Source organism: Dendrobium catenatum, unplaced genomic scaffold, assembly GCF_001605985.2.
Source record: "Dendrobium catenatum unplaced genomic scaffold, ASM160598v2 fragScaff_scaffold_133, whole genome shotgun sequence".
In the NCBI taxonomy this organism is placed as follows: domain Eukaryota; kingdom Viridiplantae; phylum Streptophyta; class Magnoliopsida; order Asparagales; family Orchidaceae; genus Dendrobium; species Dendrobium catenatum.
The window spans coordinates 1,687,698-1,759,786 of record NW_021318595.1 but is presented as its reverse complement, the minus strand read 5'-3'; the positions used below and the strand labels follow the sequence as shown (position 1 = coordinate 1,759,786).

General features: G+C 33.4%; 2 protein-coding genes across 2 annotated transcripts; both read left to right on the top strand.

Annotated features, from left to right (window-relative positions):
• Nucleotides 1-22,118: 22,118 nt before the first annotated feature.
• LOC110116540 (mitogen-activated protein kinase kinase kinase 17-like) lies at nucleotides 22,119-26,441 on the top strand. The gene is made up of 2 exons (XM_020850152.2): nucleotides 22,119-23,333; nucleotides 26,098-26,441. Exons 1-2 carry the CDS (start codon nucleotides 22,262-22,264, stop codon nucleotides 26,439-26,441), a joined length of 1,416 nt encoding a protein of 471 aa, XP_020705811.2. The 5' UTR covers nucleotides 22,119-22,261.
• Nucleotides 26,442-52,051: 25,610 nt separating this feature from the next.
• On the top strand, nucleotides 52,052-54,140 carry LOC110116533 (heavy metal-associated isoprenylated plant protein 39-like). Its single transcript, XM_020850140.2, has 3 exons — nucleotides 52,052-52,094; nucleotides 52,205-52,286; nucleotides 53,794-54,140. Exons 1-3 carry the CDS (start codon nucleotides 52,086-52,088, stop codon nucleotides 54,006-54,008), a joined length of 306 nt encoding a protein of 101 aa, XP_020705799.1. The 5' UTR covers nucleotides 52,052-52,085; the 3' UTR covers nucleotides 54,009-54,140.
• Nucleotides 54,141-72,089: the final 17,949 nt, after the last annotated feature.

The window sequence follows — 72,089 nt, the reverse complement described above, 5'->3', positions numbered from 1 at the left end:
TGGCTTCCTAATCAGTTTCATTATAGTTATAGAAATAGGATAAAATCTCTTCATAAATTTCCTATACTATCATCCATTCTTAGAAAGCAACACACCTTAGATATTGTGGTAGGCCTCAAGAAATCAGCAATAGCTTGAACCTTCAAGAAATCTTTAGAAATAATGGCACTAATGATAACATGTCTAAAAAATTAGATACTTTTCAATCAAACTCACTTTTAGAAAATTTTGCATATAATCGATGTTGCCTCAATATCTCTAGAAGTATCCTTAGATGCATAGCATGGTCCTCCTTAAAAATAGAATAAATTAAAATGTCATCTTTAATGATAATCACAAACTGGTCCAAGTACTCCTTAAATAATTTTTTCATCAAATCCATTAAAATAGCTAGCACTTTAGCCATGAAAAAGGCATGACTAAGAACACATGATATCCATATATAATACAAAAAATAGTCTACATCATATCTGCTTCACTTACCTTTACCAGATAATATCCTGATCATGGATCAATCTTAAAAAATAGAAAAATTTCATCAAGTTGATCAAATAGATCACAATCTATGGAAGAGGATACTTGTTCTTGATAATGACTTTGTTTAACTCCCTATAATCAATACGTATGCACATCATAGTATCATTTTTCTTCACAAATAGAATAGGTACTCTCCATGAAAAAAAATACTAGGATGTATAAAAGCTTAATAAACTAAATCCTGAAGTTCCTTAGGTGCCTTTCTATATAAAGTTTAGATATAGATTCTGCACCTAAAAATATATTAATCTAGAACTCTCTATCTTTGACTGGAGAAAAACTAACTAACTCCTTAGAAAAAATATCAGGATACCCTTGCACTACTAATAAATAAAAAGAAAACCTGAAGCTATTCTCCTATCCCAAGCGAATGGCAAAAATATCACATTACCTGACCCTCTTCTTCGAACAATCAATCTGAGCCTCATACTGACTCAACTACTCCATACCCAAAATAACATTAAATTCAAAAATTAGTGATAAAATAATACAAGGCCTCTATTTTCTATTAGATATTTTAATATCATAAACTAAACTCTACTGGATATCATGTTATCTCGAATGAGTAAAGTAACAAATAAAAAAAGATAATAAAATTGAAGGGAATTGTATAAATCAAAATATTGCTTAAAAATAAATGAATGATTAGAAAAAAATATATATGATATGGCTAATCAAAAATGTAATTCATACTTGTCATAACATCTAGGGCATCCCAAACGTCTTCCTAAGTTAAACAATACAAATATGGTTGAAGTAGAGTTAGAGCAATGGAACAACTAGAATATTTAACTTGTAGACAGTTTACCTACTACTAATCCTGCCATAGAACCAGAACCCACTGCCTCTACCAGATGATCCCTCAAAAAACATACAAAGTGAAACTACTCTTGATCACCCTTGAAACTTCTCCTATTGTTGACCCATCCACCAATGCTCTGCTTCTCCATCTAAAAGAAAAACTACCAATGGTATATTTTCTATTAGGAGGATACTACATACCATAAAATGTCTTTTCTAATCTATACAACTAGTCCTCTGTTACTCTGGGCTCAATAAAGGCCTCAAATCTTAAAGGCTTCAATTTTTGAAATATCTACAAATGTCTATTAGTATCATCTTAATTAGTCGTAATAAAGATGCTTTTTTTATTGCCCATCATCTAGGATATCAAATTAGTAAATTAGAAAATTATCATAATTGGCTCTCAGACCAGTACTATATATAGGAGATGCCTAATTGGTACTCTATCCATTCGTCATATATGGGTATAGAAAATCAATAGTCACATAGAAAATACAACTAGTCACACATGCCCATGAAAATAAACAAAATGAATGTCCAAACACCCAAAAAATCAAATCACTTAACTAACAGATCAATTCATGTAACTCTTTTTATGATTAATTTCCAAAACAAGTGCTCTACCAAAAAACTTATCACAACCCATTCATGAAACAAGTCCTATCATGTTGAGCTATAACAAGAGAATATCAAGGTCTAAGCTTTAAAAAAAAATTTAAATTTTTTTTCCAAATTTACTTTAAAATAAAAATAAACACATAGCTGCTAATAATATATACTAAAAAATTAACTTATCATTAAGATTTAATTTTTATTTATAATCAAAATACATATACAATCACAATGCATGGCTTTATACAAAAGCTATAGTAATAAAAACTAGTCATGATTGTACAAAAAATTAAAATAAAATATACCTACATACTTAGATCTGATTCTTAAAAATTATATTCAATAGGATCCTTTTCTTTCTAAGACCTTGAAAATAGAACTCAAAACCACAATGAGGTAAAACAACTTAGTAGGCCACAAATATTGATATAGATTTCCAAATATTTTATTTATTAAACATCTTCTAAAAGTATCAAATATGATATAACAATTCATTGTGCTCACCAAATCATAATAGCATAATATTTATCTAAGTAATAATCATACTAAGAAACTAAATAAATTGAAATTTCTTATGAACTTTATTTCATAGAATATGATAAATAAATTTTTGCAGTCTCAAATATAATATAAAGATTCTAATACCTTATAACTCCCAACAGATAGATTTCCCCCTCGTTTAGATGGAATATAAGATTTTAACCCCCTTATGACTCCTAATACATAGAATTTGACCTCTGTAAGATAGAATTCAAGATTCTAGCCCTTATGACTCATAATAGATAAAATTTCAGAGACTTCCAGATTCCCTGCTTTATATAGAATCTAATAAATTATAGCCCCTTATTTCTCCTAACAATTTTTTTTTTACTTCAAAACTCATATAAATCAATCAATATAACATATAATTCATTATAATGTGACAATTAAAGTATAAAGAAACTCAATAAAAAATTTTCCAAATTGCTATAATAGTAGACAACATAAAACTCTATTGAGCATAAATTCATATTTTCAGAACATAACAAAATTACTAAAGATTATGCATAATATTATTATAAGACTTTAGTTGTATAAAAATATTATTTTTCAGAGTCTAGATTATTTTTTTTATTCAATAAGAATACTATAAATTTTAAAACCCATATTGTAAAAATTTTTAATAAAATATTAAATGTGTTTAGAATCTCAATCATTATAACATAAAAAAGTTCTAAGGTAAAAGTTTTACCAATGTAAAGTTATTCTTGTTTTAAAGAAATGAAAATATAAATTTAATAAAATTTTTTAAGAAATCTCTATATTTTTTAAAATTGAAATAAGCATAATATGACTATCTCAATCTAGATAACATTTAGAATGGGACAGATGGCTAAAAATGACCTATATATATATATATATATATATATATACTCTTTTATTCTCTTTTGAGTACAAAGAGAGAACATCTTAAGCTCTCTTGGGAGAGACCAAGGAAGTTGTGAAAAGCTTTTGAGAGATATTTTGAGAGAGACTTTATAATGCCCCAGAATCTAATTTAAAAGAATTAATCTTTTAATCCTTTAATAAACAACAGACAGAACTATCTAGTATCATTTATTAGTAATAAACAATAAATTCTTTAATCGAAAACATTAATGTATACATCTATATTCATTCCCAAAAATTATATACACTACTCAAGATATATGCAATCATGCAACAACAACTCTATCATGAGTACAAAAGAATAGCTAAAATAAAAAGAAACAAAATGTGAGAAATCTTGATCAATCTCACACTTCTGCTTCCCTACCTTGACCTAAAATCATTTAACCATGTATAATGAGCTGAAAAGTCCAATAGGTCACCAAAACTATAACTGAATTCAAAGCACGGTAAAGGAGTAACATGCATTAAAAAAAGGGAACAATATGCATGTCAGGAATTAAATCATAACAGTAGTATTCATATAGTCAATGAATCAATATATAAATAGTAAACTTATATGAATTTACTCTTATTATATATACTTATTATTTTTGCATTATTCTACTGCACTTACCACTCGATTGTTATTATTATTGATTTAGATATTAATACTATTTAATACTACAAATTCACTGCATTAATACTAAGTATGTGATATAGTTAGTACATGATATAGAATACCCGAATAGTATGGGTATACTCCTACGAAGGAGAAATGTCTCTTTGCATTTTTGGTAGGAGTGGTTAGTGAAATTATCTGGGAGATGACTCCAGGTCAGGGAGTGGATGTATGTCAGGTTGATCAAAACAATTTTAAACTTCTATTTTGAACACTGTTGTTACCAGGTCCTAAGTCCTGGATTATAAAAGTGGAGGGTTGTATTAGATAGTCGACAACCAGCATAAAACTTATCGAATAACCAAGGCATGAATCATTTAGTAAATTGTGTTAATGTTGGGGCGTTCCCTAAAAGTGACACACTGTATGGCTTGAATACAGTGATAAGTATGCAAGGGCCACTACACTGGTGCCTGGGTGCAGTGTTAAATATGTAAGGGTTCCCACATCAAGGACACATGTGAGAAAAGAAGCTAGTCCATGATACTAAAATTAGAATAGGAACTCGGAATATTGGTTCCCTTTCAAGAAAATTAATGAAATTAATAGATATTATGATTCAAAAGAAGATAAATATTAAGTGCATTCATGAAACTAAATGGGTTGGAAGGAAGGCTAAAGAGATTGATATTTTAGGATTTAACTATGGTATTAAGGTAGGAGTCATACTAGAAATGGTGTAGGTGTGATTATATAAAAGATTTTAAAGGATAATATTTTAAATATTAATAGAATTGTAGATAGAATTATAGCTTTAAATATTATTGTTGATGCTAAGATTATTAATATTTTAAGTTCTTATGCTCCTCAAGTAGGTTTGGATATGTGTTCAAAATTAAAATTTTAGAATGACATAGAAGAATTAATACAAATGACACCTCTTAAAGAAAAAGTTTTTATTATAGGAGATTTAAATGGACATGTTAGTAAAGAGGTAGATGATTTTAAAAGCATTCAAGATGGACATGGGTTAGGAATGATTAATTAATGTGGTAAGACCATATTAGATTTTTTCTTTAGCTTATAATTTTTTAATTGCTAATACCTTATTTAAGAAAAGAGATAACACTATAGGAAAAGTACCTTTTAGCGACAGATGGAATCCACCGGTAACAAAGTAAATGGGCTGTAAATTCCATGTTTCTGCCATATTTCTAAATGAAAATGTTTCGATGGTAATTCACGCATCGGAAAAGTATTATCGTCGTATTTTTTTTTCGCTAAAAATATTTTTGGCAGAATTATCAGTGGAATGCCGACATAAAAATTGGATAAGAAGACGCCTTTCATGGTGTCGTGTTCCGACAAATTATCTGTCAGAATTATCGGCGGAAGTGTTCTGCCGTAAATACCGACGAATATTCCTTTGTAAAAAAATGATGGACTTGCACCGTCAGATATGACCATCAAAATATTAACCGAAAGTTTCAGCGCATATTTTCATCATAAACTTCATCGTATCGTCTTACTGACAGTGTTTTCGGTGGAAAATCTATCGAAAACCTATAGTATAAATAGAAAAAACCTTCTTCCTTTTGAAAAGTGATTTCCATAGTTAAACCTGTATATAAAAAAAAAACACAATATACATTGTTACTTTTAATTCTGATCTAGAACATCACCAATAATATTATTAAACATATCCAAATAATAAATAACTAAATATGTACACAATAAACATAAATAAGAAGGGTATCATCAATAAATATTTAAACATGTCCAAACAATAAAAATAGATAAACATGTCCAAGAACACATAAGTACAGATCTCCATATCAATAAAATAAATAAATAACAACTACTATGATTCTATTTCCTCCATAGTTGATTTTATACTCCTCCCACCACTCATCTACTCCCTCATCTTTCGCATTTCTTCTAACATTTGAGCTTGCTGCATTCGCATCTGCTGCTGCATCTCCGGCTACTGCTACTGCGTCAAAATCTGCCATTCAGCTTGTGCTTTCCATGCCTGTTCTAGCTCGACTCTAAGGGCAACTATATGTTGGGTATATAAAGACTCCTGGGTACTAGCTGAAAATTTTGAGCCACCAGATATCTGCCCCTCATATGCATAGGCTTGTGAGCCTAACTCGTATACTCTATCGTACTATATTCCTCCTACCACTTGCTACTAAGTGCAGTAGTCAGAATATTCTGCTGATCCACTAGAAGAACCTTCACCTGCTATAGCCTGACTCTCTCAAAGCCATGTGTACTCCTCCTATGAAAGTTAATAAAAATTTAAGCAATTTATACATAACATCATAGAAATTAAACTTATATACTTGCATAGGCTTTCCTTGCACGCTCGTCAACCCATTGTTGGTCCTCCTACCGCTTGTGGGTATAACTATGCAATTCAATATAAGTTGATTCTCTATCCAGCACTATTGACCTCATTTTTGTATGAGGTCACTTGGACTAATCTTGACTTTAAATCAATCCAAAATCCAGAATTTCAGATCAAAATCCAAGGTCCAAAGGTATTGTCCTAAAGGCCTTTTCCATTGAATTTTCAAACACTTTGAAACCCAATCAAGTTACCTCCGATTCAGAGTCTGTCAGTTGCATACTGATGGGACATGTCTCTGCAGGCAACCCTCCAAATTTGAGCTCATTCTGAGGTTCCTAACCTCAGAAACTTAAACAAAATCCATAGGCTGTAAAACCTTCAAATATTTACAGCCTATGCCACTAGACCTGTCACTTTGAAGATTCTGACCTTAGAGCCTTCACCAAAGCCTCTAGTCACTTCCAGACATTTAATCCTGATATGTTGAATATTAAACTACATTTTTTCTGGACCCACTTTGACCCCCAGTTGACTAGGGGTCAAAATGACCGAAATACCCCTATGGGGTTCAAATATTGATTTCAAACCAAATGAACTCCGAATTGAATGCAACCACCTCCAGCAAGTTTTGAGTGTCATTTCAATCTGTTGGACCCATTCCTGACCCTTGGGTCAACCTGGTTGACCAAGTCAACATGTTTGACCCAAAAGGCCCTTTAAGGGTCCAAACAGGTGTTTTGAACCAAATGACCTCCCTAGACCTTGAGATCATATCCAATAAACTCTAAATATCATTTTGAATCTATTGAACCCATTTCCAAACCCTGGACCTAACTGGTTGACCAAGTCAACCAATTTTGGCTTAAGGGTCCATTTAAGCCCTCTTGAACCATTTGACCCATTTGAACCATTCGAACTCTCAAACCATTTTCAAAGCGTGATTGAAACTCATTGAAATTTATTTGAAGTTGATCCACCTTGATTTGACTTGGTCAAACATTGACCTATGATCAAAACCATGTATTATATACATCATTTCATTCATTTGTTGAGTCTTATTGATTTAAGAACCCTTGAATCCATTTCATTTAACATCTTGAACATCTCTTAGCTCAACCCAAGTCAAATCATGGTCTAGTTGACCAAGTCAACTATAAGACTTGCTCAAATCATATCAAACCTCTCTCCAAAGTTCAAACATGTCATGTTGAAATCTTTCCAAACTTAATCCATCAGGTCAAGCAATCCCCCTTGCCACCTTGCATGCCACATCAGCTACCTTGACCCATTGACTGGTCAAACAGTCAATGGAGGGTCAAAGTAGCCTCCAAATGGCTTAAAACCTTGATTAAACTTCATTAGCTCAAATCCCATTAACTCCAGCAGCTCTAATCATGCTCTAGAAGCTTCCTAGGTCTCACTCCAGCCCTTTGATCTTGATCAAACAACCCTTATCACTCCATGTGTCTATGTGGGGACCAAATAGCTTTCCATGTAGGATGTCCTTGTGATGTCCTTACTCCCAGCTTTTCACCCACTCCCAGGACACTTGGCATTAATCCAGGAGTCCATCCAGTCGATCCCAGCCATTGATTCAACCTGGGGACATTTGAATAGTGAAAACCCTAGGAAATGGCTATGATTCTAACCCTAACCCTCTCTCACCCGTCTAGATTTCCTCCAGCCTAAATCTCTGTTCCATTGAGCTCCCCAGAGATTCCTCAACACTCTCCCACCAAAATCCCTCCGGTCAAAGGCCTTTTCCAGCGAGATCCCGGCGATCCTAGCCTAAATCCGTTCAAGAGGATCTAGCAATCGATCCAGGAGTTTTTGAGCCGAGAAGTCTTCTACAAAAAGGAGCGTGGACAGTCTATAAGTGCAACAAGATCATAAACGGTCTAATCCATCCATTATCGAGGTGAAAATCTTTAACCCTAGTTAATACACTTAGTATTAAATAGAATATTATTGAGTAATTTTAAAGAAAAACTAGTTAAATCCCAACATTTCTGTTCATTACGTTGATTTACATTTAAAATTTCAAGTCGTTTGGTTGACCGGGTTGAGAGAATGAGCTGATTAACTGATCCTAGGGCTCATTCGCAAAACTGCTCAGGTTTACGAAATATCGGCCGTTGATCTGACGATCAACGACTGAGATTTCGTCAAACCGCGTTTCAGTCCGGCGTGCATTAGCGGCTTGATATTGAAATCTCGGTATGACGGCATCATGGCCGTTCATCCCTTAAGGCGGAAGATCGGACGGCTGGCGATGCCGTCCGACGTGTTCTAGTGATGCCGCGTCTCACGACATCATTTGTCAATCATTTAACGGCGGCGCAATCATTGCGCCGCCACTAGATGATTGGCCCGTTTTGGATTCCTCCAATCCGAGCCGGCCACGTGTGCGGCCCGCCGCCGCGTTTTGACCTTGCTAACCGGGTGATACCACGTGTCGCCGGCGCTGGCCGATTGATTTAAAATAATGTAAAAAATTTTTTTAAATCCAGAAAACTTTAAAAAATTATATAAAAGTAAATATAAATAAAAAAATTCAATATAATATATCAAATTTTTCAGAAAATTAAGATCTTTAATTTAAAGTTAAATTTGATTTAAAATATTATATATATTTTAAATTATTTGAATTATTAAATATTTCTTCTTTTGAATTAATAATTACTTAAAATTTGATTAAAATATTTTAGAGAATTCAAAATTATATTTAAAATATATACATATTTTAAATTAATTTAATAAAATATTTAATATTTAATTAACTTTAATTTAGATAATTACCTTAATTATTGATTATCTTTAAACTATTTTAAATAAGTTTAATACCTTAAAAATTTAAAAAATTAAAAAGAAACTCATTTTAAAATCAGAAAATTTAAATATTGTAACTCAAATTTTATCTTAAAATTTTAAATTTAATTTGTTTTAATTTGAATTACTTATAGATTTTTTTTCTTAAGTTAATATTTAATTAATATTACTTTAGATATTTTCAAAATTCAAAATTCAATTTTAAATTATTTTCTTAACTATTCAGAGAATACACTTAAAATATTTAACCTAAATTAAAATTAATTTGATATATTATATATATGTTAAATAATTTCAATTACTTAAGATTTGAATATTTAATTAATATCTAATTATAATAATTTTCAAAAATTAAAAGAATCTATATTTTAAATCATCTTAAATTATTAAAATACTTTCAAATATGTTTTAAAACTATTTTAAAACTATTTGTGATATTTATCTAAAAACTATTTTAAATTACTTTAAATTTTCTATATTTTCTACAACTAATCTATTTTCTAGATATAAAATTAATTTTAAAACTATATATGTTAAATTTTGAGAGCACTTGAGAGATCCCTTTGAAATTTTAAATATAGATTAGATTTGATTGAATAGAAATGTTTTGGGAATGATTAGTGAGTGATTATTTTATAATCATTCACTAATCAAAACTTCGTTACCTCGATTATCGTCAATTTTTGCATGCTTAGGTTGCGCACACACCACATAGTGTAAGGTTCTCCTAGATTTAAGGACTTGTTTGATTGTTATTATGCATGCTTTATATGTTAAGTCAAGGGTTAGCAAGACCTTGATTCAAACCTATTGAACCTAGTGACACAATTAAGGACAAAAATTAAGGACTTTGATTAGAGAACTTAGAGAATTTATTGTGAATAGGATGTACTTCACTTGAACTTGAAATTTGAACCACTTGAACTTAGTGACATGTACAGCCACTAGAAAAATTTTCACTGGTTTTAGAGGTCATTAAGCCCTTATCGATTTCCAAGTATATAAGCACTTATTAACCCTCAACTTTTAAAAAAATGGCATAATCGCATTTTTAAATCCAAAAAATATGTATAACCCCTATAACTAACCAATTTGAATTATTAACAATGAAATTAAAAATTTTAAATTAGACAGAATTAACCTTATTGAATTTTAGTGTTAACTATTAATGAAATAATAATTAATAATTAATTAAAAATTCCCAAATTGTAATTTCAAAGACCACTTGGATTTCTACTTAGGTCATTTCCTGAAACCTTTGGAGTGATTTCAAGGGAGTTGAGAATCTGCATTTGGAGGCAAAATACAAAAGGGCCTTTAAATTGAAACATTTTAAAAATTCATAATAGTTCAAAACTTCTGAAAACCTTCATAACTATTCAAGAAAAATCCAAAAGTAACAAACTCACTTGCATTCACTCATATACATTCTATAATTTATTAGATAAATGTTAAAATTCCAGTAAAAGCATTAAATTCAAAAAAAGTCAAACTTGGTCAACCAAGGCAAAACTAAGTTCAAAACTTCAAACCTTCCTTAATAAAAATTAGTAGAAAGAAATTCCGATTTCAACGTGCTTACTGTCTAACTGATCGTAGTAAGGTCTTAGATATTTTAATAAAAATTTAATTTTTCATAACCTTCTTAATTAAAAGTCATAATTTTGAACCTTTAAATTAAATGATTAAATATTAAAAAATTCCATAAAACTAAATCGCTCTAAAACTCTAGAAAATGTTAGTTAAATATTAAAACACTCAACAAATCCCTTTTTAAAAATACAACAACCATCCTAAAGATGGAAGTTTATATTGGCTGGCTACTTCCGGGCTGCGGGCTAAGTGTCCTAGGAGGCTGGTTTGCTCGAACCTGGTGGCACAATGCCACGAGATGGATTCTAAGGGGTGTTAAACTTAAAATATATTAATCATTAATTATTTAACCTTTTAAAATCTTTAATTCAATTATAATTAATTTGGTTTTATCGGCTGGACTACTCCGGGCTGCGGGCTAAGTGTCCTAAGGAAGGCTGGTTCCTCGAGCCTGGTGGCAGCAACGCCACAGAATCAATTAATGGCAAACTTTAAATTAATCACTTAAAAAAATCAGAAATTTGAAAACCTTAATAAACTTTAATTAATGATCCTATTTAGGATATATCAAACCACATCAAGCCTACCTCACACACTTTAGATGGTTTGGCTGAGCAAACCAACTCTAAGTTTTTAAGGCTTAGGCCGGTGTTTACTTTTCTGCTGTGTTTTGCCGGGTTTTTCGAGTTTTCACTGCATGATGTTTGCTAGCTTAAGAATTGAATTGATTGTTTTTTTATTTAGCTACAATCTGCTCTGAGCATTTCAAATTTCAAATATATTAACTGCTTGAGTCAAAGATATTATAACTGCTTGGGAATATATACAACTGCTGATTATTAGGATAACACATTGGGCAGGATGTGTCTAGATTTTTTTTTTAAAAAAATTAATGTAAATTTGATCGAAATAAGGTTGTAATTTATTTGAATTGATTTGAGATTGGGATAGGTTTTTAATCCAATTTGGAAATTCTAAAGGAGGTGAAGACATCCTAAAGGGGAGGAAAGTCTTTTCCATTTCCGAAGTCCATTAGGATACTTTCAATATCCAACGAGGAAAGATAAACTGTCCGTTCAAGGGGGAGTTTCTTCGCATTTGATATCCCGGAACCGGTCGAATCAAGAAATGTTCGTTGAGAAAGACAAAGAAATGAACCCAGAGAAGAATCCAAAAAATCTCAAAATCATTTGCAGTCTTAAGACAAAATCCGGGTTGTAGTCGTAGTGGTTTGCCCGGCCACTTATAAATTTTTGTAAATTCTATGATGAAATAATAAGGGGCACTTGCCTACGGATATTCAATTTGTATATTTAATTTAATTGATTATTAAATTGATGTGCATTAGAGAATACCTGCTTTTCAGTCTTTCTTACCATGCAATGCCGACTTTGATTTGAACCTGGAAATCTGACTATAGGCTTCTAAAGAACTTAATAAAATTTTTCTACTTAAGTTCAAATTAAAAATTTAACTCATGTTAGAAACTCTAACGATTTAAAGTAAGCCCGGGACCACCGGAAGTTTTCATTTCATAGCATTCATGTCAATTTCCAATCTTTTGAATCCGAGTCGATTAGCATGCATCATATTAGCAACTAATTTAAAAAACCTGTTAAACCCCTTTAATTGCCATTTGTTAAGCATTAAACCCAACATAAGTTTAAAGACCATATAGAAATCCGCTCTAGAATGTCGGTTCACATTACTCAAATACCCTTCTTAAATACGTCCCAACCATCTACTAAATTGACCGACTCAATAATTTTAATCGTTTAGGTGAATAATTAGTTGCTCCCCAATCACCGGGGTACAGACCAGATTTGCATTGCCAGTTAGCTAGTTCGGTCAACTTTTAGTGCCCAATTAGAATATAGGTTCTGAAGGCTACTCGGCTATAAGACCTCAACCATCCGGAATTGAAACCCAACTTTCTAATCGAAATTTTGACCATTAAATTAATATATCCTTCCATCAAATTCTAAGCCCAACGCTTAGGACAGGCTGGAGTGTTTTCTGAATTGGTTTCAAATCTCAAAAACACTCCCTACTCCCTCTTCCTTTTGACTCTGAAAATAACTGCTCAAACTTGAAATCAAATACCACTTGAATTCCTACCATTTTTCCTTTCCTTTGATGTCAACTTTGAAAATCCAAAATGAAAACTTATGCGCTAATTTTAATCGAGAGTTTTCATAGGAAATTCTGATTTCCTACGATGTAATTAACTACGAGGGCTTGCGCTCGTAGGAGATTTAGAAACCCTGAATTAATTTTTAAAATTATTTTTTCAAAACCATTAATTAATTCTCTTTGGGAAAATTCAGATTTCAACGATCGTTATCTCTATTTTCAAACGATCAATAGTGATTGATAACTTTTTTCCTCGGAGAGATATATCAATTTCTATTGTGATTTTGATCATGAAATTAACGGTCTCTTATTCAGATTATTGTAGTTAAACAATTGATTGAACATAATTTTGATCTTTCGAGATCATATATTGTCTTTCATGAGTTCGACTACGATAATTTGGATAACTTTAAATCTTTGAAATTCGAACCAATTAGTGAATGATACTCTCTCTATTTGAGATAATATATCGTTCCTAATGTTGTATTCTATTTCAAAGCTAAAATTTAAAAATTTAATATATTCCCAAAGAAAATTGATAGATTTTCAAAACTATATATATTTAAATTATATTTTTTTAATCAAAACAAGCACCTCTTTTTGTAACAGACATATATTAGTATTCTTATTAAAGTAAATTATTAAAATAGATATTAGGATTACAACACTAAAAGTTATAAGGAGATCGGAAGAGGACAAGTGCCTCAATATATAATAAGGTCTGCTTATAGTGCCTTATTCGACATAGATCAACTAGAGACAAAGAGCCCTCTCCTAATTCCAATACAATATACTTATATCTCGTGGCCCCCTAATTCCAACACATTATAGTTATCCCATGAGCCCCTTAATTCCTACATATTATGCAATTCCCATATTTTACAAAATAAGGTCATGAGAAAAATTTTCCATATATATAGGCATTTTGGATCCTTTTAAATGACCATGAATAATGCATAATGTTTTAAGAGAAAGAGAGAAAGTTACCTACACAGCAAGCGAGCTCCCGTAAATGTCATAACTTTCGATCCAATAGGAAGGGAAGGTCGTCGAAGGAGTGAACCCGAACAACGTGAAAGGAGAAAGTTACCTACATAACAAGCAAGCACACATTCGTGCTTCCAAACAAAAATGTAATAACTTTCAATCCAGCAGGAAGGGAACTTCATTGAAGGAGCAAAGTCAAACAGTGATGGAGAAAGTTGCCTACATAGCAAATGAGATCCCATTGGATTTACAAGCAAAAAATGTCGCAACTTTCGATCTAGTAGCAACGGAATGTTGTCGAAGGAGCAAACTTGAATAGAGATGAAGGAACGAAGCCAGAAGCATGAAAGAAATGAGAAGCCAGGCAGGGATTAACCGATATAGGGCCATTATAGACATTTTTTTCTAATGGATAATCCGTCGATTAATTTACAAGTGCAAAATGCACCAGTAATTACGCCAGTATTATTTCTTTGGGTTTAAGTAAGCAGTGCAAAATGCACCAGTAATTACTGTCATAATATATATAATATCGGTACAAAATTGGTGGATTAGCCGTCGGTAATCTAGTAGCGGTAAATCTGTCGGAAATTCCACCGTAAAATTACTAGCGCATATTCCGCCGATAAATTCACCACATTTTTTGGCATATATATATCCGATAGAAAGTCTGACAATAATGAAGCATTTTTCTGTAATGTAAGCATCTCATCACTTATAAGAATGGTTATAATAAAACTCACATTGATCATTTTCCTATAAACAAAGTTGATCATTTAGATTGAAAAGATTGTAAAGTTATTCCAAGTGTAAATTTATGTACCCAACATCACTTATTAGTTTTGAACTTTAAGATAAAAGGACAAAAAATAAAAAAAAAATAAAGTAAAGCAATTTCCTCAAATTAGATGGGAGCATTTAAAGAATCTTAATAAAAATATTTTTGAGAGCAAGATTTTAGATTCTAAGATTTTATTTGTATATCTGAATGATAATATTATGTGAAAAAAAATAGATAGTGGTATTAAGAATATTACAAAAAATGTGCTTGGAGTATCAAAGGGAAAAGCCCTTAATAGTAAAAATTATTGCGGATCTATTTTCATGATTTATGATTTTGATGATAGCAAACACTTCCATTTCTCTACGACTATCTTATTTACTGACATTTCATGTCCACACGATCAGACTGCAATTTGGAATCAGCTCAAGATTGAGTAGATTAGGTCTGAGTCAGTTTGTACCATTTTTCCTTTCTTGAGTCTATTGTATTTGGGGTGGCTTCTGATGCTTTGTAACTTGGAAGATTTCTGACTATTCCCTAGAGTTTATTGTTTTTGGTAACATCGTCGAGGACGATTTTATATCATCTTGGACAATCAATTCAATAGCAGAAACCCTAATTAGGGCATCCTCATTAAAGCAGCCGTCATTATGTAAAACAAATCATCCAGGACAATTTTGTATCGGCCAGGATGATAGGCTCAAAACAGAAAGAATCTATCGCCAAATCTATTTAGGAATTACTTATTTTTAGACATCGTCCAAATGGATCGTCCAGGACTATAAAATATCGTCCAGGATGATCCAGGGCAATTTTTCCAAAATTTCTTAGGAATTTAAGGAAAGCAATTATGACTTGATTGTACGATCAAATCGTCCTGGACGATCGCCAAATCATCCAGGCCGATACACTGGACAATTGGACAACAGACAGCTATTTTTTAGGGCGATGTTCAGGACGATATTCCACGATTTGTTCTGATCGTCTAGGATGATATATTATCGTTCGGGATGATATGAACAAACTTCTTCTTATCGTTTCAAATCGTCCCAGCTGATTGGGCTTAAATTGTACTAATCTTAAAGGATGATATTTATATCGTCCTGGACGATAATGTCGGCAACTTGCATTAATGAGCTCATTTTTAGCACTTATATTTAAGCTATAACAAGGCACTTTGTAAGTGTCTTTGGCAGTCATTTTAGCTTCGTTCTTTTGCGAGAAACTTGAAGAGAGAGCTTGAAATGGAGTGAGGAAAGGGTGGAGTTTGAGAGAGGGAGAAGATCCTGTGAGGGGGGACTCAAGGGAGTGTGGAGGGGGTTCCATACAGTTGCTCCGGCAAGCTCGCACCTGAATACCATCGGATTCAAGACTTATCTCGATGGAAATTCATCAAAGAAGAAAATCTCTTTGGTGTCAAAGGACCCGACGACTCCGCCGCACCAGGGAAGGTGGAAGTGATTTTGTAAGGGCTTCTCCGCCTAGCTGTGGGGGCTAAAGGAGAGACACTTAGTTTAGTGCAATACTTGGAGGGTGCCTCCAAGGAGTGGACGTAGGTCAAGGTTTGATCGAACCACTATAAATTTGGTGTGTTCTTTTCTTATTATTGCTTCCGCATTATTTTCTTCTGCACTTTAATTTCTGTGGTGATTTTGGTTTGAGTTTTATCTTTGGTTTTAATGTTATCCAATTCACCTCTCTTTGTTAGCCTTGGGCCAATTCATAAGGGCTTAACATTCATAACGAACTTTCAAAAATAGTTGGTAGTGCAATCCAAATGTGCAAGAAAAGATAAAAAATAAAAGGATTTATCATAAAAATAATTTAGATATAAAAATTCTGATAATTAGAAAATATATAAAGATGCATGTAAAGATTTGAAGAAAGCAATATGTGATACAAAGGTCTTAGCTTTTAATGAATTATATAATAGATTAAATACTAAGGAGGGAGAAAGATATATGTATAAGTTATCCAAACAAAGGGATATGAGTAGTAAGGATTTAGCTCAAGTGAAGTGTATTAAGGATGAAGATCAAAAAGTACATTTCTTAGAACATGATATTCAACAAAGGTAGAAGAGATTTTGATAAACTTTTTAATGAAGATTCTAAAAATACGTTGACTTTAGTGACCTTAGCACCCTAAATGAAAATAAAGATTTCTATTTTTATCAACGTATTAGTAAAATCGAAGTTAGAGAGGCTTTAAAGAAAATGAACTATGAAAAAGCTGTTGGACCTGATGATAACCCAATAAATATGTGTAAATGCTTAGGAGATGAAGGAAGTTCTTGGATAACTAAACTTTTTAATACTATTTTGAAGACTAAAAAGATGTCAGATGGGTGAAGAATGAGTGTGTTGAGTCCTATTTTTAAAAATAAAGATGATGCACAAGATTGTGTGAATTATAGTGGAATTAAGTTAATGTGTAACACTTTAATACTATGGGAGTGAGATACTAATGTTTCTCGAAATCAATTTGGATTCATGCAAGGTAGGTCTACTATAGAAGCCATACATTTATTGAGAGGTTTGATGGAGAAATATAGGGAGAATAAAGAGGATCTACACATTATATTTATTGATTTAGAGAAAGCATATGATAAAGTTCCAAGAGAAGTGCTATGAAAAGTTCTTGAAAAGAAAGGAGTTAATAATCCTAATATTCAAATTATTAAAGATATGTATGAAGGAGCTATTACTTGTGTTCAAACACAAGGTGGTTTGACCAAGTATTTTCCCATTTCGATTGGATTACATCAAGGATCAACCTTATGCCTATATCGTTTTGCGTTAGTGATGGATGTCTCACTAGACATTTGCAAGAGGATGTACCTTGGTGTATACTTTTTGCTAATGATATTCTTCTTATTGACAAGACTAGAGAGGGAGTTGAAGGTAAACTTGAATTATGGAGGTCAACCTTAAAGGTTTTCGCTTAAGTATATCTAAAACTGAATATATGGAGTGTAATTTTAGCAGTAATAGTCCTAGTGAGGGGATTGTAACTTTGGGAGATCAAGTCATTAATAAGAGTACACGTTTTGAATATCTTGGATCTATTGTTCAGAGTGATGGTGAAACAGATGGGGATATTATCAATAGAATTCAAGTTGGACTGTTGAAGTGGAGAAATGCATCGGGCCATTTGTGTGATAGAAAAGTCCCCCTCAAACTTAAGAAAAAATTCTATAAGATGGTGGTGCGACCTGCAATGATTTATGGTGTAGAATGTTGGCCATTAAAAGAGAAGAATAATACTAAGTTAAGTGTTGCAGAGATAAGGATGCTCAGGTGGATGAGTGGCTTTACCCTTAGAGACATGATACGAAATAAGCATATACGTGAAAAGGTTTGAGTAGCTCCGGTGGATGATAAGATTAGAGAGAGTCACTACAGGAAAATCACTTATTACCGGCGGAATTTTCCGGCGGCTTTCCGGCGGCCAGTTTTCCGGCGGATTTCCGGCGGCTTTCCGGCGGATTTCCGGCGGTTTTTGACGGCTTATTCCTACAAAATTTTCCGGCGGCTTTCCGACGGCTTACCGGCGGCTTACCGACGGCTAATTTCCCCGCAAAATTTTGCGACGGCTAATTTCCCGCAAAATATTCCCGCGGAATTTACCGGCGGCTTTCCGGCGCGTTTCCGGCGGTTTTCCGTCACGGAATTTTCCGGCGGATTTCCGGCGGCTTTTTCACGTTTCCGGCGGCTTTAATCGCGAGCGCGGGCCGCGCCTGGCGGGAGCGCGGGAGTGCCGGGAGCCTGGCCGGAGCGCGGAGCCCCGGTGGGGGCGGGGTTCGGGCGCGGGAGCGGTTTTTTTTTTTTTTTTAAATTTGACCGGCGGTTTAAGACCGCCGGTAAGCCGCCGGACGAACTTGCCGCCGGAAAAAACCGCCGGAATTTATTTTCCTACGCGGTTTTTACCGGCGGCATTTTAACCGCCGGAAAACCGCCGCTAAATTACAAAACCGCCGAAAAATGCCCAATTTCCGCCGGAAATTGCCGCCGGAAATGAGTGATTTTCCTGTAGTGAGTCGCCTTAGATGGTTAGGTCACATAAAATGGCAGCCTTCTAGTTAGGAAAATAGAGTTATTAGATTTGACTTATGTTCAGAGATATACCTTAAAAGACTTGGATAGAAAATATTAGAAATTGTCTTTCTCTATTGGGTTTAAACGAGAATTTGACTTTTAATAGGACACAATGGAGAAAAAGGATTCATGTTGCCGACCCAACGTAGGGGGACAAATGCTTGATGTTGTTGTTGTTGTTTTCTGTGTTACTTTACTTCTTGCATTTTTTTTATTACTTAGATCTAGCTTTGTTGCAAGCATTATTCATTGAAAAAATAAAAGAAAAATAATAAAGAAAAAAAATTGTTACTATTTTTTTTGTGCTTAAATCAAATTTATATTTGAATCTATTTTGTTAAACATGTTTGATCTCAAGTGCATCGACATTAAAAAATCAAAATCAAGTATTCAAAAGTTAACCATTCAATTTATTTCCATTGTAAATTATCATTATTAATCAAACTAGAACTTATTTTTTAAATCAGCAAATTCACCCCCTTCATAGCTATGCCTAATCACTTACAGTTAAATGTAGTTGCAAAGGCCTCAAAGTCATCAGCACCGTCTTAACCCGGTGGGGTTGTAAACTTCTTGTTTTTACTTCACTTAATGAACTTTGCCAAGCTTTTAAACATCTCCAGCAATATGATATCTATTGACGCAGACTTTATTGTGCAAAAAAGCACAATCAGTAAGAAAAATCTCCAAGTATTATAGTAGCTACCATTCTGGAAGCCTTCGCCAAGGCTTGAGCCTTTCCATATAAGCAGCACAAGAGTACAACAGCCCTCCCAGCTTTCGACAAATCTGGACTTGGTGTAGTCATCCGTGATGCAAATATCAATCTTATTATTGCAGTTGGAAGCCAATGAGAGCATTGGAATAATTCAGCTATTGAAATGAAAGCAATCAACCTCCTCAAGATTGGCTTTATTTGGGATGGCTTTCTTACTGTTTCTTAAAACAACTTTTTAGTACAACAAATAATTTTTTTTACTAAAATTCTATTTTAAGAAGCAATAAAAAAATCTGATAAGAAAGAAGATATTTGTAATGTTTTTTTTTGGGACATGATAATTGTAATGTTATGGAGTATTTACAGCATAGCTTTGACAAAACAATCTGGCAAAAAAAGCCACTTCAAGCTCCTGAGTTGCTGCCAAACTTCCATCAAGTTATATTCGAACATACACCTTGTCACTATAATAGAGTTGCTGATTTTTTTTTTTATTTGCACAGTTTGTGTTGAATTGTAATTTTGTGTCGAACAATAGTGACAGTGTCAATCTTCATTCTTCTTCTTTTTTTATTTCAGTTTTGATTGGGACGATTTTCTTACTGCTTCTTTAAGTATATTTTTAGTTAAAAAATTAAAAAGTTTGAACTATAAAACTATTTTAAAAAATAATAAGAAAATCGTCCCAAAAGAAGTCATTGTTGAAGGAGTGTGAATATAGTATTTCCCACTTATAGTTGTATTTTTCTATATTTTAAATAGTAATGCATATGCAACCCTCCTCTTCACGGATTGGTCAGATTGGTTGATCTTCCTTACGCTTGTTAAGCATTTTGCTTATGTTGTTAGTTCCCATTTTTCTGAGTCGAGGTTTTTGCTCCACCCCCCCCCCCTCCCTATTTTTGGGCTTCTTATACTTTGTAAATTTTATTTTGCGTTATTTCCCTGTAATACAAGATTATATATGTTTTTGTATCCCTCTTTTTCTTAATATATATGAGCTCAGCTCTAAATTTCCTTAAAAAAGAGAGAGAGAGAGAGAGAGAGAGAATCAGTGGTTGATCATAGAAAAGCAAAAGCGAGAATTTTGAATGCAGAACAGAACCCTGCATTAGGTACCCATACTCACACCCACCCATGTGTATGTGTGGGTATGTGTACGTCAATGACCTTGTGGGTGGGTATGGGTCCTTGCTCAATATCGGGGAATAAATCGATTTACATTGCTAATCACCATCTATTTTATATTACTACAATCCTCACTGCGTAGTGTGTAGTAGTTAACTACGCTGCGACTACGGTAAATTTCTATATGCAGCTTGAAAGTTTGCAATCAGAGCAAAGGGCAACAAGCCTCAAGACCATCAGTCCATAGCAGACTGTGCTCAACAAGCATGAAAAGTGGGTGAGTATAGGTGGGTACAACATCCCTAAAGTCACCATGTGTGGGCAAAACCCGTTCGAGTAAAGCATGGGTACCCAACCAAGACCCATATAGGACTTTTATGCAGAATAATGATTCTCCAAAGCATCGAATTATGAGTGGTTTTTTCAGATCCCTTGACAGGTAGGGGTGTCAATTCGGGTCAACCCGCCGGGTTCGGGTCGAACCCGACCCGACCCGTATCTAAACGGGTCAACCCGAACCCGAACCCGACCCGGCCGGGTTGCCTGGTTGACCCGACCCGACCCGCGACCCAACAGCGTTCTTCCAATCTTTTTTTTTTTTTTTTCAAATTTGGCAAACGTGCTCTCAAAATTGATCCCACCCCACCTTGAAGCGACTGGAGACCGGAGACGGACGCCTGTGCACAAACTTGATAAAGTATTAAAGTTGCAACAACTGGTGTTGATACTTTCCTTCATCTTGTAAAACACGCAAAACAAGAGAGCATCAGAGTTTTTTTTTTTTTTTTTTGGGGAAGGAGCATGAGCTGCACGGAGCTCGGAGCACGTGAACAGGATGTCAGGATCCTTGGGCGGAGCAAGGATAAGGAGCTTGTTATGGACTGGCTGAGTAATCATCAAATGATCCTTGCCTTTCCATCAAGGATAAGGAGCACGTGAACAGGATCCGGGCTTTGAAGGGCTCGAGGAAAAGCTTTGAGAAGCCCAAAGCGCCGTTTTGAGAAGACATTTCTTTATTTTTTTAAATTAAACGGGTTTACGGGTTGACCCGGTAACCCGCCGGGTCAACCCGACCCGACCCGTTTGATTAAACGGGTCAAATCTGTGAACCCGAACCCGACCCGTTTATCAAACGGGTCGGGTCCAACCCGGATTTTCCGGGTCGGATCCGGGTCGGATTGTCGTGTCGTGTCAAATATTGACACCCCTATTGACAGGTATATTAAAACCATACATAGCTGAAATTCTAGAGAAACACAATATAAGCATGAAAGAAATCTGCCAACAACCCAAACTGTTTTCTTGGATGTCAAAAGCCACATTTTTATACCTTCCATATCCTCTTGCCACGCCGGCTTCGTGCCGTGCAGGACGTGAAGAAGAATAAATCCATTAATCTCTTAACTTCCCAAAAGAAACTGTAAAAAGTCTTTAAGGTATTGCTGGCCACCAGTTGGCCAGGCAACACCTTTACTTCAGGACGCGTGGATTCCTCTCTTTGAGTAGACACACTGCTTGCTTCTTTGTATTCCTCTTCCTTCCCTGTAACACAAGCGAACAATCGCTAAATGACACTCCAAATTCCATTTCCTATTTATTTCTTTCTTGAATCGTCAAGAATCGTTAAGAATCAAGACAATTCCTTTGTTCTGCAATGGGTGGAGCTGAGTGGGTTAGAGGGCCGGCCATCGGCCGCGGCTCCACTGCCACAGTCTTCCTCGCTGCTTCCTCCACTTTTGGCGATCTCTTCGCCGTCAAGTCTGCCGAGTTGTCCCACTCCGCAATTCTGCAGCGCGAGCAGAGCATCCTCTCTGCACTCAGCTCACCTTTCATTATCTCTAGTTTCGGCTTCGACGTGGCCCCGCGCGACGGTGGCGCTCTATTCTACAATCTGTTTCTTGAGTACGCCCCCGGCGGTTCTCTCGCCGACCATATAAAGAACTCTGGCGGCCGGTTGGATGAACCGGCCATCCGTTACAAAACCCGAGATATTCTGACCGGTTTGGCTTATCTTCACGGCCAAGGCGTCGTCCACTGCGACGTCAAGCCGGGGAATGTACTTCTGGTGTCGGGCGAGCGGGCCAAGATAGGCGATTTGGGTTGTGCGCGGTGGGTCGCCGCCGGCGAGCTGGACGTACGTGGGACGCCGATGTACATGGCGCCGGAAGCCGCGAGAGGGGAGGAGCAGGGGATGTCAGCTGATGTTTGGTCGCTGGGGTGCACAGTTATTGAGATGTTCGCTGGCCAGTCGCCGTGGCCAGAGATTGATGATGTCGTTGCGGCGATTCACCGGATTGGATTCTCCGGCGATGTGCCGGAAATTCCAGATTGGGTGTCGGAGGAGGCGAGGGATTTTCTAGATAAGTGCTTGAGGAAGGATCCAGGGGAGCGGTGGACGGCGGAAGAGCTTCTGCGCCACCCCTTCGCCGCCTCCGGCTGCGCTGAGGCGACCTGGATTTCTCCGAAGAGCATTCTGGATTTAAGCTTGTGGGAATCAATTGAAGAAGAAGAAGAAGAAGAAGAAGAGGGATTCCGTAGTGAGGAACCAGCAAGGAGAATTCGGGAGAATGCAATGGTTTCAGGCGGCCCAATTTGGGATTGGGATGAAGAGTGGTTGGAGGTTAGAGACAGCCGTGGGGAATGGATGGAGGCAGAAGCCGCCGGAGCAGGCCGAGAGGGGATGGTTGGTGGTAGGTGGAATGCTGATGATTCTGCGAGTACTTCCTGTAAATTTTGTTGCTTGGAGAAAGGGAAGAGTAGAAAAATCCTATGTTGTGGCTGTTACTTAAAATGCAAAGTATCAGATTTTGCAACGGTGATTTTATATTTTTTTGGGCTCTCTAATTGGTGCTTTGCTTGGATTTCTTTTGACTCTTTCCTTCTGTTCATTAGTGCTTTTGGACTCTCTAATTCTTATATGCATCAAGATATGTGCTTGATTCAATAATTTTCTGATGACATACATATTAATCAATTTGGTGCAGCCTTAGGGAAATGTTAATCATATTGCTTTGCTTTGCTAGCAGAACAACTGAAGCTTAAAGAAGCCAAAATAAAGATGGCCAATTTAGGCTTCATTTGCGACTACTTTCTAACTACTTTATAAAGCAAATTTTTAGTATAAAAATATAAAAATAATAATAAAATTTTATACTAAAATGCTATTTTAAAAAGTAGCACAAAACTCTCCCAAACAAAGCTTTAATTGTTCTTATTTTATTTATGATATATTGATATGTGAAGAAAATGAATTATGGGGTAAAATTGTTTAATTTACTTCACTAGCATTAGCAAAAATTAAATATAAAAAGTATCTTTGTAGGTAATTAATACTTTATAACAACTTCTCACTAAAAACTCTCTATTGGCTGTTTGATTTAGTGTACTCAAAGTGAAATATAAAAAAATAAATTAGTTTTATATTTTTAAGTATTTGATATGAAAGAAAATAAATACAACTTTTTTAGAAAAAAAATAAATATTAACGAAGGGCTTATTTTTATGGATTAAAAATTCATTCTAATCGAACTATTTTCGAACATACCATTCACGACCTTTGATCCCTTCAAACACTATTAGGCCCGCTCTAGTTCATGTAAATGCTTCCAATGTAGGCTCCTTTTGGGTGCCTTATTATGGAGCTCCTTCATTATTTTTCTTTCTTTATTTTCAATTAATATAAAATTTATAACTTTCACCATGCTTTTATTATAGATACTGCCTTATAGAGAGGGTAAATTTCACTCATCCCATTGTAGGCCCTACTTTTTTCTTTATCTTCTATAGATCGTGCATAATTCTTCCTTTGTAAGCTCGCTTTAATATTTAGACAAGGTATATCTTACCTTGATGCTATAATTCTCCTCCACTAAGAGCAATGATTTCTATTTTAAGATTTATTAAAAAAAAAAAATCTTTCAAATTCTTTTTTTAATAAACATTGGTTATATCTCTTAAAAGGCTCGACATCATCTTGTATAGGCAAAATATTCTCTCTTATGTACTCTAATATTTTCTTTATCAATATTATAGAACTATCCTATAATTAGAGTTTTGTAGGACACCTAAGATTTTTAATCATTACAATGAACCTCCAATCTCCCTCTTGAAAGGAAGGCTGACCCTCATTAGTTAAAGGGATTAAGATCTAAAATAAAATAATATATTACTCATTTTAAACCTCCAATTTTTGCACCAATTGAGAGATATTTATTATCAATTTTAATTTAATTTAGCTCATTTAAGAGGGGATGACTAATGCATTAGTGATGATGCAAAGATGATGTTAAAGAAGATATTCAAACTCATGGAGTATAACTTTAAGCTTGATATCAATATTTAATAATAATATTATTAGTGTTACCAAGCAACAATGTTGGCATTAAAGCCATTGGCATGGAATCTTTTGAAGTTGATATAGATGAAATAAAATTTGCATCATTGCATCAAATTTGAAGAGATAAGAGATATCATATATTTTGGTATACAACATGATTAGGATCTCCAAGCCGTGCCTCTCATTCAAATGAGTTCTACAGAGTTTTTTCCCTAGCCGATCTTCCTCAATTAATGATGTTGGCTGCCATAGCTTTCAAAGATTATTTCGCCTTTAGGGAAGTGAGTTTCTTCCTCGATCCATCTCTTGCTTCTTCATTTGCCTTATCTAGTTTTGCGGTTGTTTCTCTTATTTTTCTACCTTTAACTCCTTCAGCTGAAACGGAAGTCAATCAGTTGAACGATTCTAATTTTTTAGATGGGCAAAAGAAATCTCATTCGTTTATTAATGCTCTAATTTGGGCTTCCCCCTCTCCAGCGTTTCTTGCTCTTAAAACCACTTCTCACCTTGCTTTAACACCACTTTGGATTTCAGAGGAGGAGATTCTCATGCTTGCAGCACCTTTTAAATTCCTCGTACTTGTGGAACCTTTTAAATTTACGTTAATTGGTAAATTTCCAGGTCATAGACTTGCTCTGAATTCAATCCTTAGACTCTACTTTAACCTCAAGTTCAATGGTGATTTCTCGATTACTATCTTGAATCCAAAGCATGTGTTCATTAAATTGGTTAATGATTTCGATTATAATAGAGTATTCTCTCATCGATCTTATTTTTTTACTAATTACTTTATAAAATTGTTCAAGTGGTCTCCTTTTTTGATATTGACGTTGAATCTCTAATTATCCTGATTTTGATCTCTTTCCCTAACCTTTGAACCCATCTCTTCTCCCCTTGTATACTTCTTGGATGGAGATCTCTTTTTGGTTGGCCTCTAAAAATAGATAATTCTACTTCGATTGGCTCACAGCCATCCGTTGCTCGTGTTTTGGTCTAGTTAAATATCACTAAATGCTATCCAATAAAGTGTGGTTTGGCCCTAAAAATCTTAGGTACATACAACATGTTGAAATGGAGGAGTCCCCCCCTTATGTTTTCACTATAATTCCCTGGGCATTCCAAAGCATAATGCCATGTGCTCCACCCTTATTTAGATGTGGTTCGTATGTCCTTCCATCATTCTATGATTGCTAGTGATAAGGTCACTTTTAATTTAAATAATGTTGCTAATGCCGATATTTTTACTCAGGAAAATATGAAAATTTTGATAACTAAGGTTGCAAATCCTATGTTGAATCATGGTGATGTTTTTGTTGGTAATGAAATGATGGTTGATTTGTCGTCTTTAACTCCAGCTGTTAATAGTGTTGGTGTTCCATTACATAGTCCTCCTTCTATGGAGACTGTGAACCTGCTCATGTGGGTTGCCCATAATGAAAGAAATTATCTCTGTATTGGATTGAGATCATTGGGGAGTCATAGCCCTATGATTGAATAACATCCTTTTTTTATGGCTTGGATGTCTCTGACAAGATTCCCATTATTTCTATACCTGCTGAAGATATTTCTAATGATGCGCTTAGATATTTGAGAAGTGGGATTTTTCCTTCGACTGATCCTGTTGACATTCTGATTAATTGGATCTATCCTCAATAGGCAAGTAAAGGTGATGTTGGGGGATATTTTATTGATATTTAAAATAGTTTGATGGAGGATTGTAATTTAAATGTTGTGTAGGTGAATAATGTGAGCTATTCTATGGGTTTTGGTAGGAAGAGAATGAAAAATAAAAACAAAAGTTGCTCGCATAATTTTAAGTCTTTTGTTGGTATAGCTACACACTATAATGTTCATTATAATACTTTTAATGATTAGATTTCATTTGGGTAATTGGTATTGTTAGGAAAGTTGCTATTTGCATGTTTTATATTCTTGCAACTTGTATAGTTTTGATGATTCCAAATATTATTGTTTTATGTGTTGTTATCTCCTAATATTTTTTGGAAGATTTGTTTTTGCTCTTGTGTGTACTAATATTTCAGGAAAATCGAACTCCAGACTACGAAGACTTCAACTCAAATTCAGCATGAGATACTTTGAGAATTTGAAGCTTGTACTTTTTATTTGAATTAAATTTGAGAGGGAGTGATTGTAATTGAGTGAATAAATTTACACACACTTAAAGGAGATCTTGAAAAAGTTTTTGTACTGATCTTACGGGACGAACATTGTTCGTACAGGACGATCAGATCAGTTATTTCCTTGTAAGAGCAATGGAACGAACAGGAACTGAAATGGAAAATTTTTCTAAGGAATTATCGTCCAGACAAAATCATTTTTCATCCCAGGATGAGTTTCTAACTGTAAAAATTTTGTCCATACGATGTCCAGTTCGTCTAGGACGATGGGAACCGACTATGGCAGTTTCTGGCAATATTCTGCAGTTTTCGAATCCGACTTTTGATATAACTGTTTGTACTGGACGAAATTTTTCATCCCGGGACGAACCAATTTCGTCCTGGACGAAATTGGTTCGTAGAGATGAACAAATGGTTCGTACGGGACAGTTTTTTACTCAGTTCGTCCGTACTAACTCAATTTTGTACGGGACGATCCAGTGCGCAGAATAACATGTTTTTAGCAATTTTTTGAGCGGTTTTTCATGTCCTTTCTATATAAGGAGTCCTATAAACTATTACATGTGCCTTTGGAGTTGTTTTCTCTTGAGAGGGATCATTGAGAGTGAGAGTTTGGGAGAGATTGTAAGAGTGAAGAGTGAGAGATCAAGTGAGGGGTTTGTGAGGGATTCACAAGGTTACTTGAAGAAGAAGATCTCTTTGTTTCTTCCCATCTCCTCTGAAGGATCCCAAGTGAAGTTCAACAACATCGGTCCGGTTCTCTGTCGACACTTGGAGAGTGTAAAAGGACGATAAAGTGTATCTTTGACAGCCATTGTTTCTTCATTTTTTGGGAGAAAACTAGAAGAGAGAACTTGAAAGGGAGAGAGGAAAGGGTGGAGTTTGAGAGGGAGAAGATCCTTGAAGGGGTTCAAGGAAGTGTGAAGGGGATATTCACACGGTTGCTCCAGCAAACTTGCACTTCAGTACAATCAGATTCAAGGGTCGTCTTGAGGGAAGTTTTGGCAAGAAGAAGATATCTTTGGTGTCAAAGAACTCGGATACTCCGCCGCACCGGGGAAGGTGAAAGTGATTTTGTACAGGCTTCTCCGCCTTGCTGTAAGGGCAAAAGGAGAGTCACTTTGTGGTGTTAGTGAAATACTCGGAGGGTGCCTCCGGGGAGTGGATGTAGGTCAAGGTTTGATCGAATCACTATAAATCTGGTGTGTTCTTTCTTATTTTTCTTCCGCATTTAATTTCATTGCAAGTTGTTTACTCTGGTTGAAAAGTTTAATTTTTAAACTTTAAATTTAACTTGCATAAATAATTAAAAAGGTTTTCTAAAAATCGAAGAGTATAAGTATAATTTTTAAATTGCCAATTCACCCCCCTCTTGGTTAGCCTTGGGACATTTAATTAGGCTTAACATCCTAATTCATATTGAACGAGTTTCCAACAGGTGCTGTCTTATATTAGTTTGTTTTATTTTGTTATGTTTATTTGGAAATTGTGGTTTGGCATATCTTTGTTGGTTGCTCTTCTTTCTTTTATTTATGGTTTTCTCCTATGAAGATAGTTGCTTAGTGTGGATTTGTAATGCTTTAGTTGTAACTTGGTCTGGATGTTTAGTGGTTGGTTGCTACATCCCTCTGGTGGTTGGTTCAGTTTTGGTATTGTGATTAATTATTTCTATTTAGAGGTGTTTTGTATTACATATCTCTAGATTTTAGTCTCTTCTCTGATCTTATTTCTTAGATATGGAAGCATTTGTTGTGCGACAAGGTGGCTTTGGACTTTTCTATACCTTTGAGTTGGAGTTGAATTATATTTGCTTTTTATTTCATTTTGAATTGTTTTCTAGTTGAGGATCCTTAGCAAATAGGATTTTATTTCTCTTTAGTTGTAGCCTTTGGGCATTAGTGGCTCTTGGTCCCCTTAAGAATTTGTATCATTAACATGTAGGCCTTTTTGTGAGTTTTACCAAGAAAAAAAAAGGTAAGAGACTTTTCAATGGAAGATGAAATGTATATTAATATACAAACTTTGTTGTTATTCATAATTAATTTATTGGGAATTATGAACTCTCCATATTCCTTCAATAGAAATTCAGATTGGTCGGAACTTGCTCTCCAAAAGAGGTTAAGTATTTTATATCATTAAGATGTACTTAAGGTTTTCAATTCTAAAAGGTCATATTGAATCTTTGAGTTAGTAATAAGATGTCCACTGGAATATGATGATCTCAAATTTTTTTAGAATCTCTTGTGGCTTTATTCTTTTTTACATATTTTAAAGAACATATACATTTTTAAGTTTTTGTCCTCTAAGCTATTTTGAGAGAATAAAAACTTAGATTTTTTTAGGCTTTAAATCTTTTGAGTCAAATAAAAATATATATTTTAAGGCTTTTATCCTTTCAAGAAGTTTTTAAGAACTAGAGAAATATACACCTTCTTAGGCTTTCACCCTTCTGAGTTTTTTGGTAGACCTGTACCTTTTGAGACATTTTGATCTATGAAGTTCTAGGATGATTGGAGAAACCTATAAATATTTAGGCTTTTGTCTTATGAGATTTTTTGGTGAACCAAGGAAATCTAACATTTTTAGAACTTGAAAAATTAGAGAAACTTTTACCTTCTAAGATTTATATCTTTTTTATTTTTTGAAAAATTAAAGTAACATACACCTAATTTTTGCCTTCTGAATTTGTTATTTTTTTGTGATCATAAGAACTTCTACCTTCTAAGGCTTTTGCTTTATTAGGTATTTATTAGGTAATTGGATGAACGAAAGAAACCAATTACTTCTAAGGATTATAACATTCTTAAAGTATAATTTAAAACTTTAGTTATGTATTCATAATGCTTGAGATATTTTAGGGTAATGAAAAACTCAATCATATAATAAAATACCTAAACACTCACAAAGTTTTCACTTGAACTTTCAATTTACCTTCTTTTAAATGTATGGATTCATCATTCAAAACTTAACTCAACTTATAGCTACAAAGATTTCAAGAATCTAGTAAAATAAATCATCATATTTGTAAATTAACTAATACATTTTTAACTAATATAAGCACTTAACAAACTATCACTTGATGTCAAATAAGATTTTATTATCGTCAAATCACTAATGAGTCACATATGAGTAACACAAGCTCATAGGGTCAAAAAAATTCATATCCATTCAAAAAAACTATATATGTTAGCTCTAGTGGGTGCTATTCTAGCTTGTTTCATTCTTTATTACAATCTTTAGAGAGGTTTATGGGGAGATTGATACTCAATGCTACTCAACTCAACCATAGGTTCTTTTGATTTCTTTGGAGGAGAGTATTTTGAGCAGGTTGTCAAACAAACTTGATTTATTTAATGTAGTTTATCTATTATAATATTCATTTAAGTTCGATTTCATCATATGGTGATCTCTAACGTTGCTATAGAGTTAAAGCATGTTGAATGAGCATTCATAGAAGTATTTTGTTTCACTAAAAAATTTATTGAATTAAGAATATTTGTATTAGAAAGTTGTTTTACAAAATAGTAAAAAAGTTGTCTCAGACGAAACCTCATAGTAGTATTTTGATTAAAATTTTGTTTCACTCAATATTTTGATAGTGCTTCCATGTTGCTCCTTAATTTGGAGATAATGGGAATGTGACAGCCTACACATATCCTTCAAAAGTATGTGTAGATCATAACAGCACATATGACCACTACGTGATTTAGTGGGCTTATGGTTGTCTCGATGAGTTTGTGGAGACTTGTAGGCCTTCGCACTATAACCAAAAAAAGTAATGAATGGATGACAATGTAACAAGCTTGTGATTGATTAATAGAGGAGTAAGAGAATGATGAGAAGTGTTTAAAGCTAGGTGCTCTCCCTTCTTCCTCAAATTGAGTTTTCAATGGATTATGGCATCTTGGAGAGAAGATGTTTCTCTTATTTTATTTTGAGGAATCCAATATAATTGAAGAGATTTTGGATTTTTATTTTTTATTTCTCTCATTCTATCACAAATAACCTTAAAAATTTACAAATATGTAGTAGGGATTGTAAGCTTTTATACTGTCATTTTCTAGAAATAAAAAAAAAAGCAAATTAAAGATATTACGAGTTTTGATTTTGACATTTTAATTTTTAAAAATTGAGGATTTGAATTTTTTCTTGAAAAGTTTGTACGTAAACGAGTCAAATTGAGTCAAGTAGTAGCATTATCAATTTGTGCTCACTTATCTAATACTGAGCTCAAACTCTAGCTCGAGCTCAGCACGAATACTTGATCTTTTTTAAAATGCTCAAGCTTGGGTTGATTGAAAAGCTCAAACTCGACTCATTTATGAAACTTAAATTTTCTTATCTTAAAAAATCCTTAAAAAAAGGTATATTAAATTTTTTTAAATGTTTTTTTAAAATCTTATTTAGTAAACGACCTCGATTACAAGCTCGAGCTTGAACTTGCAACTTGATAACATAACCTCGACTCGAGAGCTTAAAATAACCTCGACTCGCGAGCTTATTAGTCGGTCGAGTTTAAGAAGGATCGGCTCACTTGCACACTTAATTTTGTGCCCGTAAACAACCACATCTTTTATACATATATTTATTTTTTAAAATAGCTATATAAATATAAATTTGATTGATAATATGCTAAGTGCTTTTTAAAATATATTAGAAATGTTATGACAATTTGACATTTTTTAATCTATAACAGTCAAATAATATTTCAGGAGACATTATAAATCTAATTTGCACAGTCTTTGTCATAATATAAATATTATTATGCTCTAATTATAATAAATTTTTTTTCTAATTTTACGGGCAGTATAGATATGCAGATAATGTGTTTCTTATTAATTATAATTTTTTCAAAAATTGATATAAGTAGGTACAAGTGAGTTTTTTGAGATACTTAGGTATTTATTTTACAAACTGATTTTACCATAGCCTTATGAACATATTGGGCTAATTTAAGAATATTTTTCATAATTTTTGAATCCCTTGATTTAAAGATATAAAAGAATTTATATAAAGTTTTTACTAAAATATAAATGATTGACATAATTATAGTTATACCCTTAGCTTATTTTATTATAATATCCTATTTTATTACATAACTTTTATATGCCCTTTTTTCCATCCTAAATTCATTTTAATAGAGAGGGAGGGTTTGAGAAGAAAAGGAGAGATAAAGAGGAGAGAAGATAGGTTTTGGAAGTACTGAAGCCATTTTTGCCATTCAGTCCAATTAAAAAAGTTTCTCAACTCAAGATACACTGCCAATACCCTATCTCTAATTTCAATAATTTTTCCTACTTCGTATTTTCTTAATTTGAATTTGGTTAGAACTTATAAAAGTTGTAATTTCTCAATTTTAGCAAGCTTTCTTTATGTAACTTTTAGTATATTATAGTTTGAATCATTTTGTATAAATTGACATGATCATAATAAATTTTTATCAAATATTTGTAAATTTTGGAAGAAATTTTCTAATTTGAGATATTTAGATAATATAAAAATTAAATAAATAATTATCAAAACCTTAGAATATCAGTGCATGCATACAAACTTACTATAATTTATCTATTGTGATTATATGCATATGAAAATAAGTATACTGATTTTTCTTATGAATGTCACAGTTATGATTCATATAAATATTTTATATGTACTAAATTGATGTAATGATTGAATATTGAACATAATATCATGTATTTACTATGTTTTTAATACTATGAAATGCATGAAAGTAAGAAAAAATGGTTGTGAAGGTGTCAGGAGTTTCTATAGTGAGGCTGATAAGTTTTTTCCAGATTTTATTTTTATTTTATGTTTTGTTCTATTCTTTTGTAGTCACGAGCTTTAAAATATATAGACTGATATTATTAAAATCCCCTGACTATTGTAAATTATATTTTAAAGAAATGAATATAGATATATTTTATTGTATATGATTTATAGTTATCTTCGTTGGATTTATTTAAAATATTAGATATTTAGTAACTCTGGCGAAATAATGGGTTTACTAAACAATATTACTTTTTGTATTTCCCATATTTTAGTGTGGAGGTAATTCGTATGTTGACTGGCTAGCTAGGTTGGGCTCTATATCCTCTAACTCGATGTACTTCAACAACAACTCTCCTCTAGGTATTCTTTGAGGCTTGATCAGAATGGATTGCATGGGTCTTCTTTATATTAGTTGTTGATTTCTTTTTTTGTTGTGGCTAATCTAGATGTTCTGGTTTGTTTGTGTTTTCTATTTCGGCAGTGGTTGGCTTCTCAGAGTGGTATATTGGAGTTCCATATCTGCTTTGGAATAGATATTGCAGGTTTGTTGACCTCTGACTGTCCGACATCTAGCCATGACTCAATCGCAAACTACCCAATATTGGACAAACTGCTCCCCATGATCTCCTCTACGGTACAAAACAATGAAACCTTCTCTCATTCGGATTCACACTCTCAGAATCGAAGGCAGGAAGAATTCAAATAGAAGGATTTTGGAAACTTATAAAGATGAAGCTTCTGATCCATCTCCCGCCGTCGTGCCCTAGCCATACCGATAGACTTAATGGTCAAGTGCCCTTCCCAACCTCCCCTCACGGAGAGGGGTAGCCGAAAGGCTACCAGATTTTCGATGGAATTAAAAATATTTTTAAGTTAAAATCAAATCACTTAATCAGCATGTCGCGCGCAACAAGGATCGTAGAAGATCAATTACAAGACCCCACAACGTCCGAAAACCTCAGCTGTTGACTATCTTTCCATTTGGGTGGGTTTCAAAGGGCAAGTGCCCTCCCTCCCTACGCAAAGAGGGGACGCCGAGAGGCTGCCAAAATTTTGAACAAAATAAAAGACTCCCAACATATTAATTTGAAATAAAATTAGTTTTTTTAAATTATTTAAAATATATATACGATTAATTTACAATAATTCCAATAAATAAATAAAAGGGAGCCCAACCATTCTAATCTTTTATCTGGATGATATATATTAAGACTATTTGACCTTAAGAGGTGTTTGAAATCAAGATATAATCACGAGGTAAATGATAATAACTATTATTTCTTGAGCAAAACTTAATGAAGATCACAATGATATCTCCAATTTTTTAGGGAAAAAAGATAAAGTGATTATTGAAAAGAGTTGTTTGGAATGATACTTTTTTTTTTTTCATTTAATATATATGATGGACTATTCCTTGCTAGTTGATGTATATGAAATGAAGCATGAATCAGCTATATAATAATTGAGTTTATAAGGCAATATACATAAAATAAGCATCTTGAGACATGGGCCAAAGCCTCAATAATTATAGATGAACAAAAGAATGTTTCTTCAACAATAATTTCATCTAAGAAGCATTTCAAGAAAGCAATATTTGCATGTTTTCTTATCATCTCTAATTTGTGGTTCTCTTTCCATCATACCTAACAAATTATGTTCAGATTATTTATAAAGGCAATAGGTATAATGCTTGAAATCATGCTGGTAATAGTGCCTTTAACTTGTTTTCTTATTAATCATGGAATGCAAAGGTTTAGTGATGTGTATGCTATCGAAGTTTTTTCATTTTCTATGCATCATTCTTCTTTTAGAAGTTGTTGCTATTGTCAACTCAATCCTCTTCTTAAAGTAACTCTGTGTTAGATTGTCAAATTCATCTATTGAAACTAAGCATCGATCATTGGAACCCTAATCGTGTTAGGTGGGTTTGGTCCATATCTTGTAAGGTAAAGACAACAATGAATGTTGTGATGAGAAGAATAAGATGAACTTGCAATAAAAGCTCATTTGGAGACAATCTTGATATGTAAAGTGAAGAGATTTATATAGACTTAGTTCACAAGGGAAGAAAATAATGAAGCTAGTGGAGTGAGAAGTCTTAATCACATGAATACTCTTCCTTGTTTTAGATTTGCTTCTATAAGCCAAAGGACTAGTTCTCTAAAACACATATTCGCATTTAACTAAATGACATCTGCATATAGAGATGGTTAAAAAAATATGTGAAATAGAAAAATAGTACATTTACCTTTAGCATATGGGCATTGACCTAATATATATATATATATATATATAAACATTACAATACATTTTGGAAATTAATCTTGCAGTGTTACAATTCCCCTTCATGTGTTCCAAAAGTTTGATAATCACATTTTTTTATGAAGGCTCTCATATTTGATCAAAACCCTTGAAATTTTGATGCATGATTGCATGATCTGATGATCATCATCATCACAACTTTGATGCAAGCTTCTCCATGTGTCTTTGAATTTTGGCTCCTTATATTGCATCAATCAATGTGTCTCTTCCATTAAGCATCTAGTGGCATATTTACTTCATTTCTTGAGGAATGAGAGACAATGGAAATTTTCATTTGAAAGCATGTGTGAGAATGGTCTTTCCGCTAGAAAGAGTTGGTTTGATTACATCAAGTTTTTAATTTAAGCATTGCCACATTAATGATTTGGTTCAATATTATTTCATTAATAAATGTTATTGCTTTGAATTTTCTAACAATTCAATTGCTTTCAAATTAATACTTTGTTTTATTCTATCTTCACCTTGGCATTATTACTCTGTATAACTCTATCTTATTGTATTGCTGTCTTGCTTTCAACATTATAAAGTGTCATTTTTATGCATTCAATTGATACAATTTTATCCAATCCATTAAAGTTTTTCGTATGATTTTATTGTTCCCATATGTGAGATAATTTACTTGAACACTTCTTATAGCATATTTGACTTATATAATTTATGGACCTTGCAAAATTTTGTAGGAATTTATTTAATTGGGGCCTAAAATAAGTAGGTAAAAATCTGACATGAGCTCAAAAGCTAACAATTAAGTAGGTTCTCACAAAAGTGCATGGTTTGACCATTTAAGCAAACTGATCACAACCAAATAGGCCCCAAAATTTTGAATATGGTCTTCAAATTAAAGCTACCTTTGGTTTCATTTTTTTCTCATACTCAACTTTTGAAAAACAATTTTCTTTGTATGGGAAATATGCTTCAAAATCATCACATTGTATGTACAACTTCTTTATGAACTTATGAACTTGTCGACCATCTTGTGGGGTAGCACAAATTAATTCGTGATAGAATTATGACTTCATTTTCACATGGCAAAACAAAGGTGCAACATCAACAAAATTGTAATAATAATAATAATAATAATAATAATAATAATAATAATAATAATAATAATAATAATAATAATAATAATAATAATAAGAGACTTGCACATAGAGGCCGAGGGAGTGTGAATCTGGAATTTTTGGAGCCCACAAGGTTGACTTGGTTTTGCTCCTCCTTCTGAAAGATTTTTGTTGGATGTCATTTTATGCAGTGGGATCTCTGCTCTTTGAGGAAGATGCTCTTTTGTTTGGTTCTTGTTTTCTCCTTGACCGCTGTGCTTTATTGTGGATCAGATGCAGCTTATGTTTTGGGTGGTTGCGACTTTTCTCCCCTAGTTTTTTTTCTAGGTTTCGAAAGCTTGAACTTAGATGGTGAGTCACATGACTTGTAAGTCATTTGTTTTTGTTTTGATCGTAGCACCTTGGAGTCGTAGTGTGCTACATATCTCCTTTAAGAACATAAAATTTTCTTTTATTAATGTGTAGGCCATGGGTTTTAATTATGATAAATAAAAAAATAAAAAAGCTAACTTAGATTAAATTGGGTCGAACTTTGCACTTATATAACATATATACTATAATTTGTGAACATCCTTTATTTTTAGCACTTATGAAAAGAGCATTTAAGGGTTTGAGAGTTGTATTTTACAAATAGTTGTAAGATGAAGTTTATAAAATAATAGTTTCAATGATAAATTTCTAAAAAGTATTCATGCATATATATATATATATATATATATATATATGCATATATATATGCATTTATTTCATGCTTTTGATGTTTTTCAAGCTACAAAAGTATGGAGGCATAAAATATATGACTATTCTATTTTTATTATGACTAACATGCTTCTTTTGTGAAAATGTTTAAAATCTAACTATGATCTTATATATATTATTCTGCTATCATCCCTATCATTTAACAAATCTTATCCATTCAATAAATAATATGTGTAGCATCAATGAAGTTAAATATTTTTTCAACATCTTTCAAAACTACTTGGGATGTTGGAGTCAACTAAACAATTGTAAGATATTTTGTTAAATTTTATTTAATTTTGAAGGAAACTTGCAATATGACCATGTCATTTTTTGAGATACTACATTTAGTTCTTATTTAGGAGATTCATATATATTCAACTTAAAAGTAACCTTTGTTATCACATTCTCTACTGGAAGAAAATAGGTTATGGAAGCAGTTCAACAAAATAAGAAGAACTAGTATATAATAATATATTTGTGTTCCAAGAAATAAAAAAGCAACAGTATCATTGCCCTTGGGGATGAAATCAAAAACTACATCTTTGGTTGGAAGTGAGGGAATTGCTACCCTCTCAGTGAATGTGATTGCTCCTCATGCATTTGCGAAAACCAAGGCTTCCTTTAGTTTACTCTCATTATGTTAACATATTCTTAGTGTCAAATATTTTAAAAAAAAATGGAATTTTAATTTTAAAATGAGAGTTTTAGATACAGAAAGAGAGAACTATTTAAACAGTACGCTAAGGAGAAAGATAAGGAAAGATAAAGAAAGGTGATAGCTTCAAATGAGAAGGAAATGATATCGATCATCATTTTCTCACGCAAATCTTCCCAACTACCAAAAGTTTTCAGGTCAACCTGCATAGTTTGAGAGAGTAAATTGTTGTTCAAGCACAAATTATGTCATCAACAATAATTTTATCTTGTAATATGATTAGATAAAATGTAAGTTTAAGCATTATAAATGTAATAAACCGATCTTACACCTTTGTTATGTGAGCATCTCTTCTCTTTTCTTAAATGTATGGTGCTGCCATTTTGTTGAGCTCCTACCAAAACAACATACCTTATCCTCAAGTAATGAAGCTTCAACGGGTAAGTAACCCTAAAATAATGGAAAACCATACAGCTTTTTGTTAATAACAAATACTGTAGGATGTTTCAATAAAATATGCAAAGATTATTGTGCACAATAATATAAAAACCACATCCATTACCAAAGCATTAATAAACAACTCATAATTCTCAATTGATAAAATTAGTTGGTTGAATTTACCTGATTAGTTATAAGGGAGCCTTGTTGATGGGCTTTGTTAACTTCATGATGTCGAATTACTACCATAAAAAAATCCTCATCAAACAAAGAAATGCAATTTATAGAAGAAAATTATAGCACAATGAAAAATAAATTCCGTTCTATGAAGGACCAAAAGTTTGACACAATGATCATGCATTGAATTATAAATTATTAATTCCTGAATGAAAGTGAAAGAAACTGTTAATTTATTTCAGGCATGTCAAATCATCTACTAATAAAATGTTCTTATGATATAGTATCTTAGAAAATATAGTATCATTTTCTACTATATCATACATACAATATTCTAAAAAATATTATAATACTCTAGTATGGGAACTCAATGAAAATTTGCTATTTTTATTTCAAATAATCATGAATTCATACCAAAGAAAAATGAAGTTGTTGGTTATTTGTACCAAAATAAGTTTTTTTTTTTTTTTTGGGAAAATTTGTGGCAAAGCCAGTATATTAAGATATACCAAAAATTAAAGACTTACAAAAAGAATAGCATGTAAAAACCGGCTATGAAATAAAAAAAATAGACCCAAAATGAAAGAAGCCGAAGAACCATACAGAAGGCTTCCAAAAAATACATGACTCAGGAAATGTGGAACCCGCCCAAGGTCATAAATTACTTCATAATAGTAACACTCATATGTCCAAAGCCAGCAGGGTAGTTGAAAAACCTCCCCGGTTTCCACAAGAAAAACACGAGTGAATGCAGGGTGCAACAAAAACTGCCAGGCCAAGTGACAAACCACAAGTGATCCAAAACCCATTGGCATTTTTCCTTCCAGCCCATTTCTGAGCAAAAGCCACAGCTAGTTTCCGGCACAACACATGGTAAGTGGAGGAAGAGCCCGAAAATCTTCTGTCATTCCGCTCCCTCCACAGAAAATAAACAGTCCCGCAAATCACAAAAAAAAAAAAAAAAAAGTTCTTCTCTGCTTTGTTATAGATGCACAACTCATCAATAAAATCAAACAACTGCAAAATAATTGGTCTAAACATGAAGGAGTCCAACACAGGGAGAAGATGTGAGATAACGACAAAAGAGTAGTCGCATTGGAAAAACATATGTGAGTTGTTTTCCATTTCTCGGTGACAAAGAGGGAAAATAGCATCTATAAAAATATTTCTCCTGACTAAAATGTCAGCAAGCTTTAAACCACCCCGAACCAAAAGCCAAGTGTAAGAAGAAAATCTGAGAGCTGCATTTTTTTTTTTTTTTTGCCAAATGAAGCCACAAATTGAAGTCTTAAACAAAAGCTGAATAGAAATGGCAAAAAAGGAATGACAGTGGATGTTTACAACAACAACAACAACAAGCCTTTATACAACATCAAGCCTTTATCCCACTACGTGGGGTCGGCTACATGAATCTTTTTTCTCCATTGTGTCCTATTAAAGGTCAAATTCTCGTTTAAATCTAATAAAGAAAGGTCATTCCTAATATTTTCTAACCAAGTCTTTTTAGGTCTGCCTCTATCTTTCTTAACATAAGTCAAATCTAATACCTCTACTCTCCTAACCGGGTCATTGGAAGGCCGCCGTTTTATGTCACCAAATCATCTAAGGCGACTCTCTCTAATCTTATCTTCTACTGGAGCTACTCCAACCGTTTCACGTATGAAAGACAGTGGATGTTTCCTGAATAGAAATAATATGAAGAACATCTATAGAATTTTAAAAGTTTTTTACATGAAAGTCTTTGTAGAAAATCCTAGAAATTATTAAAGTCAACTAACGATGAATTTGACTGCATAAGATGATGTGATTCACCGAGTGAAACAGCTAGGAAAGTGAAACTGCTCGGCTTGAAAAAATTTAGTCATTCATCCAGCAAATTTCCTCCAGCAAGTGAACATTAACAATACACTCACAGAGAAGAGAAACAAAAAGGGTAATTGATGTAACATTTGAATAAATAGATTTTAGAAGAAACTGTGTTTAAAAGCAGCCCATCCATATCCAAAGTCATAATTGGCTTCCTATAAGAATTAAGAATTCAATAAGCATTGCATTAAATGAATGTGAATTAAGAAGAAAGACATTAAAAGTCGAAGTCTTGATCTGAGAAACTAAGGGGCAAACATTAAATTAGTCCTAATCATAATGATAACTAACAATTAGTTTACAAATGAACAAAGAATCCATTATTTCATAATTATAGGTTGTTGATGAAAAAATTAGCTTAAAAATGTGCATGAGAAACTCTAGTTCATTAATAAATTTGAGCTCTATGATATTGATATCAATTGGTAATAAATAGAGGCTACTAAAACAACACTACATTTATCTTCGCCTCATTAGCACCCTTATCTAATATATTTATTTTCCATTAAAGTTTAGTTTAACAAACATAATTGAATATGAAAAATATTATCAATTAGAAGCTTCTAAAACAGCCTCTCATTTTTCTCTTGCCATTAAAAAAAAAAAAAACATAGTTCTGTTACCTATCACCTCTTCCAACCAGATGATTCACGACTGGAAGTAAAGGAAAGAATGCAGAAGATAGATACAACTGAAATAAGTTGCCATAGTTGTACTTAAAGGTCCATCAGTGCCATGTAACGTTGAAGGGGAACTTGATATTGGCAAAGATTATGCATAAGCTTCTTCACTTCTGTAGTAAATTCATTAAAAATAAAAAAATTGTCAGCTAGAATAAACATATCAAGAGTAAGTGATATATCAATTTTATACCTGGAGTTCTTAAGATAAGCATGATGGAGAATGAGAACTCGTAAATAGTGTGCATCATTCTCCTTTTTAGTGCAGGCAAACCCTTTATTGTGGTGTGTTTCTCTTAACAATGAGTATTTTCTAATCGTATTAATAAAAGAATCATAAATCATATACATATAGAAATTGTATATCTACTTTGATTTTTTATTGAGAAGAACAATACCTAATGTTTGAGTTGAAAAGAGGTTTTAAAAGTTAATTTTCTTTGAGAACTTTGAAATTAACTTCTTAAATTTTAATTCTAAAGTCTTACATCCATTGGAAATGATATACCACCTTGAGAGGTGGAATTAAGATCTCCTAATAGGTTCAAACTTAAAATTTAAAATTTTATCCCGAATATCATAGACAAACTTAATTAGGAAAGAACTACATATGACCCCAAAGGATTAGAATGATATTCAATCAAATATTTAGCTATGATGATTTGGATATGATATCATTAATTTCATATTCAAAGTCACGACAATGGATGATATATCTTCCCAAGGGAAGAAGATACCACCCTTTATCAATTATTCGAATATGACAATAACAATCATCGTTGAATTTAACTATTTTACCCAAGAAAACTAAATAAGTTTTGAAAATTGATTTTTAAAATTGTTCTGGGTTCTAAATTTCCTATGAGCGCAAGCTTTCAAAGTTAATTACGTACATCGGACGAAACCAGAGTTTCCTACAAAAAATCTCGATTAAAATAACATCAAAAATTATATTAAGAATTCTCAAGGATTGATATAGAAGGATTGAAACTGGAATTTCAAATGGGATTGGAATAAATTTTGAATAGTTATTTATGGAGGTCAAAGGAGGAATGGTAGGTGTCTTGAAATTCTGAAATACTTTAGAAACACTACAGTCTATCCTATGTGTTGGGATTTAAGTTGTGAGTAAAGAGAGATTTAATTTGAGTTGATCAAATTATTAGAAAGTTGAGATTATATTCCTAGAAGGTGGGGACTTAAGATTTTGAGTATGCCTCAGATCCTATGTCTAAATTAGGCACTAATCAATAGTAGCCTAAACCTAGCTATTGTAGCACGAACCTGGACTTACCGTGGGCTGGATTGAAGAAAATTGTCTTTTGCATTCTATCTCCAAGTGTAAAACCACTCACCCACATAAGCATCCTTATCTCTACTACATTTAACCTAATTTTATACTTGTCTTTTAATGGCCAACATTTTGAGCCACAAAGCAATTTAGGTCTCACCATCGTCTTATAAAATTTCCCGTTAAGCTTGAGGGTTACTTTTCTATCACACAATAGGGCCGATGAATTCCTAATCTTCAACCATATAACTTGAAACCTACTAATAACATCACCATCTATTTCACCATCACTTTGAATAATAGACTTTTGGTGGAATTTTGAAAATGGATTTTTCAAAGATTGGTTTTCTTTTGGAGTTAAAATTAAATTCTAATTCTAAAATTGAATCTTCCCGTTAGAAAGAGTATATCACCTCAAAAGGTGAAAATAAAATTCCAAAACGACGTTCAGATTTAGAATTATGAAATTCATCTTGAATATTGTGACTGGATGCTAAAGAGAACTTCATATGGCCCCGAAGGGTTAAAATGAGATTGAATTGAATATCCAACTACAATATTCAAGAAGTGTGATCGTTAAGTTCACATACAAAGCCTTATCAAAGAAAGATGTATCTCCCCAAAGGGAGATAACGCCATTCAATGATAATTCTTTGAATGTGATAATAATGATCTTTTTTATCTTTCCCAAAAGAATCAAATATAAATTTTGAAAAATCAATTTTTAAAATCAGGTACGTGTGTGGTTCTAATCTCCTACGAGCGCAAGCCCTCGCAATTAATTACATCGTAGGGAGACAAAATTTCCTAAGAAAACTCTAGATTAAAATAGTGATAAAATTTTGTTAGATTTTCTAAGAGTGATATCAAAAAGAGAGATGAAATTTGGAAGCTCAAAAGGGAATGGATCAAAATTGAGCAGTTATTAACATAATCGAGGGAAGAGGAGTATGGGACACTTTGAGATTTCAGAACTAACCGGAAGTATCCCAACTTAATCTAAATGTTGGGCTTTATATTTTGGATTGAATTGATACTTAATTAGAGTTGAGCATTTTATTAGAAATTTAGGATTAGATTTCAGAAGTTTGGGGTCATACAATCAAAGATCTGCCCCGGATCCTAAATCTAATTTTGGACACTATACCACAGTCGTCCGAACCTAACTAATGTAGTGCAAAACATGAACTTACCCCGGCCTGGATTGGGGAGCCAGCTAATCACCTAATCGATTTAAAATAGATGAGTCCAGACTTTTATGAAAAAGTGGTTGGGACGTTTTATTTAATGATTTTGGAGAGTTAAATGGGACATCTATAGATTTTCCTAATTAGCCCATTTGACTTATATTGGGTGTAAAAGTGCTAAAGACAAATACAATTAAAATTTTGACTCTTTTAATTTATTTCTAATGCAATGCATATTAGTTAACAACCTCAAATCAAGTATGCTTGAAAGTTAAAAATAGGCTTAGAAAATAATTTTTTAGAAGACTGGACTTCCCCAGGTCCGGCACCTCATCCTCATAGGTCAGACTATCTAGACTCTACCCACAGGTGGGGGTCTAAAGCAAGGAGAGAGTAGTGCAGAAATATGCATGCGATCTCGGGGTCGATTCCCGACTAATTCCATAAATTTGTTATTTTTCTATGTTATTTAGACTCACTAAATTTTAAACTTTAAAATTATGAGTATAAAAATTTTCACACCCTCATGAGTCTCACATATCCAGGCAAAAATAAAAGCGGTACACAAACGCCAAAAAATTAAGAAAAGCAGGTAATTCTATACGCAATCATCTCAACAAATTAAATATAAATGAATTAATTAATAAATATCTATAGACAAAGTTGTCTTACTTATTACAAACCATAATTTACATAAAATAAAGTGGCCGGGCACCACTGATAACAACCCGGATTCTAAACCTAGTAGTGACGCAAGTGGTTTTGAATGGGATACTTTCTATCTTCAAATTTTCAATCTTGTTCTCCTCCAAGCTCCTTTTCTTCTGGCTCCTTGGATTCTTCGTACTAGGCTATGCAAATGGATAAGAGGGAGCTTCCTCTGAGGGGAAGGCTACTCTTTCCTCTTTGGGTAGGGAAGAAGTGATCTAAATTTGGATTTTCAAAAATAAAAGGGCTACTCCCCTAAAGGGGTATCCTTTTCTCTTTGGAGTCCAAGCTTTGGACCTATGTATCCCAATTCAAAACTCCACTTTCATAACATTTTACATTTACACAAATTATATTTAATATGAAATAAAATTCTAGACTCTCCTGTAGTGTTATCATAAGCAGTTAATAAATTAAAATATTCCCAAGCAGTTATATATGTGTAGAAAAGTAAGTAAACATACTGAGCATGCTCTTTTTATTGCTTTGGGGGCTTTAACAGATGAATCACATGCCAAACACATCAATCATCTACAAAGTGCAGTAAAAAGTAAGCAGACACAATAAGGCAATTTCATCCACAACATGCAGTAAAATCACAAAAAAATCCGGCATACATCAGTAAAGTAAACACCGGCCTAACCTAGATCTAGAGTTGGTTGTCTTAGCAAATCATCTAAAGTGTGTGTGAAAAGTCGTGTGGCTGTGGTAGATCCTAGGTTGGGTGATTTGTTAAAGTTATCTAAAAATTTAAGTTTATTGAGGCATAAGGGAAATTTATGTTAGAGTTTAAATATTGATATCTTAAAATTTTTATTTAACTGTATTTTAAAGATTAATTGATTACTACCTTTGTTTCATACCGAGGCCAAGAAGTTTATTTCACCTTCCTTGGGGCTAAGCTAATAACCTCGTAGGCCTGGGTTACCTAGTAGTAATCGGGGTTGATTAAGTTGATTTAAGTTGGCTCAAATTAAGAGAAGTGAATTAATATTAAGGAGAGTTGATTACTGATTTTAAAAGATTGGTTGAGAATTTTATTAACCTACTTAGAAAATTCTGGAATTTGAAAGAGTTAATGGGATTTAAGAGATTATTCGGATGTGTTAACTGAGAGGCCAAAATTTAATTTTTAGAATTAAAGGAAATTTTGAAGGTTTTAGATTTTAATAAATACTAGATCTTATTATGAGTTGTTAGACATGTGGCACACTCAATTTGGAGTTCTTTATGAAAAGTTATGATGTTTTGACCCAGTTTTGACCTAGAGTTGACCAAAATATTGACTTTTTAACTTTGACCAGATTTTGGGTGTTTGACATTTTTAATAAATACTAGATTTTAATTAGAGTAATTAACCACTGAGTTTTATTGATTTGAAATTTTCTATAATTAGTTTTAAATTTTGTATTTATAGGAATTTTCTAATTACCTTAATTAGAGAGCTTATTTATGATTTGAAATCAAATAAATCCCAAACTCCTTGAAATCACCCCCAAAGGTCAGGAATGACCTTCGGAGAGATCAGCAAGTGTTTAATGATTTTTTTATATTTTTAATAATTTTTAATTAATTAAAATTTATTAAACATTAATTTTAATTTAAAATTAAATTAAGGTTGAATTGGAAGTTCAATCAAGGGTATCTTATTTTTCCTAGATTGAGGACTATATTCTGGTCAATTTGAGATATTATTTATATTTTTTTGAGTTAATATAGATTTATTATTTTTTTTTGAAATTATTTGGGTCCTTAAAAGGGCTGAACTTTGATAAGGCTAATTTTCTAATCTAATGATCTCCAAAATTAGTCAAAATTAAGCCTAAGATTCAAAATGTTACTATGCTTATTTTGTTTAAGTTTCACTCCTATTTGGTGTGTGTACAATGCCCTAGCAATTTTCTAATTTTTCTAGATATTTTCCTAATTATTTTTCCTATGTGTCTCTACTATTCAAATAGGCTTGAAAATTGGTGTGTCTAACCCTAGTACATATGCATTCACATCACAGAAATTTCACAATAAAATACTAAAATTCTATGGAGTTATGAATTTTCAAAGTTTAGGGTCCAAAATGGACCCTTTACATTAAAAATTAACATCACAGAAATTCACTGCATATCTGACCCTAGAAAAATTACTAAACATGCCTAAGATAAACAATAATCTTTTACCAAAGTTTGGACTCCAGTTGACCACTAGATTGTGAGAAAATCATCAAAAACTAAATTCAAATAAATAGAGATATCTCACAATAGAGAAATCAAATCAACTCAATTTTAATTTTAATAAATACTACATTAAATTTTCTTTCGAACGAGCCCAAAAAGTCCAATTTGGTGGAAATTTAATTTTCTGTAAATTTTGGAAGATTCTAGCATTAAAATTGATTATTTTAATCAAGTATGGTCAAATCAGCCACCGACGCCAATCATTAGAAATGATTGGCGCTGAAACGGCAAGGAATGGTGGTGCGACATGTGGCACTATGGGACCCGCCACTTAAATGACTCAGCGGTCGATTTGGTCCGCTGATTTGGCCGCGGATTGAACCGACGACTGTGATTGATCACCCGTTTTAGTTCAAAAATGAACTAAAACTTCAAATAGTCATATCTCTCAAAATACTTAACAAAATTTAATGAAATTTGAAATGTATCTAGATGGCAATATAATCTTGAAATACCTGGATTTTGGAGGCTCCATGTATTGCAAAATTGCTATAGTTTCAAATTAAAATTTAAACTTAAAATGAGTATAAATTACAATCCAACTATTAGATGTTTAAGATCTTGGGCTCGTTGAAAAGCTGTAGTGATCCTCTACAACCTTTATGAAGACACCAAGAGCTGGATGTCGTCGGATTGAAAGTTATATTTGAAACTCCTCTTTCTCTCTCTAGAATGCTCTCTCCTCACTAAAATAGTGATTTGAGGCTTGGAAATATTGGGAAAATCTTGGAAAGGCCTTGGGGAGTGCTAGAATGTATGAGAGGAGCTCTTGGAAGGTTGGGGGCTACTGGATATTTGGGACTTAGATCATATGAGAGGGAATGATGAAGAAGCCACATTTGTTCAAGTTTTCCCCCACTTTACCTTTGGCATTTGGATTGGATGGTTGAGATTTGATTTAGAGTGATTTTGGATGAGTGCCAAGTGTCCCCTATGCTGCCCAAAGCTATGGAATAGGGCTGATATTTAAGTGTGACTTCTCTTGGTCCATGGGAAGAGGGACCACACCTTTTCCCTTATTTGGCTAAACCAAAGCTAAGCCTTATTAAAGGGGCTGGTTTAAGCTCTATTAGGGGACAAAATGGGTCACATCGCATCATGTTTGAGCAGTTTCTAGACTAAGCCATGGATTGCCAAGGTGGCTTAGTGATGTGGCCATAATTTGGCTTCTTTCCATAGGCTTTAAAATGAATTTGTTGACTCATTGACCTATTGACCAGTCAATGATGAATGGGATAAGATTGGAGAGGGTCAAGGGAGCTGTAAGAAACTATCCTAAGGAGTTTGGAATCAAAAGAGCTGAAGCTTTGAGCAAATAAATAAAGTTGGAGAGGGTTTTGACCTTTCCAAATGGGTTGACCAAGTCAACTCAAGAGGAGGATTGACTTGAAAGTCTTTGGACATGTGAAGGGTGTCCAATTAAATAATTTTGAAGGTTGATTTGATTGAAATAGGTTGAATGATTGAATTTGACAAGTTTGTAGGTTAAGGGTTGATTTGGTCAACCATGGTTGACTTGGTCAACCTAGTCAAACCATGAGTCAAATTTGGTTCAGACAAATTCAATGAGTGTTTTGAGATCAATGGAAGTGATCCCGTGCATTTTGGTCAACCATGGTTGACTTGGTCAACCAGGTCAAACCGAAAAGTAAGTTTGGGTTCAATATATTTCTAAAGTCATTTATAATCCATTAGAATGAAATTTGGAGTTTGATACGGGTTGGACATGTTAAAACTTGGGGAAAAGATCAAAAATCTCCATAAATGATATTTTGGTCATTTTGACCCTTAGTCAAACCTGGGTCTAAAAAAGTGCAGGTTTCTGGTCAATGTGTCATGGGGGAGGCCATGGATATGATCAAGTGGTTTGGGGAAGGTCCCAAGGTCAAATTTCACTGGGTGAAAGGTCCAGTGGCATGGATTATAAATATTTGAAGGTTTTGTAATCTTTGAAACTAGATTGAGTTTATGGTGTTAAAGTCCTCCAAATGAGTTCAAATTTGGAGGGTTGGCACTAGAGACATGTCACATCAATATGGAATTGACAGACCCTGAATCAGATGCCAATTGATTGGGTTTCAAGGTGATGGGAAAATAACCTAGAAAAGGTTTTAGAACCTAAGTCTTTAACCCTGGATTCTGGGTTTGGATTGAGTTGAGATCTAGATTGGGCCTAAGGTCTAAGAACTAGGAAGATTCTAGGATCTAGAGCTTAGGGAGGAGTTAAAAGTGACCTCATATAAAAATGAGGTCAACATAGACATGATATATCAAAAATATACACTCTTTTTAATGACTTGATCATCCAATGCCATAATGCCATCACTAAAATTACCATCAATGTATTCAATTTTATATTTACTCAAACTAAAAATTTTAGAATCTAAGGTTGACCTCCATAATTCAAGTTTTTTTTCAACTTCTCTCTAGTCTTATCAACAAAAACATCATCAGCAAAAAACAAACAAAAGAGTGCATCCCCTTTCAAATGTCTAGTAGGAACATTCATGACTAAAGAAAAAAAATATATAAGCTTAAAGATTATGCTTGATGTAATCCAATTGAAATAGTGAAATACGCATTCAAATTTCCTTGAGTTTGAACACAAGTAATAGCTAGCTCCTATATACATATACATAATGACTTGAATATAAGCATTCCTTTCTAAAACTCTCCAAAGAACGTCTCCTGAAGTTTTATCATATGCTTTCTCTAAATCAATAAATATAATAAGAAGATCCTCTTTACTCTTTCTATTCTTCTCTATTAAACCTCTCAACAAATATATAGCTTCCATAGTAGTCCTACTCGGCATGAATCTAAACTACTTTTGAGAAATATGAGTATCACTTCGTAACCTATGCTTAATCTTTCTAAAATGTATAACTAATTTAAGAAAGATCCTAAAAAATAAAATGCAAAATTAAGTTCTACAATATGGTTAATGGGATGCATACTACATTTGTGTCAAGTTTTAAAATATGTTCAAACCAAGTTTGTCTTTTAATATTTGAGTAAAACATATCACATACTACATTTCAAAAAAAGTTTGAGCCATTTTTTTAGTGAGATGCAAAAATATGAATCATGCTCTTTTCAACCCTTTAATTGTCTTATCCCATGGTAGCCTTCCCCATGGATATTAGAAAAAAAAGTAGTCTCCATCAACTAATGTCGCACTATTCTTCATATAGCACATCAACAAAAAAATATAGGCCTAAATTTCTTATATCTTCTTTTATTGTGCAATTCTTGAAGGCCTTCTTAAGGTTACATTCCTCAAGTTGTTGTAATCATTTAGGTAATACTCAGTAAGCCTTTTATATTGGTAATTTCCAAAAATTTCTCCTCAATGGGATATTCACCAAATCCAAGTCTAGTAAACAACGAAAATTGAGAAAGTTTAAATCTTAAAATCTTTCCTCCAATCTGAACAAAATGAAGTAATCGCCATTCTTTACATTATTTACCTTATTCAGAATAAGGTAATGAGTTAAGACTCCAAAGAACTATAGGTTAGGAGCTTAAATAATTGGTTGAAGGGGGATTAATTGACCCTCTTTAAATAGATAAAAACATTCAAATTTCTTAATTACCTTCTAGTTCACCACATAACTCTATTTGTGACTATGGAAATATAATGGTTCTCCATAAGAGTTGTTAGTTTGGAAACATGTACATAACAAATTAAATCAAATAACATCAATTGATTTCATAAAAAGTTGGTGGAAACCTCATATTGTATAACCTCAACCAAATTAAAACCTCAAATTGTATAACCTTTTTTAAACTCCTTCAAACTACATTTTGGAACCTAAGGCTTAAGTTTGATTTTGAAGATCTTATTTGAACCTAAATTTTAAACTATGTTTTTTTTTTCTATCTTACACGCAATAACCTATGAGGATTATTAGTGTTGGAAGGGATGATGAATGCATTCCAATATAAATATGAGAAAAATATTAACACTAACCTTTCCTCGAGGCTTTGGAAGAGATCGTGTGAGAGAGCTTGTTGAAAGCGATCAAAGAATGTGATATGATGAGTGTGAAGTGCCAGACCAATAAATAGAGCTTTGAGACCCCCAAATAAGTTGCTAGGAAAGAAAATTTCTCAATTTGCATTCTCCTTACATGTTGTATGTCTTGTTGTTTCCTTCACAATGAGTTCCCATTGTGAAAGATTCTTCTCATCAAATGCTAAGGGTCTCATTGATAAGCCCTCAGATCATGAAATTATTTCTTCTTACCTGTCGTAGTTTCTTTCAGCGAGCCCATAGTGAACTATCATCACGATCCCATGATACCACCTCAACTAAGCTTTGTCAGTCCTGTCCATGAGCCCCCAATGAACTCCAATTACATTTTCACAATGCCTTCGCTAGTAAGCTCTGTTGACATTGGTTGAACGTTTGTTCGAACATCTTCAAACCAAGTTCAAATTAAGCTTTGATTTAATATTCAAGTTTGGACCAATTCAAAAAATGTCAATAAGCTTACCAGTGAAGGCATTGTGAAAATGTAATTGGAAACAATGTCAATAAGCTCGTTTTTTTTTTTGGAGACAAATTTCAATAAGCGGTTCTTGAATACAAGAAGGCTAGCTTTATTTGAAATGAACTTTTGACCCATTTATTCAGAAAATGAAATTTGGGGCATATTTCTCAAATTGTGAGCTTTATGAGCATATAAAGTAAAATTCGCTTATTAAAATAGGGTAGTAAACGAGTCTAGTCGAGTCAAGTTTTGACACTTTCGAGCTCAGCTCGTCAGCCGGAAAGCGAGCTCGAACTCGAACTCGTCCCACTGTTAACAAGTTTGAGCCGGCTCGCGAGCCTCGGTGGTCCGGGCAGCCTTCGAGCGAGTCATCCGTGTCGAGCTTGCAATCGGAGAAGACGTTGAAAATAAGATATCATATGGGGAGAAGAGAAGAGCTTAGATAATTAATGAAATTAAAAAAAAAAAGTAAAAACAAGCTACAGCTTTTCACCTTTCCCAAAAAAAAATAATAGCAGCTGTCAGCAGTTTTCATTGGTTACATTAAATAAAAGGAAAATTATATATTATTTTATGGTAGAAAATACTGAATTGCTGCTTCGTTTTTTGGAATTCCCGCCCAATGCCCCCACCTTCATCATTTGGAATTGCCGCCTTCAACCATTTATATATTTTTTTAATTCAAATAATGAATCGAGCTCGGCTCACGAGCTCTCGCCGAGCTCGAAATCGAGCTCGTTTAACAAACAAGCTCGAGTTTAAACTCGAGTTTAAACTCGAGCTCGAGCTCGCGGCTCGATAAGCTTGGCTCGCGAGTTCATTATCGAGTCGAGTTCGAGCCGGCTTGGCTCACTTACACCCCTATTTTAAAATAAAGCTCATAAAATATTGTTCTTTTCCATCTTGTGGAGCAATTATTACGTTAGGTCACCTGACGCGTCCAGAGACCAATAATCATGCGCCATGTCACCTGAAACTCGGTATTGAGCACCCAATATTGCTCGGTATACGTCCGAATTTTCAATTTTTTGTCCGGTGGGCCGTGGGCGGCTTCTTTAGTAGCACTAGTAAAGATTGCTCAGCTCATTGGTTGCGTAAATTTAACACGATATTGCCCTCTTGCGTTGTTCCTCAGGAATAACTATGCATGCTTCATCACCAAGCATACTTGCGAAACTTCCCAAAAAAAAGTTGCATCATTTATCTCATCTCATGCAAATCTTCTCTGTCCTGGTATCATATGCATGTTCCGCGGGAACTAGTGATCTTAAGCACTATATATGGCTTTGAGAACCTGATGCTTCTTTACGAACCTTCCGTTTAACTCTTGCTGTTCATCATCTACAGAGGAAGATAAGTCTCCCTTTCCCATTTGCGCTATGGTGCAGGTATGCAAATCAACATCTAGCTGAATTATTCTATTTTATAACTGAATTTAATCTTCTTAGCATCAGATGATCAGACTATTTTTAAATTTTGTTGTTTGAGAAACAAATAGCAAAAGATTGTTCTCAAGCTTCTGGCCATGAATGATGAGAAGACAAAGCAGAAAGCCATAGAGGCTGTGGCTGATATCTATGGTACTTTCCCAATACCTGACTTTTCATCTGATATATTAAGCATTCTTTTAATTGGAAATTCTGTGGTTTCACTTTCTATTATATGTTAGATTTGGATCTGGTGGATATTTGAAGAGAAAATAACCTAAAAGTTGTCAGATTTATAGTAGTTTAGTGTTTTGATTATGTTGCCTTCATGAAAATCTTTAATATGACCTATCGCTAGTTGAAATAAAGCAAGCAAATTAGAACGAGCCTAGCCATGGAAGCAAGCAAGAAGAGAATTTGAGGGGTTTCACGAGATCAAAGCATGCTTGAACTGTTTTGCCTATTAAAGACCATAACCCTATCATTTATTCTTTGCTCGAAAGTATTCAAACAGTGATGATTAGTATGTGTGTATCAGTCTATATGTGAAGTTAGAACTCCAGCGTTTAAGATATTTAGGGGCTGTTTGGTAGAATTTAGGATTTCATTTATGTAGGATTTCGTAAATCCTCCAAATCCCGGATTTACGAAATCCTGATGGGTTAAATCCTGAAAACTGTTTGGTAACATTCATGATAAATCCAGTTAAATCCTTTGTGACTGTTTGGCTGTTCATTATAAGATTTAAGGCGGTTAAAAAGTTGACATACTTTATTAGGATAATTAAAGCATGACAAGAAATGTTTAAATAAAATATAACAAAATTTTATTAATACTAATTAATTATTTAATTATTATTTATAATATTTTATAAAAAGGATTTCGGAAATCCGGGATTTAGAGCGAATCGGCAGAATTTTCCGTCCACGGAGGATTTCGTTTGCCGTGAGATTTGGATTTGCATTTTAGGCCGTTTGGCTGGATTTCGCCCAAATCCGGGCTTAAATCCGCATACCAAACAGCCCCTTAGGTTCTTTCAAGTAACAAAATGCTAACATTGTAGCATAGGAAGCTAAAAGCGGCACTGAAAGCTCAAAATTTCAACATCAATATAGATGTTCCTAAAGCCACAACTGTGTCATGATAAGTTGGGTAGCAGAGTCAAATTAATGATACCTAGCAACAAAAAGTAATCGATTTTCTACAAAATAGATAAATAAGAAATTAAAACACCAGCCAGATTTAGAATTCCTTTTCCATGATAATTGTTAAGCATTCATGCTTTCTTTGTCATGAAATGATAAATAAAGCTTAGATGAGATACTTTCAAAATTACATGATCCAGTTTGAAACTAATGGAAGGTAGGATGTTTCATACAGTTTTTCAAATTTCGAAACTATATAGAAAATGAAAGCTCTAAGTAACCAAAAACAATCTGAAATTAAGGTTTTCTCTACCTTTAAAGTTTGAATAATTCCGCCATTTATTTTTTCATTAACTGTTTTTTCAAGGATGCTTCAATTACTGTAATGAGATGAACGTCATATGATGGAACTGAATAATGGAATATAACAATCTATCATTAGGTAATGGTTAGAACATGAAACTTATTCCACATGTAGGCTTTACATGACAGTATCAACTTCTTCTCTTAAACAGGGATCGACTCCATAGCTGCTGATCTTAAGGAGCAGAAACTGACAGTCATAGGTGAAATGGACACAATAGCAATCGCAAAGAAGCTGAAGAAAATAGGGAAGATTGATATCGTATCCGTTGGACCAGCTAAAGAGGAGAAGAAAGAAGAAAAGAAAGAGGAGAAGAAGGAAGAAAAGAAGGAAGAGAAGCAAGAAAAGAAAGAAGAGAAGAAATAATTTTCATCAGCATATAAAAGCCAATTAGTAAATGCTCTGCTACGAGTGGGAAGAATAATCTTATAAAAACTTGATAACTTCGTATATGTATTTAAAATTATTAAGGAATTTGATCAAATATCTTGCATCATATGCCCCAAGTATAATCATCAACATTCTCTCGCAAAAAATTCACTAAATCTATCTCAATTTCATCATATGCAGTGTACCTAATGAATTTGTTCCCTACCTCTATCACTTCATATCTATCTACATTTCATCTTTTATATAATACTCCTCCCAAATATAATCTTCTTTGAGTATTTGGTTGCCAATGTTATCCAAGGCTTCGTCTATCTGCCTCTCGCAAACTGACCCCTTATTCAACTCCCTATGTCTTCCTCAGTTATGCCACCTCACGAAAAGTCTACAATTGTTATAACCCTCTTAATGGTCACATAATTATTTATTAACATGTTTAATTTGATGAATCTTCTTCTCTATTCATTAGCTCTTCAACCACTAACATTTCAGCTATATAATTTCCTGCACCCAACAATTTTACTCTTACTCCATTCCTTCTTCTCCTATTGCCCATTCTACTCGAGCAGCTACTTCCTACTATAACTCAAATGTTCAGTCTTCCCCTTCTATGTACATCACTTTCATCTTCTTTCACATCATAATCTTCTTCTTCATCAACATCCTCTCACTCACCTTGTCTATCTTTTCGTCACCCTATGGTAACTAGTCTTTAAAGTAGTAATCTCAAGCCCCATTAAATTCCTGATCTCAACCACACTATCTATTTCTCCAACATGTGTTATAGTTCAGCCATTAAAGATCCTGAATGGTGCAAAGCTCTTTCCACTGAGTTTCATGTTATATATACAATCTCGAGGTACTTGGACTTTAGTTCCTCCTCAACAAAATAAAAATAACATTAATTGCAAATGAATATTTACACTCAAACAACACTCTAAAGGATTCATTGTCAGGTGTAAAGCTTGACTTGTCGCCCAAGGCTATAAACAAGAATATGGCTTGAACCACTGCAGGAAAAACGTCATTTTCAGGTGTCTATTTCTGCCGGAAAATGAAAGAAAAGTGTTGCGGACTAGAATATACGCGGCAGTAGAGTAAAAAATATAATGCCTTAGCAATATACGTATACCCAGCACACCAACAGATAATTAAGGGAGAAGCACCAGAAACTTTTTTACGTGGAAAACCCGAAAAGGGAAAAATCACGGGGCCTGGCCCAAATGAGAAATTTCCACTATATCTGGATTGGTTACAACGTTTGATTCACCCCTTTACTTGAAGATGTCAGAATTATAACAAGTTAGTAACAGACAAAAATTTAGCGATGATTGATGAAACGACCAAAATAAGGCAGTGGTTGGGATAAGCTTCAGCGTCGGTTAGAAGAGAACTCAGGTGGTGATCGGCAGAAAAACCGGCGATGGTCGGCAGGAACTTTGACAGTGGTCGGCAGGAACCTCGGTGGCAGTCGACAGTAAAACCTGCGGTGGTCGGCAGGAACCCCGGTGATGGTCGACAGGAAAACCGGCGGTGGTCGGCAGGAAACCCGACAATGGTCGGCAGGAACCCCGGCGGTGGTCGGCAAGAACTCCGGCGGTGGTCGGTGGCAAGAGAGCTCCCAAATTCCTCCCTTCTCTTCTTCTCCTTTCTCTTCACTTGAGCCCTCTTGTGAAGAATGAGGGCTCTATTTATAGTTTTTCTGGAGTGGCATGACTTGTAAATAGGTGTGAGATCAAGGGCGAATCGGGAGTGGTTTGAATGGACGGTCGATATTGAATCTCTTGATCGTGGACCGTTCGTTGGACATTTGAAGGCCTTGATGATGTCGGAATTTGGCGATCTTGGGCTCGTTGGATTTGTCTCGTCGAGACGTTCGATTCGAGTATAAGCTCGTGAAAATCGGAGACCGTTTGGTAACTCAAATTGTGGTTCGAATCTCCCAACAGCGCTTTGGGTCTTTGATTCAGACTCATTTGGGCTCGGATTGGGTTGAGTTTGGTGTCGTTGGGTTCGTATTTCCGAGACGCTCAGTTTGACTATAATCTCGCTGAAATCAGAGTTCAAATGCTCTTGAATTTAATTTTGGAAGCTTCCAACTTGATTTTTGCCTCGAGATTCGTGCCATATCAAGATAATTTTTTGATAATGTATCAAAAAGCATCGGTAATTTATATTTCAGGCAGATTTTTGAAGAAAAATTTTCCGACTGTAAATCACACGTCGGAAAACAAACATCGTCGCTTAGATAAAAAATTTAAATAAATGTTTTTTAGCCAAAGCAGGCCAGTGAACTCGCCTGTACTCCGCGGGCTCATAAACCAGGCCTGCCTGCAAACCGCGCGCTGGCCCGTGAACCATGCCCTCATGCAATTGCGGGCCCATGAATTAGGCTTGCCCGCGAACTCCACCGGCCCGTGAACTAGGCCCGCTTGCACAACCCTGCTTGTGCTGCGCGGGGTTCGAACCCCGCCCACTTTAAACCACCTCTATCCAATGAGTTGCGATGCATATTATGTAACTTTAGCTGCATTTTTTATTTAAAATATGCTTTCTTAATAATTATTCTTTATGCATAATATGTTTAAATTATTTAATCTATTTAATAATATCTATTAGATTATCTAATTAATTTACTTTAATTAGTTAATTTAACATAATAGTAAGTATTAAAAAAATTATTATTTTAGGTTAACAATATTTAATTTAAAAGAAAGAATAATTTTAAGTATTAATAATAATTATTTTTTAGAAATTTAAATTTTTTTTAGAAATTGGCCTGAAAATCCGCCTGAAAGTCCACCTGAAATATTCCCTCGAAAAATCCTCCAGAAATATTCCGTTTGAAATCTGCCTGAAAATTCACCAAAATTTATGACGAATTTATTTCCGCCGGACATTAGCATTTTTTCTGAAGTGGACTATCTTGAAACTTTCAGCTCAGTTGCTAAATCTCCAATTGTTCATTTATTTCTCACAATTGCTCTTCATTTTGATTGGCCTATTTTATAATTAGATGCAGCCAATACCTTTCTACATGAACCCTTAAATGACATTATCACCATGTCCCAGCTGATAGGATTTCAAGATCCACAACATCTTGATTATTTGTGTTTAAAAAAGACAGTCTATGATCTCAATCAAACACCTCATAAATTTGTTAAACTTTCCTCTTATCTAAATATGCAAGTTTTTCATAGCAACTCCATTGATGCTTCCTTCATGATCTATAATAATGATTTTTTTTTTTTTGCATATATAGAGTTATCTATATATAAAGCTACAAGCAATTTTTTGCATTGACATAAATGTTCTATAGCATAAATTTTAATACAAATATACAATATTCCTATAATAAAGAAAAATAACATAATCGAACATGAAAATATAATATAATTTAATTGAAAATAGGTCAGATGAGTGAAAGAGGGCTTAAAAAGGTGTGAGACATTATTTTCATATGAATTGGAGAAGGAAGGATGTCAATTGGAAAATAGGGCATCTTCTAATGAAAATTTCCGTCAACTTTAAAATACCATTTTTTGAAAAAGTTTTTGCCTAAATATTTGATGGAAAATGCTATATTTTTTTGTTACGGTGATTCCATGAGAAATTCTATCCACTTTGCTTCTCCTAACAAATGCACCTGAAAATTTGGGTTTTCAAGTTTTGGTTCAAGGCATTTTTTTGGCATTTTACTATGATTTTAATGTTTGACCTAAGCTTAATCTTATGGGGTCTTATACATAAATAGGGTCACTAAGGGGCCGATGTCCTTAAAGTTCCTATGAGGTTCACATAAATCTAAAGGTAATTTCGACCATGGGTAGTCTAGTTAGGCACATGGGGCCCACCTATAAATTCCTTAGGATCTTAGGTTTAGAATTGATTTAAATCTTTCAAAAGTGAGATTTTTCTAAATTTTAAAGTGCTTTAAATGAGTTTTTAAAGGACTAAGAGAGTCTTATAAGGACCTAATTGCAAACTTTTAATCTAAGATTTCTAAGGGGCCTATAAAGAAAAAACTTAAGATTTTGGATCTTTTAGGGCTAGCTAAAGTTAACTCCTTGGGAAAACATCTAAGAGGGTCCTGGAAGTAGGAATCTACACTAAGGTAAGAAACTTAAGTATTAAAGTTAAGCTCTAAAAGAAGAGACAAATTCAGTCAACAATGAGGTCAATAAATAATCTCCATTTTGATGATGATAAATAATTTGGGTTAGGTCTTTTATTTGATAAAAAAAAAATCATTGAATAAAATTTTCTAATTTGTTAACATAGTTCTTGCTAAATTTATACATTTAATGATAATAAACTTATATATATATATATATATATATATATATAGACAATTTAAAAAAATTTAATTTTTTATTTTTAGTATGTTTTTTAAATAAAAGATTACACAAGAAGTTAAACATAAAGTACATCCAAATATAGTACACGAATACAACCAAATAATATAAATATTGCTTCCTCTTATTTAACATCTCAAAAAGTAGAATGACATCCATACTAAAAAAATAAAATATAATATAAAATCATAAAGAGATTTTTTAAAACTCATACAACCCTTGGTCTCGATGTGGAGTGTGAAAGTTATTCATGAATTGGAGTTCTAATCCTGAAATCGGGCTCAGTCCTCATTATATTAATGTTACGCTTCTCCCAAGATGTCCTTCCATTAAATATGCACATCTACTTTTAATTTAAGAGTGCAAAATGCTCGTTCCATTCATTATAAGGATAGTTTGGTACGTAAACATAAGGAGTAGGATCTTCTTCTTCCACTTCTCCACTCTTTCCCTATTCTAAACTTCTCCCATACATACAACAACAATATCAAGCCTTTGTACCACTACATGGTCCGGTCGCTACATGAATCCTTTTCGTCATTGTGTCCCCCGGTTTAAAAGTCAAATTCTCGTTTAAATCTAATAAAGAAAGATCATTTCTAATATTTTCTGACCAAGTCTTTTTAGGTCTACCTCTACCTTTCTTAATATATAAGTCAAATCTAATACCTCAACTTTTCTAACCAGGTCATCGGAAAGCCTCCATTTAATGTGACCAAACCATCTAAGGCGACTCTCTTTAATCTTATCTTCCACTATAGCTACTCCAACCTTTTCACGTATATGCTCATTTTGTATCCTATCTCTAAGGGTTAAGCCACTCATCCACCTAAGCATCCTCATCTCTGCAACACTTAACATAGTATTATGCTTCTCTTTTAATGGCCAACATTCAACACCATAAAGCATTGTAGGTCTCACCACCATCTTATAAAATTTTCCCTTAAGTTTGAGGGGGTTTTTCTATCGCACAATAAGCCCGATGCATTCCTCCACTTCAACCATCCAACTTAAATTTTGCTGATAATATCCACATCCATTTCACCATCACTCTGAACAATAGATCAAAGATATCTAAAGCATGTACTCTTATTAATGACTTGATCGCTCAAAGTCACAATCCCATCACTAGGTCTATTGCTACAAAAATTACACTCCATATGTTCAGTTTTAGATCTACCCAAGCAAAAACCTTTAGACTCTAAAGTTGACCTCCATAATTCAAGTTTACCTTCAACTCCCTCTCTAGTATTATCAATAAGAAGAATGTCATTAGCAAAAAGCATACACCAAGGTACATCCCCTTATAAATGTCTAGTGAGAACATCCATGACTAAATTAAAAATATATGGACTTAAGGCTGATCCTTGATGTAATCCAACTGAAATAGGAAAATACTTGGTCAAACCACCTTGTGTTTGAGGACAAGTAATAGCTCCTACATACATATCTTTAATGATTTGAATATAAGCATTATTAACTCCTTTTTTTCAAGAACTCTCCATAACACTTCTCTTGGAACTTTCTCCATAACACTTCTCTTGGAACTTTATTATATGCTTTCTCTAAATCAATAAATATCATATGTAGATTCACATTATTCTCTCTATATTTCTCCATCAAACCTCTCAATAAATGTATGGCTTTCATAGTAAACCTACCCGGCATGAATTCAAATTGATTTTGAGAAATATTAGTATCACATCGTATAACTCGCTCCCATAGTATTAAAGTATGACACATTAACATAATTCCTCCATAGTTCGCACACTCCTGTGCATCACCTTTATTCTTAAAAATAAGAATTAAAACACTCTTTTTTCACTGATCTAGCATCTTTTTAGTCTTCAAAATAGTATTAAAAAGTTTAGTAAGTCAAGAAATTCCTTCATCTCCTAATCATTTCCACATATCTATTGGAATGTCATCAAGTCCAATAATTTTTCCACACTTCATTTTCTTTAAAGCCTCTCTAACTTTGGTTTTACTTATATGCCGATAAAAATAAAAATATTTATTTTCATTTAGGGTGATAAAGTCACTAAATTCAATCATATTTTCACATTTTTCATTAAAACGTTTAGCAAAATACCTCATCTACCTTTGTTGAATATCATCTTCTAAGAAAAGTACTTTTTGATATTCATCCTTAATTCACTTCACTTTAATTAAATCCTTACTAATATCTCTTTGTTTGGTTAACTTATACATATATTTTTCTCCCTCCTTAGTATATAATATATTATATAAATCATTAAAAGCTAAGCTCTTTGCATCACAAATAGCTTTCTTAGATTTCTTACGAGCCTCTTTACACTGCCGTTGCCAGGTCCCAAGTCTTGGATGAGAAAAGTCGAGGGTTGAATTAGGTAATAGACACCCAGCATAAAATTTATCGAACAATCATGACATGAATCCTTTAAAAAATTATGTTAATGTTAGGGCGTCCCCTGAAAGCGATGTGCTATATGGCCTGAATACATTGGCAAGTGTGCAAGGGCCGCTGCACCGACGCTCAGGTGCAGTGTTAAATAGGCAAGGGTTCCCACATCAAGAATGGATGTGGGCAAAGAAGCTAGCCCATGAAACTAAAATTAGGATTAAAACTTTGAATATATGCTCCCTTACAAAAAAATTAAGGGAATTAATAAATATTATGATTCATAGAAAGATAAATATTATGTGTATTCAGGAAACTAAATCAACTCATCTATCATACTTATCTAAAGTTCTTGGCTCGTGATATATGAAAATTCTCACATAAAATATCATTTAACATTCTAAATAAGATATTATGAACATAGAGCTGTGTTATGAATATGCCAAACTTTGTTATTTTTATAAATAAGGTAATATTGATAGTTTATTTTAGAAATGAATTAATTTTTCTAAATGTGTTGAGTATATCATATTGCACTCTTGGTTCTTATTTTAATTCATATAATGTATTTTCAATTTTAATCCATATAATGATTCTGACACATTTTTATATTCGGGTTGGGTTCGGGTTAACCCAAAAACCTGAGGATGACCCAAACTGACCCGAAATACAATGATGTGCCACCATCATCACCTCTCATAGCTGACCCGCACTCGGGATCTCCTGAAAAGCTCTCATGCTCGTGATTACAGGACTCGCTCGCCCTCCGACACTTGCGTCTGCTGGTAGAACTGGACCCGTGCTCGAACAGCAACCATGCCTTCCCATGCTTGTGACTTTCGTCCACTATCAGAAAACCTAGACCCATGCTCATGACAGGGCCCTCTACACTCGCTCCCAAAAATCCAACCTAACCTGCTCCCGCGCCAGCACCACACTCTGGCACATTTTTTGTCGTGCCCACACCGCCCCCTTAACGCTCGCTCTCTCGTTTGTACAGACCGCCCCAATCTCGTTTTGATATTTCGGGTTAGTGAGTCATATTTGGTCAACCCAATAACCCAGTAGGTCATGTCCGGTTTGGAATTCCTAACCCATTTGTAAAATTGGGTCGGGTTAAGGTCAAACTATTTGGACCCGAACCCATCCCGTTGGCCCGTTTTGACACCCCTAAATATAATAAGATATACTATGCTTTTAAACCTAAGTGTCAACATAACATATATATCCTCCTCAATAATTCTAGTTAGGAATACACCTTTTACATCTATTTGATACACATTTTCAAATGCAGTAGTAATCTTATAGCCTCAAGGCGTGCAATTGGGGTAAATATTTCTTCAATTTCTATCTCATCTATTTGATTATAATCCATTATAATAGTAAAGTCTTATTCCTTGCTATTAATCTATAGTCATTTAATTTATTCTTAAATATATATTTAGTTATTATAACACTCTAATTAATATGTCTAAGTACTATAACTCCTAAATATTATTTCTAGCAAACTAATTTAACTCTTGTTGTATAGTTGTAATAAAAAACTCATTTGCTAAGGCCTCCTTATTGACTTCATTTTTGTGTGAGGTCAAGAACATCAAATCAAATTTAATCCTGAATCATAAATCATAGTAAAAAATCCAAAACCCAAACTCAAATGGCCAAATTCAAACCTAAAACCCCTTGGCCCAAAACAAATTTGTTTGAAAATTTTAAATCCTTTAAAATATGTCAATTCTCAATCAGTCAGTTGCATATTGATTAGGCATGTCCCTTGGGTAAACTATATTAATTTGAAAGCATCTCTAGCCTTCTAACCCCTAAAATTAAATGCATTTTTTAATACTACAAAACCTTTAAATATTTTATAGAACATGCCACTGTACCTTACATCTTGTGAAAAATCACCATGGAACCTCCCCAAACTCATTGGTCATATACATAATCATTGTCATGATGCATTGTGTGAAACCCCTCCAATAAAAGGAAGCTAAACTCTTAGAAATTGAGGCGCCTTTTGGTATATTGGTTGGAATTTTATTAAAAAATTGTGTAGTTAAGCGTGCTCATTCCAGATCAATATTGGGATGGATGATCTCCTGAGAAGTAATAATAATAGGACAAAACCATGAGGTCCTTGGGCTAAAGCGAATAATATATTGATGGTTAAGAGTTTAGGCTATTACAAATGATATCAGAGCACACTAGTTGGAAAATTGGAACTAAGGTTATACAAGATAAAGTGCTACGCCAAGGGAGCCACCTCTTGAATCCTATATGGAACAAAGTGCTACATGATGGGAGTCACCACTTGAAATTATAGGGGCCACCACTTGAATCCTATCTACCTGGTGGATGATTCTGAGATAAAGATGTTAATGGTAACGTTAATGATTTAAGTGGGGGGGGGGGGGGGGGGGGGTGGGGCTTGCACGGGGGGGGGGGTGTTGTGAAACCTTTTATGTAAAAAGAAGCCAAACTCTTAGAAATTGAGTTACCTTTTAGTGTAATGGTTAGAATTTCATTAAGAAACTCCTGCAGTTAAGCATGCTTATCCCTGAGAAATTTTAGAATGTATGACCTCCTAGGAAGTTACACTAACATAAATAAAACCATGAGTCCCTTAGGACAAAGCAGACAATATCTTGATAGTTAAGAGTTTAGGCTATTACACATTTGACCAACATTGACCCATGGTTGGCCATAAAACCCTAAAACCCAAAAACTACTAAAAACTAAATTTTTAAAACTTCAATATGGCCCAATTAACCTTAATCTTTAATTTTGAAGAGGTTGTACCTGGTGTATGCTTTTTTCTAATGATATTCTTCTTATTGATCAGACTATATATAGAGTCTAAGATAAACTTGAATTATAGAGGTCAACCTTAGAGTCTAAAGATTTTTTATTTGAGTAAATCTAAAATCAAATATATAGAGTGTAATTTTAGTGGTGATATATTTAGTGTGGGGATTGTGACTTTGGGCAATCAAGTCATTAATAAGAGTTCTTGTTTTATATATCTTAGGTCTATTGTTCAGAGTGATGGTGAATATATGGGGATATTATAACATAATTCAAGTTGGATGGTTAAAGTAAAGGAATGCATCAGGCTTGTGTGATAGAAAATTCCTCCTCAAACTGAAGGGAAAATTCTATAAGATGGTGGTGAGACCTGCAATGCATTATGGCACAAAATGTTGGCCTTAAAAAAGAAGCATAATATTAAGTTAAGTGTTGCATAGATGAGGATGTTGAGGTAGATGAGTGGCTTTAATCTTAGAGACAATATACAAAATGAGCATATACTTGGAAAGGTTGGAGTAGTTCTAGTGGAAGATAAGATTAGAGAGAGTCATCTTAGATGGTTTGGTCACATAAAATGACGGCCTTCTGATGACCCGATTAAGAGAGTAGATGTATTAGATTTGGCTTATGTTAATAGAGGTAGAGGAAGACTTAAATAGACTTGGTTAAAAAAAATATTAGAAATGACATTTCTTTATTATATTTAAATCAAAATTTTCCTCTTAATATGACACAATGAAGAAAAATAATTCATGTAGTCGACCCCACAGTGGGATAAAGGTTTGATGTCGTTGTTGTTGTCTTCTCATCACATCTCTATAGGATAAAATCATTATCACAAATATTTTAAGTGACAAAAAATTAAATTATAGAAAAGATATACAAACAAGATTTATAGTGTTTCAGCTTAATGGCCTACATCCACTCTGTAAGTTCTCTACTTTAAATTCTACTAAACTCTCTACTTTTGCTCTACTTAAGATGGAAAAGTCTTCCACTTTTATAGGGTATTAGAAAAACCTCTACACCTCTTTTTCTCCAAAAAAACAAAACTAACTTAGCCCATTATTTTTCATAATTCAAGAGCTTTTCCACTAGAACAATAAATCCATTGCAATGAGTTTGCAAAAGTTCTTTAAATCAAAACTTCAAACTCTCAAATTAGAGGATCAATAATATGACCAGTGTAAAAAACCAAGTATATATAATCTCAAATAAAAATCTTTCGTTAAATGGTGAAAAATATTGAAATAAGAAAGAAGAAAGAATTCTCTCTCCCAAATCTCTTAGTTAACAACAGCCACACAAAAATAATCATATTTTATATTTTTAGGAGAGTATTTACACTAAGAGATTTTAATTTGAAACCCTAAACTGTTGTTATAAGAAAAATTGCCCATATGATTGAGTACAATATTATATTATATGATTAGCTGATTAGGATAATCCTAGGAAAAATTATCGCTATTCGATTGAACAATTATATATAGATCGTAGATAACAATTAATTCATTTTGGTGATTCTTTAGAAAAATTTGATATGTACGATATAGAGTGTGTAGTATGATATTTTTCTAGATTTTGATTTTTACTTGCTGTTGGATATGCGAGTCTTAGGGTACGTTTGGGACGGCTGCAGCTGTCGGTAAAGCAGGTTGTGAAGTTATGTTACAGAGAATTACTTTTTGAACTTGCTGTACAGAAAATAATATATTTTGTTTGGATGATACAACTATGGAGCTGCTGTGCTGCAGCTGTGTGGAAACAAATTACCTAGATACCCTTAGATATATTAAAATGAAAGAAATTTGTTTAAAAGATAATTTTTTTAAAAAATATATATACGATAACCAACTAACAATTCTAAATTAAAATTTTATACATTTTTACAAATATTTTATGACTTTTACATATCAAAGAACTCATAATTTTTATTTTAAATAAAACTAAACTAAAAATTAATACATAATAAATTTATTTTAAATAAAATTTAAAAGTGTTGATTGATTAAATTTATTTTTAATTCATTAATTTTTAATTAAATATATTTTTATAATTTTTCCATTTGTTATTTTTATACTTGAGAGCGGCTTATCTTCATGGCATCCTATCTCTAAGCTCTCCCCTGGAGTTGGCTTCCTATCTCTCAACTTAGGAGGAAGCACCAGCAACCATACTTTAGAATGGCTCATGGATCGGTGCTTGGTTCTTTGTTAGTTCCCATGCATTGTATAAAAGACAAGTTCTATCTCCAGCAGCAAGAACTTAACCCTCTTCTCCACCTCTTCCTTGGCCAACCTCCGCCACTCCGTGAGAAAACTGTATGTGACAAAGGAGTTCGCTGATTACAGGAGAGGCCGGAAGGGAGGAGTTCGACGCCGAGGTGGCGGAGATTAGTGCGGCGATGGTGAGCGAGGTGAACGAGTTGGAGGAGATCTGCGCTTCTAATAGCAAAAGGGTATCTTGTTGATGTCAGAAGTGGTGCGACGCAAAGGTCACGAATACTTGCAAGCGGGGGGATTTACGTCATTTTTCCTTGGAAAGTAGCCGAGCGCAGCGGACCGCGGGAGAAGGGGAAAGGTCGCAGGAAGCAACTCTATGCCGCGAATTTTTTCTGACGCCGCAATCCTCCAAACAAAATTTTAATAACTTTTTATAAAGCAAAGCAACTGTGACGCCGTCCCAAACGCACCCTTAGGCTTCGTTTGGGACGGCTTTTTTACTGCTTCTTGAAGCAGCATTTTAGTTAAAAAATTAAAATTGTTGTACTGAAAAGCTGTTTCAAGAAGCAGTAAAAAAGCTGTCCCAAACAAAGCCTTAATTATTTTAGCTTCTTACATCATCACATAATTCCATCTGTTCAAATTTTGAGTTGACAACACATTGTTGTTTCATATTAAAATGAATATCTGTGAAAAATTTGCAAAATGGGAGAATTCACCGGAATATCTGGAACTATTGTAAGCTGGCAAGTCTGGGGCCCTTTGATGCTATCGGAGATTTCATATTTTATAAGCCAACCTGGACAATGATGAAACTCCCGTTAATGAGTTCCCTTGGAAGGCCTTCGGGCAACCAGGGAACTATCTTTGTGCTGCGATCAAATTTTCAAACTCTGAGTCCAGGTTATCTCTGGCTTGGGAGTTCTTTTATGCGGAACCTGGACTTTAAGTCTACCAGCTAGTTTTGTCTCCTTAGCTGTGTGGATTTGTGGCTTTTGGGATTAAATTATTTGAGCAGTTCTGTTTTTTCTGTTCTGTCTTCATTTTTTTTCTGCAGCTGTGGCTGATAGGATATTGTTATAGTTTTTATTTTGTTATGCAGCTTTTTTAATGCTGATAGTTTTTTGACTACTACTGGTAGGTTGTGGTAGTAGTCAATCTTCTTGATGTACTATTTTTTTGCTGGAATGAAATGGGCTTCGGCCCCAAATTTTCACAAAAAAAAAAAAAAAAAAAATTGAGTTGACCTAATTAAGGAAATGAGCGTATGGTGGTTATTCACTTTTCTTTTAACTGGTTCATTATGATTTGCATCATACATTATTATTACTTAAAGATAAATTTTGAATTTTCCCATAATCAACACAACTTGATCTTTCAAAATTACCAGAAAAATCATGCATAGCGTTAAGTATAATTACGTTATCATACATTATGATAGTTAAATGTCAAGTTGTCTAGTCTAATTATACAAAAAAATTCTAAATTATTTTATCTTAGTTATATTCTCGTATATGCATGCTTTGTTACTTTATATAAAAAATTTACAAAAGTTTAAATTCTCAATTCTTTAGTTATCTTCTTTTGCCTTGATGGCTTTAGATTATATATGGACTTTTATCTCGAGCATAGGCTAAAGTTTACATTTTCAATTTGAGATTTCCTTCATGTTTGCATGTATAGTCTTGTATCAGACTTCTCCAAATACATACCAACAATTGTAAGTATAAAAAAAAAAAAAAACATGTACTCATAATCTTATTAATCTAAAATCAACACAACCAAGAAAATTTTATCATCAAAATATCAAATAAGTTGTTAAACTCGTGGAGCTTAACACTAATCCTCACCTTCGATTCACGCACGACAAAGTCACACGTCGCACACTCGCCTGCTGAGTTAATTATGTGTATTATAAGATGTCTAAAGTCAAATTTCTCTTAATGAATAAATTATGGAGATAATTGTGCATAATAACTTATATTTAGTCAAATTAAATCATAAATAATATCAATTTATTTATTAATATAGAATTTAAAATTTTTAGATCATATATAAGATACAACAACAATAATATTATGGTCTATTAAGAATTAAAGGCCATACAGCGCGTCGCTTCCAGGGGACGCCCTAGCATTAACACAATTTCTTAAAGGATTTATGTCATTATTGTTCGACAAGTTTTATGCTGGCTGTCGACTACCTAACGCAACCCTCCACTTTTCTCATCCAGGACTTGGGACCTGGCAATGGCAATGTTTACGGAAAGACAATCTATTCAAATAAAAATTAACTAAAATTACTTAATATTAATGTGATGGATTATGCATTATTAATATGGCTAAATATATGGAAATGAAAAAGTATTTGATATTTTACACAACTTTTTTTATTACATTTTTCTATAAATTTTAAATAAAGAAATAAAAAATAAAAAGGTAAATCAATATCAATTTGATTATTTATTACCAACATCCTCATAATCACCAATCTTCCCTTCAGTTGATGCATATCATCATCCTCATTTTTTTCAGTGTCGTCATCCACATTAATATGCTAATTTTTATTGATATTAACTAGCATAATAATAAACAATTTGATGATATTTATAATAATGTTTTGACAAAAAAATTAGACCCACTTCCATAATTTAAGTTTACTTTCAACTCCCTCTCTAGTCTTATCAACAAGAAGAATATCATCAGCAAAAAGCATACACCAAGGTACATCCTCTTGCAAATGTCTAGTGAGAACATCCATGACTAAAGTAAAAAGATATGGGCTTAAGGCTGATCCTTGATGTAACCCAACCGAAATAGGGAAATACTTGGTCAATCCACCTTGTGTTTGAACACAAGTAATAGCTCCTGCATACATATCTTTAATGATTTGAATATAAGCATTATTGACTCTTTTCTTTTCAAGAACTCTCCATAGCACTTCTCTTGGAACTTTATCATATGCTTTTTCTAAATCAATAAATATCATATGTAGATCCTCCTTATTTTCTCTATATTTCTCCATCAAACCTCTTAATAAATGTATGGCTTCCATAGTCGACCTACTCGGCATGAATCCAAATTGATTTTGAGAAACATTAGTATCACGCCGCAACCTATGCTCCATAACTCGCTCATATAGTTTTAAAGTATGACACATTAACTTAATACCTCTATAATTCGCACAATCTTGTACATCTCCTTTATTCTTAAAAATAGGAATTAACACACTCATTCTCCACTCATCTGGCATCTTCTTAGTCTTCAAAATAGTATTAAAATGTTTAGTAAGCCATGAAATTCCTTCATCTCCTAAGCATTTCCACACCTCTATTGGAATATCATCAGGTCCAACAGCTTTTCCACCCTTCATTTTCTTTAAAGCCTCTCTAACTTCAGTTTTACTAATATGCCGATAAAAACATAAAACTTTATTTTCATTTAGGGTGCTAAGGTCACTATAGTCAATCTTATTTTCACAATCTTCATTAAAAAGTTTAGCAAAATATCTCATCCATCTTTGTTGAATATCATCTTCAAAGAAAAGTATTTTTTGATCTTCATCTTTAATACACTTCACTTGAACTAAATCTTTATTTACTTCACTCTTATCTCCAACCCATTTAGTTTCCTGAATGCACAAAATAGTTAACTTCCTATGAATCATAATATCTATTAATTCCATTAATTTTCCTGTATGGGAACCTATATTCCAAGTTCCTATCCTAATTTTAGTTTCATGGACTAGCTTCTTTGCCCACATCCGTCTTTGATGTGGGGACCCTTGCCTATTTAACATTGCACCGAGGCGCCGATGCAGCGGCCCTTGCACACTTGTCACTATATTCAGGCCATACAGCGCGTCGCTTCCAGGGGACGCCCTAGCATTAACACAATTTCTTAAAGGATTTATGTCATTATTGTTCGACAAGTTTTATGCTGGCTGTCGACTACCTAACGCAACCCTCCACTTTTCTCATCCAGGACTTGGGACCTGGCAATGGCAATGTTTACGGAAAGACAATCTATTCAAATAAAAATTAACTAAAATTACTTAATATTAATGTGATGGATTATGCATTATTAATATGGCTAAATATATGGAAATGAAAAAGTATTTGATATTTTACACAACTTTTTTTATTACATTTTTCTATAAATTTTAAATAAAGAAATAATAAATAAAAAAGAAAATCAATATCAATTTGATTATTTATTACCAACATCCTCATAATCACCAATCTTCCCTTCAGTTGATGCATATCATCATCCTCATTTTTTTCAGTGTCGTCATCCACATTAATATGCTAATATTTATTGATATTAACTAGCATAATAATAAACAATTTGATGATATTTATAATAATGTTTTGACAAAAAATTTAGACCCACATATATTTGCATTAGATTTTCGTTAGTATTTTTATGAATATTAGTGTTACACACTTAGATATTGTGGGTACTATTGATTGACGTTGGTTATTTTGATGAAGTATGCACTTCTTGTGCAATGAGACACTAGGAACAAGCAATTCTAATTTTTTGTTCAAATTTTAGTGCAAGTGGACAAGCATGCCTAAGATATGAGATGTGATGTGATATGTTGTATGAAGTATAGTAATTAAATGTTACCTCTTTATGTCACACAAATACCGTTATATATAAAACATATGAAGGCTATCACATCATAATGAAAGATTTTAAATTATTTGCACAATCACATCAAACGAACTAAATAAAACATATGAAGAGAACAATAAAATCCCAAATAACTTGCACAATGCTATGCAGTTTGTTATCCGACACTACACAAAACTCATACAGCAATGAAATCTCAAATAACTTGCACAACACCACACATAACTCATACAAAGATAAGTCTTTGGTCATTATTTTTATGAATTATTTGCATAATGTGTTGGGCAGGTTATTTTATTATACATAATTATATGATAGTTACTGCAAACACTACTACTTTTATGTCTTGGTTCATCCATTGTATTTATGTATCGAGTTGACTTGGGTCTATCAGATCTCCTTCAAAAGTTCGGAGGTCTAAAGGGGTACAGACCAATCGCAGGATCATGAATTAGCCTGTACTACTTATCCGATATTATGTGAAATTCATATGAGTAAGTCATCTTGAAATTATTCATCGTGTAAAACTCTAAAACATAATCAAGATGACTTAGCCTAACTGATGCAGTTGAGCTAATTATGTGGGCAAAAGGCATGTGATATATAACACTCTGTCCACAACTATTCAATGTTTGCACCCGGGTTAACGTCCGCACGGTACGATCTGGATGACATATCAAACACTTGAAACTCACGCATGTTAATCCGCATATATTTGGTATTCTTCTTGCATCAATTTCAAGTTTTCGTAATTTAACCTACACTCGTAGGGAGACTATATTGTTATTCTGGTATTCTTCAGTACTTATCATTTTGAGTCATCAGACAAACATTCGAACAATATTATAATAAATGGAAGCAATGAGAGCTTGCACTGGTAACCTACGTGCTCTTTTTAATATGCCATTAAATACTTCAGTTGAGTTAGTTGTCATAATTTTGTATTGGAACTCTCCATCAAATATTAAATGGCATAATAATAAACAATTTGATGATATTTATAATAATGTTTTGACAAAAATTTTAGACCCACATATATTAGCATTAGATTTTCGTTAGTATTTTTATGAATAGTAGTGTTACACACTTAGATGTTGTGGTACTATTGATTGATGTTGGTTATTTTGATGAAGTATGCACTTTTTGTGCAATGAGACAGTAGGAACAAGTAATTCTTATTTTTTGTTCAAATTTTAATGCAAGTGGACAAGCATGCCTAAGATATGGGATGTGATGTGATATGTTGTATGAACTATAGTAATTAAATGTTACCTCTTTATGTTCACACAAATACCGTTATATATAAAACATATGAAGGCTATCACATCATAATGAAAGATTTTAAATTATTTGCACAATCACATCAAACGAACTAAATAAAACATATGAAGAGAACAATAAAATCCCAAATAACTTGCACAATGCTATGCAGTTTGTTATTCGACACTACACAAAACTCATACAGCAATGAAATCTCAAATAACTTGCACAACACCACACATAAGTCTTTGGTCATTATTTTCATGAATTATTTGCATAAAGTGTTGGGCAAGTTATTTTATTATACATAATTATATGATAGTTACTGCAAACACTACTACTTTGATGTCTTGGTTCATCCATTGTATTTATGTATCAAGTTTACTTGGGTCTATCGG

Excerpts from the sequence above, each read along its gene's own strand:
- LOC110116540 (XM_020850152.2), top strand. The coding sequence starts at position 22,262 with ATGGGTGGAGCTGAGTGGGTTAGAGGGCCGGCCATCGGCCGCGGCTCC. Across the intron at positions 23,334-26,097 it reads TGATTCTGCGAGTACTTCCT|ATGTGGTTCGTATGTCCTTC; the intron begins GTAAATTTTGTT and ends ACCCTTATTTAG.
- LOC110116533 (XM_020850140.2), top strand. Across the intron at positions 52,287-53,793 it reads GGCTGTGGCTGATATCTATG|GGATCGACTCCATAGCTGCT; the intron begins GTACTTTCCCAA and ends TCTCTTAAACAG.